The following is a 65,550-nucleotide window of genomic DNA, read 5'->3' as shown; positions in this document are numbered from 1 at the left end:
CCTCCTCCCCGCCGTCTACCCTAACCCCTCCTCCTTGTCTTCCAACTCGGAAGAAAACTCTCCACACATCCTCCTCCTAGCCTCCCCTACTGGCGTCCTTGCCACCCTCCGCCCCCTCCAAGAGAACGCCTACCGCCGCCTTTCCTCTCTAGCAGTGCAACTTACTAACGGCCTCCCCCACCCGGCGGGCCTCAACCCCAAGGGCTACCGCCTGCCGTCACCATCCGCCTCCGCCAGCATGCAGCTGCCGGGCGTGGACGCAGGTATCGGCAGGAACATTGTCGACGGTAAAATCCTGGAGCGGTTCTTGGAGCTGGGAACGGGCAAACGGCAAGAAATGGCGGGACGGGCCGGGTACGTGGTTGGTACCGGTGCACATGGGGTCAATCCGGCGGGCAGTGGGAAGATGATGGGAGGTGGTGGTGGGTTGAGTTTGGCGGGATTGAGGTTGAACGGGTTGCATGGGCAGGAAGGAGGGATGGAGTGGGAGGAGGTCAGAGGGGAGTTGGGAGTGGTGCTTGGGTGGAGTGGGTTGGGCTATTTTTGAGGAGATACATAGACTGGCTGGGGGTTGCGGGTCATACGGATATTTCGAGAAGGTCCGTAGGTGAATGAATAAAAAGGAGTGGGCTGGGAGTTTGTAGACAACACATGGAAATTCGGCTGTAAATCATTTCAGTTGTTCTGATGTCTGCGGAGTTCATGGTATGAGAAACCAAAAAAAAAAAAAAAAAAAAGGCATTCCCAAGTTTGCTCTAATGGCCACGACAGGACAGGACCTATGTGTCTTTTCAATATCATGTCTGTCATTTTTTTTTCTTCCTCCTCTCTTCAGCTCTGCCATGATATTCGCCAACATCTCCTTGCATCCATACAACAAACCCGATCAGGCTGAATCCAGTCCGATTGATTTCCATCAGCTGGCATGGAATCTGAGTACCTTTTCTTTCCATCGCATCTTGACTGGAAATCGCGTGTCCCGTCACTTCATTCAGTTCACTTCAGTTGCCTTCAGCGATACATCAAATCAGAGCACAAGTTCTACAATAGGAAGGCGTGATCCGCCCATCCGTCAGTCACTGCAGTGCAGTGCAGTGCTCGCTCCAATCTTTCCCACGCCAGTGCCAAACAACTAGGTAGGTAGGTATTCTCACGCCACAAACAAGGCAGTTACCTTAGGTATGGTAGTTGGTGGAAATTCCACACTTTTGATACACTCTTGATACTAGAAGAAGTAAGTACCAACCTTGTGTGCCCTGGTCTACCTAGGTGGTCTTAGCCGCTCGACGGAGAACATGGAGCCCCCTTTTTGAAGTAGGTAGGTAGGTACATATTTTCAAAGATACCAGGTGGTATATCAGATCAGGTCGGTATGTCTATCTACCTGTCTGTTCCAACCTGGTAGGTTTGCCGCCCGGGTCCGGGTAAAGCTTCAGGTGGAGCAAGGTTTTCCGCCCTGTGCCTGGGATGCAAGTTGGATACGGTATATCTTTATTCATGGTGGTGTGATTGGTTTGGAGGGAGTGGGATGAGGATTGGAGGGAGGGAGGGAGGGAGATGGCCAGATAGGCAGGCAGGCAGGTAACACACACACACCGATCTAGAAACTCAAGCATTATTGGTTTGAATTCGCATTCGCTTTCATTCTGGCGTCTTCCCGCTTAATCCTTTCCACAAACACGAACCATTTTTGCCTTGGTGACCGTGCAATTGATGAGTGACTGTGCTGAGTACCTAGAGGCAGTAGCAGGCAAGTGATGTAACTACAGATGCATTCAATCTATTGCTCTGTCATGAAACGACCTAGTTACCTCCCACGTAGGACTCCTCCTACTGTATCTAGATGCAGGTACGAGGCATGCGGACATTGGGTCCATTTGGGAGTAGACCAAGGGGAAGAGAGAAAGGGAGGGGGGAGGAGAAGACGATGAAACTCGAAAGATACGTGATAAATCACGCACTTACTCCCTCATGCTTTTCTCATACATGTCGTCACCATGTCACAGTCCGAACTGTTCACCACTCACTTCGCGAAGTGACCAATGTGAATACATCTACCGGAATCGGTCTGGTCCAGTCTTCACTCAAAGACAGGGGAAGGTTGATTTACCCCCCTCCGGTTCGTCAACGTCACGGTAGTGCTGAATTCCAAGTTCCAATCTGTTGGTACTTGATGATGATGATGATGATGATGATGACCATGAACAAGCCTGTCACGCACAGCCCGAAGCACCTACCCTGAGTTGAGTGACGGTAGTGTGCCCCTAAATGCAGTGATGGGTCGAGCGACGTGAGGGAGTGTCGAGTGTGTGAAGCGAGTAAGTGAGGGAGCAAGACTAAGGTGATGTGATTTCCATCATGCAGTTGCAGTTCATTCATCCACCTCTGGCAGCAGTTAGTGGTTTGCCTCACTGGACACTCCCCCAATTCACTCCCTCCTGGGTTCTTGATCTCCCTCAGAACGTGACGGTAATAATATGGGTGGTGGCTTTGTTGACTTTGATGATGCCGTGCGTATGCACTCGGTAAACATAAACAGTGAGGGATAGCATTGTACCCGAAACTGTACCTCACATATTCGATGGTGGCTCAGCAACTCATGGACATCAGAAATATTCACGGCATTATCAAAACTCGTTGCGCGTTGGCACGGTGGTCGCATCGAGGTCGACCACCCGGTGCGGCATTGTTGTCATTGATTGTAGATCATCGTTGTGGTTTGTGATCATGAGTGTGGTAATGTGTGTGGTTGTCGTAGTGTAAGTTCGGGGGCAGTCAGTCGGTGTGACCGGGGTCCTACCGTGGACCGTGGTCGGGTCATGCAGCATGCGGCCGGACTGCGGAGACCGTGAGGCCGACCGGGTCGGTGGAATGGGCCGCATCGCATCGCCCCGGCGGCCGGCATTGCATTCGGCTGCGGCGCAGACTGTTCCACCCCTGCCTGTGCGTGCTCCCTCTTTTTCCTTTCTTTGTGTTTTCAACTTTTTTTTTTTTTTTTTTTTTTTTTTTTTTTCCTGCATTTTCCGTCAGCGATGACCCTGGTTAGTACACTACTACCTAGAAACAAAATCAGGCCTGTGCGCAATTTCAAAAATATTTGTACTCTTCGGAAATGAAGCCGTCAGTTCGAAATCTACCGTAGTATTTTTGCAACTCGGCACCCGTTCACCCGTTTCCCCGTCCACGGTGAGGTAGCAGCAGTCCATGGGTTGGGAGGCAAACAAGGGTGGGAAAGTGTTCGCGGAAGAAGCATTCATTGACGCGAGCTCGCTCACGTGACTCAATAAAGAACCGACAGTTTGGCTCTGTGGCTTGGGTACCTATGTGGGCCGAGCGCAATGTCTTTTTGCCAAGGGAAACTGAAAGTTCCAAACTGAAATGAAGAACAATCCAATCACAAGATTGCACTGTATCCCATAGGCTTACCCCCCCCCCCAGCGTTCACCCCTCAGAGACACACCCATTGCTAGGCAGCTCGTCTTGGCGGCTCTCATCCTGGTCTTCTTGACATGCAACCGTTGTTAACTGTTGTTCAGCACCCATGTCCCGGGGAACTTAACCATATCCCAAATGTCTTGCGTACTACTTGTTCTGTGAGCGCTGGGTACTGGAATGCTACGCTGGTCCTTCCGGGCGGGACATACCGGTTACCGGTCGTGCCATTGAAAGAAACCTCAAGGCGAAGAGTGATTTGGGTTTTCTTATCGATTTGTTTTTGCCGGCCGGGAGAATCTGGCGCCGTTCAGGTGGCTTACCCGCTCGCTCATACCGAACTTCACTTTGTTCCATGTGGCTTGCGCCTAGTCTCGGAGGCGTAAAGGCTAGGTGAGAGGCGTTAGAAAGAATAACAAAGAAAACATCAAACAAACCCGGTCTGGAAGTCGGCCAGTCCGTAATGACGGGATGCTTATCACGCCATCACGGAGTATCATCTGTTCCGGATGCACTGACAAGCAGAAGTGTGACGGCATTCTGAATTCTACTTAGTGTGAAACCCACTTGGCTCTGATGAGGACTGGAGTCCGGCCTACCCAAATGAGAACGACTAAGCCCGGTTTTTTTTTTTTTTTTTTTTTTTTTTTTTTTTTTTTTTTTTTTTTTTTTTTTTCTTTCTCTTCGCTGCCCTTCTTTGCGAGCAGGTTGTAGGGTATGGCGTGGAAGGAGAAAGAAGTTAGAGTGAACTGTTCGTCAAAAAAGTAGACCCCCCCCCCCCCCCCTTGCGCCGCGGATGTAGCACTGGCCACGACATTAAACCAAGATGGGATCAGCGATGATCTCGCTAACTGCCAGTTCCGCGTCCACATCCCATTCCTGACTTCCCCGACTCCCTGATCCCTTCCAGTGCCCCTCTAGCATTTATCGCTTTGCCCATTTCGGCCATGTTCACAACATTTGAAATCAGACAACGACAACGGCGGAGACGCAGCCGGGCTGGGTGGGGCAGTCGTCGTCGGGGCGGGGGCGGCTGACTGAACCTAGAGGTATGCAAAAGCGTAACCTCTTTTCGGCCGGCTTAGCGTGTTGGTATCCGAATTGCCGGGGCCCGATTGGCTGGTTTGGGGTCTGGTGCAACTAAGCTCAAGCCACTCGCGCTTAACTCGTCGAATGAAACGGATTGCCTACTCTCGTCACAAGGTTTGGCCCCATCTTTGCTCTCCCAGCGGGTGGTCAATGTTACCCCAAGTTTGCGCGATGCCGCCCTCTGTTCACCAACTTCCTGCTCTGAAAGGAAAAGTCGAACTAGGCTCGGGCAGCAATAATCGGACCTAGATGATCGACTATCGTTGTTGGTGATGATGATGATGGGGAAGCTGTGTACACCGTGGTGCACTGCGATGAGGCGGTATCCGCTCCAGTTGATTGCGAGTGAGGTTTGCGAGACGAGGTGACGTTGGGGTTGGCTTGTCGCAACCAGGATTATTTGTCTGGGGCTGATAGACGTTAGTGCAGCTCAATCTGGGGCCACAGACGCAAAAGAAAGGCACAGACAGCCTCCTGCTGGGGTTGAACAACTGTGTACACCCCCTGACTATAAGGCCGACCTCGCTCAGATCAATCGACTTGAGTGATTCGCCCTGCTGGAATAGGCAAGTGTCGAATGTGTGCTCTCCAAGGCTAGCCCATTCCACTCCTACAGAGATTGAGCCTAGTAGCGTCGTCAAAAAATAACAAACGGAGGATCGATTTGCATCATCGGGACAGGGTTGGCATTGCGTCCACCAGGGTACGCGAGAGAATATTCCTCGCTTGTTTCTTAGCCAGTCATGTCAATACCAATTCCCATGCATTTCGCAATGATCTTGACGCAATGTGGCACAACCAACCTACTGTTATCAGTTTAGACGGTAATCTCGTTTCTTTTCCATCGGGCATCTCTTTCCAGAACGACATCTCCCTCTGGTTCATTTACGGGCATAAGGAAGCAGGCGTACCCCCCCAAGAAACTAGACCATGTCCAACATGGGTTCACATTCCAAAGCAGGGCCGCCGGACATCGCGCCGGTCAAATGTTTCGGGTAGGGTATGCCACTACTGATGATTGTCGTTCATCCCATACTCAAACCCGGACCAACCCATCCCACCTGGGCTCTGTATAGTCAGGTACCAGTGTGCCAGATGTACATTTGGTAATGATCGAGGGGTTCAAAGAAACAGCGCAAGGAAATCATCAAGGTTTCAGCCAACATCCGGTGGCACAGCAAAAAGCGAGTCGGATAACGGGTGGACAAAACAACAGATCAAACGACCGTTCAAGCCAAGAAAAAGAAAACGAGGAGGGTTCAAACCCTTGCCCCGAGCTGTGAATGTCTGGCTTCATGTTGTGAAGCACAAGGTTATGTGCATAGGCTGCTTGCTTGATCTGCCATGGGCGCAAACTGTTGTCCTTCCTAGAGTAGAACGGAGTATGAGACTGGACGCCTCATCAGGCATTGTCGACAAGACTGTGCCATGTTGATGCCAGGAAATGCCCACCCTCCTGTTGTATGTATCACGGGACTCGGATCCGGCGCGAGTAAGAGCAGAAACCGTTTCTGTCTTTTTGTCCAGCCAGCATCATGTCATCAAGGGATGCATGCCGCAACCTGTGCGTGCGGGAAAGGCTTCCCGTCTGCCGTCCGGCTTACGGCGGCGCGCGATGTGCGGTGCGGGGGTAAAGAATCATAGTGCCAACCTACCTCTGGGCATCGCAAGGTACGCAGTGCGGTGCTTTACATGTGTTGGCGTACCCCGGTGGAGATGTGTTGTGCAAAATGGAGTCGGCAGCCATAGCTAGTAAGAGACACAGTATGTGACGATACTGTACGGCATACTGGGGGCCATAAACGGGGGCCATGGCGGGAACGGCCACACCAAACGTTGAAGTATACAGCACGGCTGGTGATACTGGCATCAGATCAGGCACTACAGGTGCTTGTGACTTTTGCAGTGGTGTGCTTGCTGAAAGGGTTCGTGATGGTGGCATCTGCACTATCAGCGGAGTCGTCACGTCTGTGGTGACATGGCTGGCCGAAGGACGTAATCCCTTTGCGCGATAGATGCACTGCATCATCACATAGCAACGAGTTGCCTAAGATGGCTCGTATTGCTGCGAATTTCCTACGCCTCTACCGCTATGGGCAATCGGAAAATGCAACGTTTTCCCAGATAGTCGGTAGATGTTTGGGCTTGTGAACATGGCCTCGAGTTGTTGGCCGTGTTCGGCGGGGTAGGACATCGCTTGCGCTTGCGGCTTATCCTCGTTTAGATTTATCGCCATGCTGTTGGAAGCTGTCTCCACTCGACGAAGTCTCCCCTTCGCGACCGCGTTCATGACTCGGTAATAAATCATAGGTCTACGGCTGTGTTCTGTGGGGGAGAACAACCTGATCAGGATTGGACCGCGGTGCGAAGAGAGACACAGTGGTCAGCAGGACGTCGAAACATGCATCTGAGTTTTCCTTTGTTTGCGGCGAAGGAGTAGGTAGGAGGAGGAGTGGCGGGGATGTGGTTCGTTCATTGCTGGAAAAACAAGTGGTGGCTGCATACGTTGATCTCCCTTGTGCTTAGAGTGAAGGATTTCTCGTTTGCCTTTCAATGCCGGTGCGCGTCGGGGTCCGTCGTACAAAGAGTGCCGTATAGATGCCGTTGAGTGTGCGAGTCCGGGTCCAAGAAGTTCCTTGAAAAGTGATGTTTTGTGGAAAGTATGGGCCGAGTCGCGGAAGAGGTGGTTGAAAAGAGTAAGCGGAAAACGACCGGGCCAACAAAAGTCGGCTTGCTCGCGCCTACGCTACGCAAAAGTGGATTCCTGCGGCTATTGCCAACCCCACACTTGCTCAATGTGTACTAGTGGCACATAGCGGGGGAAGTACCTACAGTACATAGGTACCTAGTAGTAGTGTAGCCAGCCCACTTTGTTCTTTTGCCCACTACCAAAACGCTCAGGTCATCGGGCAATTTGCATTGATTCAACTTTGACGCTGCGGACTGGGAAGTGCAAAGAGGTATTTTGATGCGGGTACCGGCAAGTATCGGCAGCAATCCTACGGCTCCTTCCCGCATCGGATCTGTGGACCCCGGAGGCTCCCCTTCGTTGTTGGAGCACCCCTGCCCTCTCCCCTCCACCTTGACTGCATCGCATTGCTCCTTCCTATTACCTGCCCGACTATTGTTTCCAGGTCGGTTGGGTGATAGGTAATTTGAAAGTGAAAATTGAAAAATGGACCAGGCACGGGACTGAAGATTTTCTCACATGCCCTGTCTCACCCGGGTTCAGTTAGGAAGGAAGGCCCCCAAGACGCACACCAACACATGACAGGACATGCCTGCGTCCTCTGCGTCTATCTGCCTGGGCGTCTGGCCGCGGCTTTCCAAAACCACACATTGGGTAACTGCCGCGCCATCGGCCCGCGTTAGCTGGCCAACAAACAGTCGCTGAGGTGGTTCGATGTAAGCATGGATTTGGGGGTTAGTGTTGAACTGGCAATAGGTATCACTCATAGGCTGAAGATTAGGTCGACACAGACCCTGTCAAGAAGTTTGATGATGTTGTCAGAGACTTCTTGTCGTGAGGTGTAGTAGGAGGCGTGATTATGCAGGGAGTTGGCAACGTCGTCTAAGGGCAGTGATCGCTGGATTTGGCCCTCAAGACGATGTTTGAAGCAAAGATGGGCTATGGAAGTAGTAGGCCAATGATCCTGCTACTCGTCCGGTCTCAGGAGCCTCCTCAAAATCCCAAAAGAGATGAGTGAGGTTTGAAAGCGGCTGGCAGATGACGAGAGTAGGGTCGAGGCAAACACTCCTCCCTCTCGCACACAGCACGGGAGTTCTCAGAATGCACTATTCCGGCATGGAAACCACAACATCGAACACAACATGGCACGCCAGGTCCTCCATAATTGTCACTTGTCAACACGAGCTTTGCCAAAGTCTCACAAGACGCTCGCTTACTTCCGGCTTCTCTCTGCCAGAGGTGATTCAGCATGTGGTTGGAGTGTGACAAGCAACACATGGACAAACATGCACATGTACAACATGCGGGCAGAGCTGTCTTGTCACGGAGAATTTCATGACAAGCGGAGGTTTCTTTCGAAAGCTGTCCGCAGCTGCGGTACTACAAGACGGATAGCCTCAATTTGAGTTCGGTAAATATCACGTTGCCCCATTTACTTTCGATGCAAGGATATTGTGCAAGCAATTGTCAACATTTGGCTAGGTACTTAGGTGGGTGGTTGAAGACAAGCAGGGGGGCGGCCGGTTGGTAACCCTAACCCGCGTGGAACTCTGCCTGGCCAGGCCGAACCAGGCCAGGCCTGGCGACTTACACGACCTGAGGCCGGCCGCAGACCGGACCCTGCAGCCGAAAACGGCAGAACCGTAAGGCATTCTTCTAACAGACTCCAACTCCTCGGACTACCTTGGCTGATGTTTGCTATTGCGAAAGTCCAACAGCCTTAGAGGCCCACGTGTTCACGAGTTGTAGGTCGGCGCGATGCCAGAAATACACTTACATAGAGGGTTAGCAGGTTGTATGTGGCATACGTGTACGCCAGTAGTGGCTACTGTGTATATTCCTTGCGATATTAGCGACGGCACAGCAGTAAGCGGCGCGGGAACGGCGTCTGAAGGTAATACTTTGCATTCTGATCGGATCATACGGTCCGGGCCGCTAACAATTTGCGCACTTTGACCGTTGGTTTCCTTCAAAGGGGAAGGGGAAATGTGACTACTGCAAAAAGCTGGACTCTTCGGAAAAAAGCGCGGAGAAATGAAGAATAACTGGTCATGCTACCAAAATCTCAGGCTTATGATACGTTGCTGATCAAGAATAACAAGTACAAGAGAAGATGTACAGAAGCTACGAGGTTGGATTTGGGACAATTAGCCAAGTGAATTGCGGATGAAAAGCGAAACAAAAACAAATCTGGCCAGATACAAAAAATATGTGCAAAGGAGAAAAGTAAAGAAAAACATGGAAATAAGAAAGCCGCCGCCCGGTTTCCTTTGTACACAAGGAGTTCAGCGCCAGAAAAGCCCGATTCTTGGACCAGCCGAGAAATTAGCCAAGGCCTGACTCCCGTCCAACGCCCCCATCTTCTACCAGTCCTTGTCCTCCCCCATCACCACCCAATGTGCCTTTGAAACTTTGAAGCCGGCAATGGATTGCGCAAATGTGTGGTAGGAGGTTGATAATAATTGCCCAAAGATAGAAAGGCGGAAGTGTTGCGTATTCGGGAGGTTCTAAAGGGTTGTCGTTCCGTGCTTGTTGATTCAGGGATGCTAATCATCTGCAAGACATTGGTTAGAAAAGTTTATGTCGCGGTAGATGAGAGACCAACGTACGGGAGTAGCTCCTGTTGTATCATGACTCCGCATTATCAATGCTGTCCGCAGTCGCCTTCCGCCGTGTGGACAACCTCCTTTACAGGACCGTCAGGGCAAGTGCTGCTTCCTGACCCTTTCTTGGAGGCACAATCAACTGGATCCTTCTTGACATGCGCGCAAGCAGTGAAGCGGGTGATGTAGACGGTGCACATTTTTGCGGTTGATGAAAGTTTGGATCAAAGGATGAGAAGGAGGTAATGACTACACGTCAGATTGTGTTGGATCGAAGATGGAGGCTGTTGCGTAGATGTAGAGAAGAGGTGGCGACTGTGATGGGATGATGGGAGTAAAGTGAAGACAAGATGGTATGGACGAGTGTTTATATACTTGTCACGATCCACGACTTGACAAGGCAAAATGTCGCAAAAGGTCCAGGAGGCGTAGATTGCTTGGTAGTATGTCCAGATCCAATTCCTGTTTCAGAGAACGGTTGTAACCAAACTACTGGTATCAGCCAAGTGTTCCCTCTAATGTTGTTGGTAGTAGGCACCTCTGGTGTAGTGGCGAAGCCGGCAAGGATGGATAGAGACTGTTGGTTGATAGTTCCAAGGTGGATGTGAAGGGTATTCTCGATTCAAGCAAGGACAAGATGGGGGTCCCGCGACGTGCTGGTAGACGAAAGTACCTACGCCGTTCGATACCTTCGACAACGACGGAAGCAGTGTGGGTCAATGTACGGGAGGCATGCGGCAAGGGGTTAGGGGTGGTCAGAACAGCCGGGCCTATCAAGACGCCACGGGAAGAGGTCTAGTGCTTTCTGGATCGGGAAGAGCAAGCAGGTGGGCTACCAGGGGAGGAGTGTCAAGGCTGCATATAGCCCTCGATAAAGAAGGACGACACGACAGTGCGGGAGAGGTGTGCTTTTCTGTGATGGCTGCCGGGAGGAAGGTGTGTTCAAGCCTGGGTCGATTAGCCAAAGAATCAGTTGGGCCGGTATAGTAGCATCCAAGTTTGCGGTGCCTCATACGCACCAGGTATGATTCCTCCGTGGGGAAAAGAGTTCTTCAAGAGATGGGTGGGTCGATCAGGGCCAGTAGTGACATGCGATTGTTCTGTTGGTCTGCTAAGCTGGGACTACAAAACCTAAACAAGCACCGTCCTACAAGGCCATTGGCTGCCGCGTGTGGTGAGCGAAGGGACAGAAAGAAAATTGATATCAGGTCTGTGTAGAACACAATAGGGCGCCGGGGCAGAACTCGAGATAGATTCGTATAGAGGGCCAATATGCTTGCTTGCCATGTAAATGGTACGTCCGAGGGAGCTCGAACCAGGGGACGACGTACCTTTTGAGAGACATGGGACGAGCAGAGACGAAGGAGAGCTAAGGTACGGCCAACTCTCGGCAACCTCCTGCAACCCCAAGGTAAGGCAGAGGCAGCAAGGGTAAAGAAAAAGCCCTAACTGGCAACGCAGATTGCTGGGAAATGCCCCTGACGAGCAAGGAAGGCCGGTTCACTTGCAGAGATATTGGCTTCCGTCACGAATTCCGGTCGCTCCAGTTGTGTACAATCCTTGCTCGTTCAATAGGGAGGGGGTGTGCAGAACGAGACCAGGCTATCCCGGCCCATATTGGAGTACACAATGAGGCTAGCCTTGATGGACTTAGTGAAGTGGGCAGTTCCAGATGGCCAAGCTTGAGCCGGGCCCGCTGGAGCCTGGGGTGGGCGCAGAAGATATTCAGGCGTAAGAGACTCCTGTCTGGTTACCAGTCCCGGCACAGTGGCGTTCTGGTGTTGTTGTTGATGATGTGACACAGACAGACAAATGTGTAACTGGAATTCATCTGGGTCCTTTCTTGGGCGACCAGAACAGCCTCAGAAGACCAGTCATCAAGAATCGCGCCGGAAAACGGGGTAGTAACTTACGTAGAACAATTCATGGTGGTCATGATGTGTCGGCCTCTTGAGGCGCAGAATTCGAGGCTGAAGAGGCGAGGTCGCATACAGGCGGCCAACCCATTACTGCAAATCTGGATCGACATATCTTGGAGGAGTTAAGCAGACATCGATGAACCGCCAACACCAACTGCCTTGCCATGGAATCCTTGGAGCAAAGCAGCCGAATATGGGTTGATTGAGGGGCGTCTCGTTTCCTTCCTCCATCTGCTGGGCTTGCGGTAGGTATTGCAAATGGTGGGTTAGGTCGCCGGAATTTGTTAGTGCAGCCAACGAGATACAGGCAGCGTCGTCAGGTAGTACTACGGTTAGGTTTGCATCCATAGAGGTCGGTACACACCGAGACAAATCCGATTTGTCCAGAATCCGAGTCCATTTAGGTTCTCACCTCAGCAAAGGGAACCGAGCGGCTCTGAAGATTAACATCTGACTTTAGGCAAGGTGATTTCGTGGAATAAGGGAGAGAACCACTGGGGTTGACCTGCGGGCTACTCCTTTCGCCCTTGTCATGGGTGCAAGGTACGTAATCGGATATGGGTGTCCAGGGAGGGGGGGGGGTACAACGATGCGATTCGCTGACTTCACGCAGCGATGAAGACAGTGATGTGCTGAGACATGATTTCCATTGGGTTGAATTGATTGTCGCTATTACCGAAATGGGTAATCCAGCAGAGACTGCATCGCCGAAAGAGGACTCTAAGCGGCCGAGATTCGCCAAGATTGAAGTCTCGATATCTCCATCGCCAGGACCAGTTTCCCCTTTTGAACCTAGGCCATCTGAGTAGTGTCGTTCTGCACAATGACCTTGTCGCATGAACCGTGGCTCGCGTGACTTGGGGCCGGGCATCGTTCTGAGCGAACAGGCCCTTGATGTCTTGGAGAGGGCCAGGGGGGTTGTCGAAAAGTTGCAAAATGCTTGTTTTCTGGAACTCGTTGCCCGGTTCGGTCGAGATGCCGTACGCAGTGATGATCTGATGTCCCTCCAGGGTCAGAGTTGGTTATTAGCCTAGGTACACTAGCCCTCGCCTGCCCGTCCTAAGGTGCCCTGGGGGAAGGAGGGCCTGGTTACCTGTAATAGTAGGTAACGACAGTGGTGGGTGGCACATTGCGCCCGTAGCACCCGACGCTGCTATTACCAACACTCAATTGGAGGTCTGGACGGGAGGTAACGAGGGGAACGGGGGTGACGAAGTGGAAGTGTAGAGGGAGGTAGGTAGAGGTAGTATTTTGAAATATCCAGATCGCGCTAAAGTCGCCGCGGCCTGGGAACGGGCGAGCCGTCTGCCCTGCGTGCCCTATTATATGTAAGGTACCTTATCCGGCGTGCTGGTGATGCTGGTTTCGTCTTGACTGTATTCACACGGGGCGTCGAAATGGCCAATGCCCCGTCTACACTAACTATCGCCAATCAGGGACTTTAACCTTCTGGCTTGAACTGGATCGCCGCCAGGGGTCTCCAAATTTCTCTCAATATTCCTTCCAATCTCGTACCGGTGACAGCAGCCTTCCTCGCTGCAACCTTCTCTTCGTACCACTGCACCTGAGGAATGTCCACGCCCTAGCAGATTGCTCTACGGTACGGGCTGTCCACAACGCAATCGTCCCACTTTTCCTTGGTTTTTTTTTTTTTTTTTTCTTCTCTGTTTTTGGTTACCTTAGGTACCTATTGATGTCTTCGAGATGCTTATCAGCCCGAACGGGAAGGGCGATTCCGTGTCTCGGGGAGCTCGTGCTTCCCGGTAAAAGTGTGTGGTGTAAAATGTCCCCGGTTTGCGGTTGGGATCTGTTAGCGTTCACTGCCCTGGTGGAAAGAGCGACGGAAGTTGAGACTTGGGGGAGTGCAGCTTCTGTACCATCAGAGCGAGTGCGGGGGGTCGGATGTTCATCGGGGGGTTCGCCTACAGGGAAACTCCAATTTTCTGCGACTCTTCATCTCTTGCACAAATCAATCACCTGCAGCCCAACGGCGGTCACCTTCTGGATCCATTCCATTGCCAACTCCAGTTGCCCTCGCGACCGACTTGCACCCCGACTCAAACTGCTGGCGTCCTCTCACCACCCGTATCAGAGAAACAGTGACGGTAGCGTCATGCGGCCCTGAAGACGACTCGTTTTTGGCTTGGTTCCTTCGGGCTAGACCGGGACTCCGCTTACTGGCCCTCTGGCCGCCTTTTGCGGCCACCACAGCCATGTTGGAAGCTACATACCGTGCTTCAACCACCAACACTCCGCCTCCGGCCGATATAAAATCGGGCCTGACATACCGGCCCACTAGACGTCGACGAGCAGCATGTGGATGGGGCATTGGGAACATAGTACCGTCGGGTTGGTTAGTTGGAGGCTCGTCATGGAGGGTTTCCGGAGGCCCAGGCGGAGGAATATCACACTCCCCTGCTCTCAACTCGCCAAAGGCGTCGAGCGAGGACTTAAGAGCTCCGTCGCCTATTGTTGCAGCCTCTTCTGCATTCGACCAAAGATGCCATCTGAGATGGACCATGGAAACACATGGTCTCATTGGCGGCAGTACGACCGAAGACACTCCCTCCTCCGGACAAGATGGCGGAGTCGTTCGGTGCGTGTGACTGCGGAGTCTGCCTGCTCTTCGCCCAGGTTGCTCTTCTTTTTTTTTTTTTTTTTTTTTTTTTTTTTTTTTTTTTTTTTTTCGAAGAGCGTCTCGGGATACACTGTACCTCAGCTGTAAGGCAATGGTGATGGGATGCGTTTTCTCTAAAACCCCTAAACTCGCACAAAATTGCAATTAACTGACCTTTTCAGGGCGCACACCAGTTCGACATGATGAGAAATGATCACATTCGAGCATCAATGAGGGGACGTTATAGATTGGTTTCCGACGTCATAGTGATCTTTCGTAACTCACGCATGATCTGGGACACACTCAACAATCTTGGCTCAAGGTGAGGGCGGCATATCTCATGACGGTGGCACGGCGCTCAGTGTTCGATGCATCGCTAAAACGCTCACATATGTTGCATACCGCTCTGCGGCCATTGAGGGTAAAAGGTATCCTAGTCCTAGGATAAGACGGGCAAACTTCTGGCCATCCCACGAAAGTCACCATATTTCATGAGCATCCAGGACAGGAGACAGCGTTGCGAGCCCGCGGAGTCTATGTCATTCAACGTAGATGAGGGATCCAAAGGGACACTGTTGGTTGATTCATCGGCTGTTTGCGGCTCTTGGCGTTCAAACAAGCGAGGGCCGGCATGTAACTCACTATGTTCCGGCATAGGGGAAAGTGAAGAGAACTAACAACACTGCGGCTCTTGCCCTGGTCAATATTTGGGAAAGGGTGGTAAATTGGCGAGGTTGAGTGGGTATTTACCGTTCACTACGCTTTATACCCGCGTGTTCGCGATTATGTCTGTGATGGCGCCCGATCTGCCAATCACAGGACCGAGTAGCCGCCATAACCATGCAACCGGTAAGCGCCATCGACAACTCAGGGCAACTCTATCGCTTGTATACCTATCTTCCATCTGCTGTGTACTGACCAACTATGCAGCCCATACCAGGCTTCACTGGCATCTACCACCTCGATGATAGCTTTTGTCATAAATCGATGTTGTATCCCTACCCAATGGAGACTGAGTCACGCTTATCTGTAACCCGAGAGAGGATAAGTACCAACAGTCATTATACTCGGCCTCTGACTGTAGGGTCGATCATACCTGGGCTTTGGCTGTGATGAGGCACTATTACTTTCCGCCACACTGTTCAATGCTTCCTGGCCCGGCATCCCCGCCGCGGCGTGTCAACTGTGATGGCCCGATTGGCGGAAGTTTTCTGCATTCAATCCAGCTGTGGTGATGGTGATATTACCTTGACCCAGCTTCAATCTTCAGTACAACATGCAGAAGACACCGGTGGGACCATGCCGTCTTGCCCTTGTGATATCGGGATCAAGTCGGAAGCACCCGGGCGTAGTTCGCACAGCAAACGTATACCGGCCCTCCTTCTTCATAACCCTTGGTCGTAATTACTGGCCAGCAGAAGTGGGCAGGACTTCATGGGATGATGGTAGAGCTTCACAAATTGGGGAAACATGCTCATATGCGTGTGCTAGATGCGAGGTATCCTAGCCCACTTGTCGTTGGTGATAGGACTCCGGACCGATTGAAGCGCACCAACAGTACCGTTTGGAAAGCTATTATAGACCGCATCGACTGGGGTCGATGACAGGCATGCATCTCGAGGTACTAAACACACCCCTTCCTTCGCAATCCAGTTTGCGGGTGTCTTATATCGTTATGGCACTGTGGGATACGATATAATCTCCTCAGGGCCTACGTTCAACACGTGTAGTCCGCCATCTGTATTTGTCTTTGCCCTTGTCAACACAAGCAAGACAGTTTATCAGTTCCGTGACGAAAGGGCTGCCGAACCAACAACTCGACCTTGATAAGCTATAGACAGGGTCGGGCCGCATTCATGATTTTCAACATCGTCGAACGGTCAACGCCGTCAATCTTTGATCCAAAACAAACCATGCGGATACGTTGTTCGGGGTACTTATCAAGGTAATCGTCTATCTATATGGTATGAGACCTCTACAGTTACGATAAGATCCCCTTCAGCCGAATCACATGCTTACACGATTGAGCAATGCTGCCGGTTTTAGGCGTTCTGGCAATGCACGGAAAATCGACACGTAAGGTGCATGCTTCCATCCGTCCACTCACATCACATTTCTCCCCGCAATCTTGCCCCAGACCTGGGAAGAGAGGAAAAGATGAATACGCTGTTCAGTGGAGAGATTTTGTATCTATCGTGAGACGGTGAAGCGACCGCAACTACCTTGGGGGTTCGCATCCAGCAATTCTATTCTTCGATAGCATACTGACTCTGGAATAGCATTTTCTCGATTTTCCTACGTCTTTCTCGGTCACATGCTCCCTGGCGTGATGCTAACGCGGACTAGGGGGAGCGCAAGACAGGGCAAAGCACACCATTAAATTACGTGTTAGGATTCCCCAAAGGGTCAAGGCGCCCTACTTAAGGAAACTTGAACTGGTGACGCAGTTGGCGGATCAGTACTAGTGTATTCCCTTCTAGTCTGAGTGCTTCTCGACTTCCCAAGGCCTTTCTTTGCCTTGTACCTTTTGGCGGCTGGCCCCGGTTGAGGTGGCCCGTTTGGGGTAGGTTCCATTACCCCAGACTTGCGTGGTTGAGCTCCAGCTTTCCCCGCGCCCCACCCCCGAAATCCCGGATGTCAAGCGACGGTCGCAACATCTTCCGAGATATCTTCGACGACTTATCCGGCGACCAATCAAGGCCAGCCGCGGCCCGGTCAATCGAGGACGGCGTGTCGGAGAGACCGCCCAGACCTGCGCCAGAGCCGCTCATTGCCCCACATTTTATAGGCTACCCCTGGTGAGTATCAAAGTCTATTCTCGTTTCCGCCGCCACGATGGCATTGTCCCATCCGCTATCATTCCACCGGTCTATGGGCAGGTGCGCAAGCCCGTCGAGCTACCGCTGCCTTACAGGGCATTTGACGTCGACATCACTAGCCCTCTTCGCATGCGTTTCCCTACCTACCCCCAGACTCGAGGCTGGCCAGTTCGCACCGCTTGCCAATGTCTTTTCACTCGTTGTCAGCTTGCGGATAACAAAGGCTTTGAACCCCTCATCACGCCGCCATCCCGCTCTGTCCCAAGCCAATGACAAACCCACGTGTGCTGGCTCTCTGGCCTGGCGCCATCAAGCTCCGGCGAGGGGGGGGACCTCGCTTTGATCAATCCAATCATGCGACATGGAGGTTTTTAGCTCGGGGTAGGGGTGTGTGCTCTTGCGTCCTCTTGCAGCATCGTTGCAGATAAGGCTTGGCAGGCAGTCGTCCTAGGGGTTGGAGAAAGTTGGCGTCGGGGGGCCCAGGGAACACTTGGCGCTCTCTCGATCACCTTGTTCATGTGAGTTCCAGTGCGGAGCACCGAAAAAAAAAAAAAAAAAAAAAAAAAAAAAAAAAAAAAAAACAGCAATGATTTGCGGCTTGCACCTGCCGTGCGGTTGATAAGCAGTCGGCCAAGTGTTGCTCGAGTCAGGATACCTACCTACCTCTAAGGGCATGCCCCGTCTGCATGGAGCCCCCTTATTTGCTCCAGAGCTCCTCCTTCCATCTCTATATCAACCCCAACTCCCTCTGCTTTTTTCTTTCCTCATCACTGTTTCCCAAACACATCGCTTCAACCCAATTCTCGTTTCCTCACTCAACTCTCGCGAACTAGCAACTACCAGCGGCCTCCTCCATCCACAAGTTAAAGCACCGCCACATTTCTCGGTCTTCAACCACTCTTCTATCACCAGCCATGTCTTCTCAGGATACCCGCTCCATGAGCCAGCGTCTTCGCCCTCGTCGTCCCTCGACCTTCCTTACCTTGGCTCCTATCATCTCCGTTGCCGAGCAAAAGCCCAAGGTCGCTTCTGCCGATGAGGCTGCTCTCGAGTCTCCTACTGAGAGCGTCAAGCAAGTAGAGGCCGACTCTGCCGAGGCCATCAAGCGCCGCGCCTCCAGTGTCAGCAGCCAGTCCTCCACCACTGGGGGATTCCGCTTCCTCAGGAACCACTAAAGGGTCGCACCACCTTTTTTTTGCGGTTGGCACTTTACCCATCCTGTCGTTCAGTCATACTTTCAAGCGATAAAAAGATGGGGCAAGCACGAGCCTTGCTGCTGCATGACACATTTCCTTATCATATACCTTCCAGCCATGATGGCATGGATCCCATCGACATGGGGAGCACAACGATGTGCCATTTCGGCGGAAAGAAACACACCTCTTTTGGGCGAAAATGGCAAACTGGATGATTCCTATACCACAAAGGCTTTCAAACGGCGCTTCTCGGTCTTCTTTTTCTGTAATCCTCTGACGGGATTTTTGCGAATGGTACGCTCCACCAGGGATGGAGTTTTCAAAGGCGCTGCGGAAGGTTTTTTTTTTCCTCTTTTTTTCCTCTTTTTTTTTTCTCCTCACTCTCGATAAGGAGTTGTGGAGGTGTCCTTCAGGTTGACAAGGGACTGGAGGGATGGAATGTGTTTTTTTTCCTTGGCAGTTTTGGGAAGGGGCAGGAGCCAAGCACACACATGGGAGGTTTTCTGGGATGTGCTGGCGGCAACCAGCGAAGAAGGGGGGATCGACAAGGGGAAGATAGTATACCAATTTTCAAATGAGAACCTGATAGTTTTCTCTGCTTTTCTCGGTATTGTTATCGTTGTCTGTGAGCTGGCACAATGTCCAAACAAAAGAGTTTCAAACAAGTCAGGCAATTGAAACCTGAATTGTTTGTATTCAGTCCCTCTCCCGGATCGACCTGCTCCCTTCCTTCCTCCCCACCAAGTTGTTCGTCTCGTATTTTTTTTTTCCCCTCGCTTTTTCAGCGCCTGTCATGCACTTGACATATCCACCCATGACGTTCGTGGTTTGATCAACTTAACCATTCAAAGTTCTCGTTGAAGCATACCATGATAGACAGCATTGCACAGGAATTGCCGGATGGTGGGTATCACGTCCAATCTTACCAACGAATAGGATTTGAGCCGTAGGTAGTTTGACAGAAACAATGGAGAAAATTGCCTTCGTCCTTCACCGGAAAAGAAAATAAAAATAAGAATAAAAAATTACCGATAAGGGTTGGCGACAACTTGAACCGACGGTAGCCAAAAGCCAAGTCGTCTTGGCGCTGCCCTTGCCAGCATATCCTTGCCTCCGGCGCACCCGGCTTGGTCTTATATCCCGATTGCGATAAGCCATCGAAACTTTATTTTGTCTACATCCGACTTGCCGTTGTTCTCGCCTTCCATCACTCTTTTGAAAGAATTTCACGACAGGAGACAGACACACTCCAGGCAGGGATAATTCAAACAGACGACACGGGCATCAATCATCAACTGACACATTCCCCCAAATCTCAAGCCGTTGGTGCAAGATTGCCCGTCTCAGCTCGCACAGCAGGAGGTGTTAGATCTTGGGCTTGGCAAAACACTTGAACACTTGGCGAAGAGGGGTAAAAACACAGAATGGCTGGAGGTTGATGGCAAAAAGAAGCGGTCTCCGGAAAGAGAAGAAGGGAACTGAAGGCTGACAAAGCGGTAAGAAGAATTCATGGCCAGATGTACATCTGAGGGTATGGAGAAAAAAAAGCAACGGTGTGTTTTGAGTGTCCAGTAATATGGACTTTCGTTGCTCGTTCGTAGCTATTGCTGGTCGGTAGATGTTGGGACAGAGGCTCAGATCTGCATCAAGGGGTTGCGCCGTTGTGTAGATCGCCGGCATTGTAGTTTTGCACATCTGATAACAACTGGCACTGGCTTGAGAAGCAAGTTCATTCACCGCTGAAGGGGCTACGTAGTGTGTAATCTTATGGATTACGTGCGATAGAGTGATTGAAGTGTTGTTTTGTGCCCAATATAACTGAGATCACTCACTCTTTGCCGGAAACCTAGGGACCGGTAACCTCAGCTCTACCGTACCAATTCAGGGCCTTCTTTTTGAGCCTCCAGGGCAATCAGACATAATCAGACATAACGTATGTCTGAATCCGTACAGTCGATTCCCGCAAGAGAATAGTGGGTGGGAGACGTGTTGCCACACCGGTGTACCGTAATTTCGATTCTAATGGTGGACTATCTGTTCATCCTGTCCTCTTAAGGGTGCTGAAGGGTGTGGATTTTCGAAATCACCGTCTTGCATACAGTTTTCTGGCGGGCATGAATGTTGCAGTATACTTCTTACAGACTATACGTGATTTTCTTGGTGGCTAAAGACGAACGTCCGTTTATACGGTATTTGCATTGTGGCCAAAAGTGTCAATCAGCTTCTCTATGGATCTTGGATACTCTGGCCGCTTTCGGCCGGGAGTAGGTTTGTGCTGCGGTGAATCGGTAACTCCAATTGATAAGCAAAGGCACGGGAACTGCAGATCTTCGAGGCTCAAACAGCGGGAACTGTGACTTAAGTTGACACTGCAGAATTCGCGGAAATGCCCCCAAAGATACCACCGTGCCTATTTCCACATAAACGATGCCCGGTTCTGTGCCGTTCGTTGTGCTTCAGAAGCTAATAACCGCCATTGCCGACCTGCCGTCCATCTGTTGTCGGCCAAAGAAGGCAAAGGCGGTATGTAACAGCCCAAGATCTTGATTAATGTAAGATCTCTTGGCACACTTCATTGTGCCTCGCAAGCGCAGGGTCTCTTCAAAGGACAACTGATGCTTTCATGATACGAACGCTACAGTATCAAGATGAAGCGGACAGACACCATTTTGCTTGCTTTACATGAAGGGCTTCAGAAACGTCATTCCTTAGAAGAGGCAAAAATGCGTTTGAACAACCCCACACATGCTGTTCCACCCGGTCGGCAGTGATGGGAAATCAACCTAGGTTTGTAATCAACCTTAGAAAAAAAAAACCCAATCAATGATGGACCAAAGATAAAGTCCAAACAAGATCGTCAAGCGCCACAGAACTTAATGATCAATCACAGGCCACAACAGCGACACATCCCATCATCTGTTGTTGCTGCTTGCTGTCATAGTGCCCACTGCCAGCGAACTGTCTGTCCCCCACCAGAGGGCATCACGCCGCGGCTTTGTGCGGGCAACCTGACCCCCCGCTGACCGAAAAAGTGGGGTAGCGCTGCAAGCTGCCGTGCCAAGGCGCAGCGCTAATGCCAAGCTAAAGATAAGCTCAGGCACTGGCACAACCCCACTGCACCATAAAACCTCCACACAAAAGTCACCCGACCACTCCTACAAATGTACAAAGGTACAACAACACCCACTCAGTACAAAAGATGGAAAGCCGCCGTCGGGCGGACTGGCAAAAAAAAAAAAAAAAAAAAAATAGAGTAAACACTGCAGAGAAGAAGAGGAAGGACGGGATCAAGGATTGTGGGGGTGAGATCCGAGCCCCGAAGCGTTCCTTCCTAGCTTGAATCGAACGTCGGAGTCAGGCGGATCTCCGGGCAGCTCAGCTGGGCTGATTTGGTTTGGGGCCGGAGAGTGCACAGACCAGCCGGATACCGGCAACTCCCAACTTCGAAAGTTCAATCGGGCAACTGGAAGCTTCCGCTTTGGCCCCATAATTCCCGGAGTCGGACCCAAATATCCCGGAGTCTTGGAGCGGGACCTACCGAGAAGCCACCGAGCGGCTAATTTGGCACGTGCCGGGTGTCGGATGTTCGGTGCTACGTACATATGTATCCGGATGTTGGATGCCGGGTTACATTCCGAGCTATCTATATCAACGGTTCTGGGGTCTATCTATCCGGTCCTGAAGCGCTTCCGTTACGTCTCATTGACACATATATGGCCCTTCATTCTCTTCAAGTTATATCTGTCCACTAGACTTACTTGACAGGTTTTTAAAATCGACTGTCTGGGAGTAAGCTGGCATCACTGGCAATTAAGCTTGTGGAGTTTCGGCAAGTGAAATTCACTCTCTGTTTTCGAGTAGGCTAACTGTCAATGCCACACCCGGATTCGTTCCACGCATTTCGGTTCGATGAAGACAAAAGAATTACTTTGATATTTGCGTTGTCGTATCTTATTGCTCAAAGGAACCGAGGGCAAGACTTGAACATTTGCGTAATAGGGGAAAACAAAAAATGAAGTAGAGGGATAAAGGGGATTGAACTCAAAGCCGTCGGCCAACACCATAACAAGACTCAGGATCGCATATTTGGAAACAAATGAATCATCAAGCAGCGATCAAGAGCCTTCCTGAACGAACTTCCGGTTGCCGAACGTAGATATTTACTTTTGGAACCTGGTTATCCTTTCGCTCCCCGTCTTTCATGCTGTGTATCTTCATAACGTCCATGTCCGGCTCTATACAGAAATCCCTTGAGCGAGCAAAATCAGGTGACAGAAACATGAGAAAAGGACCACCACAGACAGGCGCATGTCAAGCTGGCATGGAATAGAAGCCATTGGTAAAAGTTACGGCATATGGTTGCAATATCTCGATATGTTTGATTTTTTTATTTTTTTTATTTTTTTAAGTTTTGGACCTTCGAGTTGTCACTCTTGTGTAGACCTCTGATCCAAGTAATTGTACGGACTGAACAGATGGCAAAAGCGATCACTTTCAATTTTTGTTTGTTGCGCGATGCTCGCAGTAAATTTGGAAAACTTTGCTCGGAAACAACATGTATACATGGTATGTCCGCCCACAAGCATTGTATAAATCGCATCCAACCCAAGTCCAACCAACGTCTTTCGTAAGTCTAACTCCCAAATTTCCAGCTTTCTCAGGGTATGTAGCAGTAGGACTTCTCGTTATTTCCACTCAACTTGGGACAGTTAGAACAGCGCGTCACTCTCTTCACTTGGTCTATAGCTCGTCGAAACCCCTTTCAATTTCCCATCTCACATTTCTTCATATTTGGATTAGTTCAGTTGGGACGGAGTAACCGTTACGTGGTCTTAGTCATTGCCTAGTAACGTTATCGCTCTGTTGGCGAAGACTGACAAAAAGAGACGAAACTAAGACCAGACTTGACCATCAAATCTGATGGAACATCGAGTGTCCACATACCGAAAATCATGTCCGTGGCTGGTCATGTCATTCTGGTTGAGTTCATGATGTATGTGACAGCCATGTATACCTAAGGGAAATCTACCAGTCTGGGATCACCATGACAGGTAGAAGGTGGGTGAAAATGATATCAAAGTCTTGCTTAACACAATGGGTTGCCTGCCTAGCCTAGTAAATGGAGGACCGACGCGTAAGTTGCTGTGGCCACCTCAGAGACTCTGCATGAGAACCGCCCCCGAGCACTTGTCTATATAAGCACGAGATTAGACCGAGTAGTCATATAGCCAATGCACGTTCCGTGGAAACAGAGCGTATATGCTGTCATTGTATAATAGGCTTGGTGATTAGTGTGACTGGAATGCATTTATAGAGTATCAGTCATGACATGGACTTTCATTTGAGCTAGGCACCGGAATGATGCGTCTTTGGAAGATGTGAGTCATGATTTCCTTGGGATGACTGACAAAGTCTGATGCCGGACAGCTTGCTTGCTTCATCGAAGACCACGTGGGGAGTCAGAGGAGCACGTAGAAACTCATGATATAGACGATAGGGAGCGTTGAATTGCAAGCTGTTTCTATTGATTCTCTCTATCCATTCGCTCCTCACGTACCCATAACCCAACGGCCTACCCCGGAGACATTAGACCGATGATACCCCGTGCAAGATCACTTGTCTCCTCCTTTATTGTCTGCAGATATCGAATGCTATGCCTGAAAATTGGTTCAAGTCGTGACAGCAGGATGTTTGGCCAGTAACTGGCTGAGTGGTCCATGAAGGATATGCAAGTCTAGCGAGCCCACCTCCAACCTCAGCTTCCAAATCAGAGAGGTCCGGCAAGCTCATCTCTTCCAGCAGTGATCCACAGAGTTGTTGTGTTATGTCTCGGCCAAATCAATCCATCCGTGTGGCAGTAGACTGTGATCGTCCTTCAATCGCTCACATCAGGATATGGAATTCCTGTCCTCCAGACACTCGGAGCTTTTTGGGTGATGGCCATGGGCGCATTGATCGGAGCAAAGTATTCGAGCCAGTAGTATCCTCCAAGTATTATCCTACTATCGATCGTGATCGCTGTCCGCACATGTCGCCCATTAAAGAAATCTCGCTATGCAGTCGTGAGCATCATGGTAATGCAAGGTATGGTGCAATTCCAAATGTGTGTGTTGTGTGTGTGTTCCCGTCTAATCCTCCTCAAGCCAAGTTGTCTTCAACACTGAGGGGGCTGGTAGTTTAGGGGACGCCTGCGGTACCGTCAGGTCAGCAATATGAATCATGGTAGTGTCGAATGGGATGCGCTTACTTGAACAACAGAATATGAGGCTCTGGCTCATGAACCTCGTAGTGTTCCCAACCGAGACTCTGTTGCCGCAACCTTTGTGTTAGTCTTCCCGTTCCCTATGCGTTCCCATCGCGACTAATCAGCTTCGCGCGCACCTGTGTAATGCCCATGGCTCTCCATTCCTCCTCCCACAAGAGCTTTAGAGTGCCCTTGGATTTATCGTGGTAGTCGGAGGGGATGGCCTTGAGCATGGCCTTGGGTAGCTGGACGTGACGGTACTCGTACTCGCTGTCGGAATAGCTATAGGAACAAGTGGCAGGGTCAGCAACCGTACAGTAGAGCGCTTCCCAAAGTGCGCATCGGCGTACCGAGTAGAATAGTGAATAGAGTCGATGAACTCCTCGAGGCGCGCGCGCTCGTTATCAGACAGCGGCCGCGGGCTGGGGTTGCGGCGACTGGTGTCGATGCCCATCTCCTCCGGTGTCATTTTGCCTGCTTGTGTTGTGGGTGTATGGCGGTGTGCGATTGTTGTTGTTTGGTAGCGGTTGCCAAGGCGATGGTTGCTGGCGGTGCTGTGCGATTCCACAACGCGTGTCTCGGTGGTTTGGGTTTCGCTGTGGTGACCGCGCGCGTGGGGTGGATAGAGTGCTATTTAAGAACCCGGAAGCAGAGAGAGGGTCGCTGTCGGGCAGGGCAGTGGAGTCGGCGTCTTTGGCGGCAGTGTATTGTGACTATTGTCTTCACTTTGGGGGCGGGATGAGATGAGACGATCGAGCCGAGAGTCAATTGTAGATGGCGGGGTCGTTGTTGTGTATCTTCTGAGAGCTATCTTGAATAGGCCGAACGATAGCTTCTATTGTCCAGAGACTTTGGTGTTATTGTAGAGTGTATGTCGGTATTGCGATGAGATGGTGATGTCGTTGACGATGACGGGTCAGCCAGCAGTGACGAGTAGGAATCACCCAAGTCTACTGCCACTCAGTTGACAGGGGTTTGATGGCAGAGGGGAGCATCCGGCCGGCAAATCCACCCCAAATGCTGCCGGCCGCGTCAGTTGACCCGGTCTTGGTACGCTTGAAGGGCAGAACTTTTGACAGACGGCTGCCAGCCGCCAGGGAGGTCGACAAGGGATTTCTCAAAGTCGTCCCAAAGCACGGGCACCAGGCGCCGTCCAGGGAAGCAAACCACGCTGCACTAACAAAGCTCAGGACAATCCGCTCAAAGCAACCCGCGGCCAACCGTCTTTTTCATCTGTTGGAGCACCCAACTCGCCATCCGCCCCGATACCTCTCAGCTTTGAGGGTATTCCCACTGCCCATCACCACTGGACTGTCTACACACTGCCGGCATCCCGACCCATCTCACTGCTCGACACGCCGTGCAGCATCCACCCAACAAAGTGTGTAGGTATTCTGTTCCTGCGCAGAGTCGATACACCATCACAAGCCGCCACTGCTATTGGCTCGTGGACGGTTGCCCACCTCACTTACACTACAAGTGATTCTAGCCCGCCCCCTGCCCTCTCCATCACGTTCGTTGAGTTCTCAAGCGGCCACAATCTGTCTTCCCGTCCATTCCTTTCGCGGCGACGCCCGCCTGCCCGCCCGCCCGCTGCAGCTCACAGGCCAGGCCCATCGCTGCTGGAGCACTGGAGCGCGGTTCCCACTAATCCACTACCCTTCAACCCAAGTGGTATTTTTTGTGCCCGCAGCACGAAACACACAATCGCCAAACCGCAACGCGTCTCCCGAACGAGTCCCGTCCTGCTCTGCGCCAGCGACGCCCATCCGGTCCCTGACCCCCAGACGAGACCCTTCTCCCCAACTGCCATTGCCCCGCCGGCACCGCCCTCCTGCCGCATCTACCAGACCCACGACCGGGTTGCACTCTTCGCCGACATGGACAATAAGCGGAAAGCCAGCATCTCCAACGGCGCCCACATCCAGGATGGCGACGACCGCGCTGCGAAGCGCACCAAGAAGGAACCAGGTGTAAGTCCATCACCTCCAATGAACCATTGCTCCCACTGCTCCCTACCTACCTATACATGCATCCCCGGTTCCTGTTGTAGCTGGTCCCTCTCGACGAGGATGCGGCCATGCAGCGACCATAACCTCTAAACTTCCCTTCCTCGTCTGGGAAGGAAGTTGAGGAAGTGCACATGCACCCATTGACAGAACTCAGCGCCTATTATCTGATTGAACCCCAACACCTATCAATGAAGCTTGACATCTGCCTCCCACGATGCCCAACCCGCGTCTTATCCCTTGGCTTCGACAATACAGCAGTCAACAAAACACTGCCCTCAATATTCGACTACATACAGCCAGCTAACCGCGAATACAGCCCTACACGGATTACGATCTCAATCAGGAAGAGACCCATGAGTCCACTACCGCATATGGCCTGCACTTCCTCGAGATGATTCGTAGGACGAAGGACAAGAGGTATGAAGTTACAATCTTGCACGAACCCCGGTACAGGTTTCTCTTTTATTATGACTGCACTACTTGCGATCGACAGCAACAGATGGACCTTTTGCATTCTCTCCGTAAAGCTTTTCGCTAACATCTTGACTATAGTGGACGGACTGTCGCCGACTGCTTCGAAGATCTCATCCCGCGCGAAGGGAACGAAGACTACTACAGGCGCATCAAGCTGCCCATATCTCTCAAAACAATCGAGCGCAAACTGCACAACCAGGACTTTGCAAACATGTCGGAGCTGGAGGGTTACTTTAAACGTATGGTTATGAACGCGAAAGAATACTACAACAAAGGCTCCGACATATTTGAGGACGCAGAACGCGTCAGGAAAGCACTCAGCAACTACATGACCAAGACGAATCCTGCCTACAAGCGCGAAACCGGCTATAGCTGCACCGCAGCGCCGATTCCTGGGGAGGAAGACGATGAAGAGAGCAAGAACGCGAGTCAAAACGGTACCAAAAGGCACTCTTCGAACAGCTCCACAAACGGATCTGTCAAATCTGTGCGGAAACGCGAATCTCCTTCGGTACAGGATATCCAGGGCGAGGATGATGTTGAAGGCGAAGATGATGACCACGATGACGACCGCGACGAGAGCGGCGACGAAGACAATGAGAACCCACGAAGGATTGTTATCAAGAGGCGCGAAAGTGGCAGACCAGCGGCTAGAAGCACAGCCTCGCCAGTACCCACGTTTAAGCCTGGCAGAGGCGGCAGGAAAAAGGCAGACCATGAGTACGAGAATGTACCCTACAAAAGCCTCAACTTCCAGCAAGCACAGGAGAAGATTGTAGAGGAGCTCATTCGCAAGCCGGATGGATCGTACGTTGCACCTCCATCTCTCATTCGTCCCACCTTGTCGACCCTTCCATACTAACATAACAAAACAGTGACCCGTATTTCCTCGACTTTATCAACCTTCCTCCAAGGAGCTTCAAGGACTACTTTGCTGTCATCACTGAGCCCCTCTCCCTCAAGGGCCTGCAGAAGCTCGTCAAGGGTATCTACGGTCGCGCTAGTCCGACAGGTGTGAGCGAATTCAAGAGTTGGGCTGCATTCGAGGAGAAGGCCAGTCTTCTCTGGAACAATGCTCACTACTATAACGAAGAGGGGAGCGTTATTTACGACCTTGCGACGGAATTAAAGAACTGCTTTGAGAGAGAGTTGGACCAAGCCAAGGCAGTCGTTCAAGAACCGCCACAGCCCCCCAAGATTAAACTGAAGGTCGCCCCCGGCTCGGAAACTCCAAGTGTGAGCGGACCGAAGAAGATCACCATTCATGTGGGCGGCTCTCGGGGTAGCGCTGCCGCCTCGCCAGCGCCCCCAACTGGCCAATCCATTGATTCCAACTATAGCCATGGAGCTGTCAATGGCAATAGAGTTGTCCCGTCTGCAGTTCCCATTATACCTCAAGATAAAGTCAGGAGTCTGTCCACCTCTGTGGTACCAAGCCCAGCCGTCACCCAGGCTAAGCTCGAGGGGGGTATTCAACAATCGCCTGTGCCTCTACCACCCCAAGCGGGCGTGAATGGGGTTGCCGTGGGACCCGGAACCATGACGCCGGGAATCAACAATTCGCAACAGCCAGGTTCTGCAGTGCTTCAAAACGGTCATGTGCCCGTTGTAGCACCGCCCCCGCCCCCGCCTATATGGGATAAGACACACCGTGCTCCTGGTCGAGGTAAGTTTTGGTCAGGTCCGTTTATGAAGGTTTAGTCGCTAATTGCATTCAAAAGGTCTTGCCGATGCCCTTATCCATAGCATCCTGATTCGTACCCATCCAAGCATTCCCCTCGAGAGGCGGTTTAGACTTGAAGTTCCGGCTCATCCAAGACTGGCCCAGCAGAACCTGACTGTTCATCTGCCCACTAATCATAGCAGACTGCAGCTTATTCCACGACTGTCTCCTATCCTGGAGCAGCAACAGCGACAATATCGCCTTTTCATCACCATTAATGGTTCGATGGTGGGAAGGGCGACTCCTTTACCGATTCCTGACGACCCGCTGCCCGTGAATGCGATAGTATTTGACCTTCCGTTGCAGCCGGGTACGACAGTAATCAGTGTCACAATGATTGCAGCCCTTCCAAAGGGCCAGAAGCTCCCCAGTGGCGCCGAGTGCGAGCTGGAGAGGATTTCTGTCAATGCCTTTTTACCCAGGGTGTAACCGCTCGTTTGAACGTGCACCCGTCTCAAATGTTGTTTTCTGGTATTATTTTGATACCTTTTTAATTCCTTTTCAAGATCTGGTTGGTTCAGGCAATGCTGTGGAGGTTATGGTTCAAGGATTGGGCGTGGTCTTGGTCTTGTCCGGCGCAAGACAGTCGAGACATTTCGAAAGTGTGGGTTGGCTAGCGTCAGGTTACTTACATTATGGAGTTTAGGGACGGTGGGATGTGGAATACAATGCGTTCGGCTCGGTCATTTGGTACTTTCTCTCCATGGTGGGAGTTGTTGGTCGGCTTGCATAAATAAAGAGATGGTGCGATGACAGAGAGCGAGTATACGGATGGTAATGGATGAATCAAGTGGCCATTGCCGGAGCATCATGCTGTTATGTATGATATACGTGACAAAAGGGGGATATCCAAACAGCCAATTTTTACAAGCCAGTCGGCGACGACATTTTGCAACAAGTATGGGAAATTAGACAAGCACCGGTTTGCACCTTGAACCATTGTTTGGGGAGTCATTATTGACTACCTTCTTTGTCTGCTTACACTCCTACGCAAACAAGACAATGCAATGCTTGGGTTGTTGACCCTGGAGATGTTTACCAAGTCCGAGAACGGCAGCTAACAAATACAGAAGGCTTCGGAAATGCGATGCGAACGGTTGGAATGTTGTTTCTCAAAGATGTCTTCTCCTTTCCATGTCCGGTTGGGTCTCCTTTGTTCTGCCAGCTTCATGTCCATTTCCGTCAGCTATGCCCTAGCATTGCACCCCTCTTTGTTATTGTCTATTGTCGCAAAGGTCCATAACGTTGACTGAGTGCTTCATTGATCCCACTCAGCTACTTCCCCTTTGTGTTCCATTCTCTTATGTTGACGCCATGTTGCCAACTATCTTCCCACAAACCCTTTCTGCATTCCTTTTAGCAACATCTTCATGATTTTACAGAATCTGCGTTTTCACGAGGGACCACTTTGATTCCCCCGAGTCGAACTACACGAGAAAGCTGACGCATAGCACAATCGCACAGTCGAGAATATTCATCACCATACGAAGGGGAACAACCTCAAGCGAAGCAACAATGCATCCCCAAGGCGCCCACTTCGCGCCAGCCGGCCTTTACAGCCCCGGCGGGTTCAAGCCGCCCTCATTCGGCGTTGTCCCCAAAGCCCGCTCCGACGTCCGCCAACCAACCCGTATCTCATCCACCCACGTTGTCGTCGAACCCATATCCACCAAGGAGCGACCTTGGGTTCCCTCCGACGGGCTGTACCAGGAAATTAACAAACAAGCCATGCACGAGCGCAAGCTCGCCATCATAGGTGTCGACGACAGACTCCTTAAGCCTTTACCCCTAAAGAAACACCCGTTCCATACCCTGGATTACATTCCCTTTGCTCGATCGAGCCTCGAGGCTATGGCCGCTATTGAGGATGGGTTGAAGGGAGTGGCCAAGTTGCTGAAGCTCGATGGGATCGGGGTGGACGTAAGTCCGGTGGTCCCAAGGCAGGTTCTAAGTATCAGGGAGTCTGGGTGGAGGCCGACGCAGTTGGGGTTTGATCATATCCGCTGGCCTACTTCCGAGGAGCACAAGGACGTGGAGTTTCAAAGTGACTGGTATGAAATTCTGTGGTACGATATCATGAAGAGGGTATATAGGTGGGCGGAGAAGTATTTTGATGAACAGCAGGATGTGAAAGTGTCTGCGAAGAGCGTGAAAGATTGGACGAACCTGTGGAAGCAGGCGGGCGTTTCAGATCACTTTGTTCATTATGCGAGCTTGGTGGCGAGGCAGGATAATAATCACCCCGCGGGGTGGGATGTGTTGTTGGCAAAGGGGAAATATAGGAAATTTCTCATGGTTGGGGTGCTGGTGAGGTTGTTGCAGGAGCAGGTGTTCGATGAGTTGTTGTTTGGGGCGGACAAGGGCACGAAGAGGATGTTGGACGCACAGGATGAGTGTTATATCGAGTTAGATGGTATGTTTCTTTCTTTCTTTCAGTCCCTCTATCCTTTGTTATCGTTGTTGTGGACTAACTTAGCGGGAACTAGGCCACTTCCGCACCGAGATGCGTTGCCGAAGTGTCCGCGCTGCTCTCGGCGATTCTATCTTGACTCCAGGCTTCTGGCCTGAGGTGGACAAGCTGGCGATCCAAACCACAGCCTTGTTCTCACCTCTGCTCCGGTTCATGGACGTCGAATTCGAAAAGCGTACAGACCCGCTAGAGTTTCATCAGGACATCCACGATATCATTGCCGAGTCGGGTTACTTCAACATCGCCATGCGGCTTTCCCGCGATGTCTTCCGCTTCAACTGGCCCCTGCCCGGAGATGGATGGAGTCTGGAAGTTGAGAACGTCGACGACACTCCCTTTGAGATCTCGCGGGCCTGGGCTGATAAACACGAGCAAGATGCCCAAAAGCGGTATCACGCGGGCCTGGAAGCAGATCGACGACGGAAGAAGAGGAGAAAGGAGCTTGGTCTGGACGGACGTACTACGAGGACCACTGCTGCCATGGCACGTGGTACCCTCCGACTTGCTTTGGATCATGTCAGTACAAAGTTGAAGTCCGGTTTGGCTGCCACGGGTGTCAGGCTTGCGCGGCTCCGTCCTGGCTTCGTGGCACCCACTGTTGACGATCCTCCTCCTGCCTCTGAGCCAGACTACAGCAGGTCCAGTGACCCCAACCGCCCTCCGGAGCTCTACCTCCCCTCTCGCCTGGCAAAGACCCAAATCGCCATCTTCCCCGCCATCCAACGCTACATGAACCTGGAAACCTTCAGACGTGAGCCGGTCAAGAAGAACCCGTCCTTCTCCCGGTCCTTCTCCTTCCACACCAACGACATCATGGCCTCCATCGAGAGCCACCCCACTTACGAATATTACTTTGATCAACTCATCCCCCGCAACCCCCCTAAGAAGGAAGACTCTTCCGACGAGGGCTACACCTTCCCCACGGCTCGCCGTCGCAAGCATCCCAACCCCTTCGACCGCCAAGAAGACGCCCAAGCCATCCACACGATCGCCAAAGGCAACGCAATTTACTACTCGGGCGTAGCCGACGAGTCTCACCTCTCCGCCCTCCGGCGCAATGCCAACGATCCTTCTGTCGGTCCAGAAAAGTATTACATCGGCTACCCCGGTTACTTGCCCGAGCACGTTCCTACCTTGAGGGAATGGACCAATCTCCCTCTTACCTCTCGCCACAGCCACAGCCGGCACTCCCTCAACAACCTAACCTCATCCTCTCGTACATCTTCCCCTTTCTTCTCCTACTTCGTTCCCTCCAACAAAACCCTCATCCTCACCCGCCGTCTCCTTTTCACCACGCTCATCTACTCCCTCCTCCGCTTTTTGCTACTTCCCCTCCTCCTCCCTTCTTTCCTCCCCTTCCTCCTCGCTTTGGAATCTACAGCCCTGCACGTCTTCAACCAGGTCAAAGATGGCCTCACCACTTTGCTCACTCCCCTCGTTGATGCCATCCGTCCTCTTCTAGGTCGTCTTCTTCACACATTAACTCTCCTCCGAAACCTAGCGTTGGCTGTTCTCAAACCAGTCCTCGCTCCCGTCGGGGACTTGGTTAAGAAACTGGTGCTCCCGCCTTTGGCTTCCGCTTTAAGGGCTGTGGGATATCTTTATAGCCAGCTTGTCGAGAGGGGACCGGTGGGATGGGTTTGGACGAGGTTGAAGGGGGCGGTTGGATGGTGGGGAGATTGGGTGAAGTTGGTGGATGAGGCGGTGAAAGGCGGGTTGGCGAGGGTTGATGCTTGGTTGGGTGGTGCTACTGGTGCTACAGTTTTGCCTGAGGCGTGGCGAAGGAGCGGAGCAGGAGGAGGAGGAAGTGAAGGAGGGAGTTTAACGACAACGGTGACCACGGCGACAACGGTGACAACGACGATGACGGGGGCGGCGGCGGCTGGTGGTGGTGGTGGTGGTGGTAACTGGAACCCTTTTGCTAGGAGGATTGAGTCTGGTTTGAAGACTGAGAAGATTACTTACACCGTGACTACTAACGGGGGGGAAGAAGTGTTCACTGTCACGGAGAAACGCACTGCTGGTGGTGGTGGTGGTCTGACGTCTGGGAGGAGGACTTCCACCGCTTCCACTGTTACCACTGGCGATGGAACCTTCACCCTTGCCGGCGCGGCACCGCCTCCTCCTCTGACGCCTTGAAGCAGTTTAACCGTGGATAACAAGTTTTGGAAAATTGGATAAGTAGTCTGTTGGTTGTTTTTGTTTGGGATGATGGCTTTCCGAAGGCGTTAGGTCAACTTGGAGACTTGGACAAAGATGTAAAGTAGCTAGCTTAGTTTCGACAAACTCTTCCTACACGTACTCGTCACAAGTCAGTCGTCTTGGTCCGCAATCATGTCATCGTTTGAGTTTGGGTTGTAAGGGATCAACACCTTTAGTAAAAAGCTCGCTAACTCTCGAAGCAAACCATGAGCGGTGCCCAGGACGGCTGTTCACAACCAGAGGTAACAAGCCGGAGTTTCCTGTTCCGAGCCTTGACGTTAACGTTAGTCAACAAAGACGCATGTCCATTTCCGGCCGAATGTAGAGGACCAATGCTTTTATTCCTCACTAAGCTCCTATCAATGTCCCATATCCCGCGACGACTGTGACCCATGCCCGCCGCAAAAGCCCAACATACCATACACATGCTCTCTCAGGAACCCGATGGAAATAGTGCGGCAACCCCATCTCGTCCTGAGTGTAAACCATTCTCTAATTCCGTGACAGCCCACGCTCAGATCTATGCACATATCTGCGAGTGGGAGGCCACTTGGTATAAAACCGACTTAAAGGCTGCCTTAACTTCCAAAGTCAAATAACGCCATGATAAGGACCTCAATAGTAGAGCTGCTGAATGAAATGTAAAAAGGATTTTCTGGAAACCGACGCCACGGCTAGATTCCCCCCTTCCAGACTCCCGTATTCCTCCACCAAGTAATGAAGCGGGTAGCTTTTTCGTCAACGAGATATCCCATATTTCTATGCGTTGTCGTCTGCGTGTATGCCGCCGCCGAGACCGCATGTCGTCCTTTTCGAACGTCGTAGATATTATAAGCGGCCCGTTGTATGCATAAGAACGAAGCTGCCTGCTAAAGCCGGGCTTGACTTTAGCTTGTCAATGACATGGCCAAAATTAGAGACCGCATTTAGACGGTCATCTTGGCACGAGCGCGAGAGCTGCCGCTGTGAGCGGATTCCGTGTGGCCGGAGAACTCGAGAGCCTCGTTGGGCGGGAGCTGGAGGACCTCCTTGAAGCGGCGGCCGATAGCCATCAGGATCTCCTTGCCCTTCTCGGGGGACCTGCCCTTGCCGCCAGAAATATCTCCGTCGCCGCGGCCGGGAATGTGCTTGCCGATAGTGCGGGTCCAGACACCAACACGGAAGAAGGCCTTGCGGACGTTGACGACAACGCCCATGACCTCACCGTCCTCCTCGTCCTCGAGAGTCTCGCCGATCGCAGCAAGCATAGTATGCAGCCAGATCTCGTCAATGTTGACATTGCGCTTCTCCTTGAACTGGTAAGACCACTTGCCACCGTGCTTGTTCTGGGGATCCTCCCACTCGGGGCGCACGCCCTCCTTGAAGAGATGGTAATCGGACTTGAGAGCGAGCTCTGATACCGGGGCGATGTTGTTCTGCGCGCGTTTTGGTCAGCATGCATGTTGCGCAAAGCGTGGGGTGGGAGAGCGCTCATAAACATACATATACACCCCAGAACTCCTCGACCGTCTCAAAGGTGATAACCTCCTTCAGAAGGTCATTCCAGTTGTCGCCCTGGTCGCGATGATGTTAGCTGACTGCATCGTATGGTGGAGCAGGTGGTAGGCGAAGGGAGGGGGGGGGAGGGGGGAACCAACCTTTCCGCTTGAGGGCTTGGTGAACCAAAGGGTCCAGCGGTTGGAGAGAGGGTGCTTGACATTGAAGTGCTCCTTGTCGTGGAAGACGGTGACGGTCTTGTCGTCCTTGGCGGCGGCGGCGTCGCCGTTGGTGTTGCCGCCCTCGGGGCTGATAGGAATGGTGGTGAGATCGACTTGCTCGGACATGGTGGCGGTTGTGATGTTGCGATGGGGGTTTGGAAAGTGGATGTTGATCAAAGTGTGTCGTTCCGACCGACAAAGGGCGACGAGAACGGAGTCGAAGCTAACAAGGACTGAGCTTGGACAGACGGGCCCACAAAAAAAGCAGTTTATGCCCAAGAAAGTGATCTAAGCGTGCGCGGCGTGTGGAAGCGCGAATCGATTGGGGACTGCGGGCGAGGGGGGGCTCCAACTTGGGGGATCCACGATACGATTCGGTCAGATGTTTTGGATTATGTATGTGGTCTGTTTTTGCCTGGGGGATGACTGCTCTTCCGAGGAGAAGTGGAAGTTCAGGATGCTTGGTTGTTGAGAAAAAAAGTTGAGATGTTGAGAGCGAGGAAGAAAGAAGAAGACGTGGAACAAGGTGAAGTTTGTCACGGCAAAAAAAAAGAGGAAATTCACTGTCTAGACGCGTGGTCCAAGCACTCAGGATCTAGACGGCAGGTGCGACTTGCGACTTGGAGGTGAAATCATCTGAGACTTGTTGCTCCAGGCAAACAAGTCGGTTGCTCTTTCAAACACCGAGGCGGTAGTGCAGATAGAGAGAGGTACTAGTGTACCTTGGATATTCTACCTATACACAGAGTTATGATAGTCCCAGGAGAGTATGGTTGACAGCCGAGACTTGGATGATAATAGAGTGGATTTTGTCTCGGAGGCACAAATCGAAGAATTTTTGGCATTGGCAGTTGCCCATGAAGGCCAACTGACAAATTCAGTGTAGCCGCAATCACAAGCAGCGAGGAGTAGACCTGATGCAGACAATGCCCTGCCAACACTTGGTGTTACGGCGATGCATCCTGCAGCAATCATTCGCGTAACGATTGGTAACAGAAGTGTTTCTTTCCAAACCATCGCCGCTTCCAGACTCCCAGAGTCCTCGGCAGTCAAACTTGCACAGACTCACAATGGCCACCCGACTTCACTCCCATCCCGAGTCGTTCAGTCTCATCATTCAGTTGCCCTGTCATGTCAGCGAGTCAACAATCCAATGAAACGAATCCCGTCTTTCCTGCAACTGCCTACAGACCCCTCCCCCTCCTCCACTTCGAAAAGTTGCCCTTGCCCACCCTGCACTGCAGTCCTTGCTAGCGCCCCCAGAAGAGACCGGAGGCGCTCAAGGTGAAAAAAAGTTCCCAGGGACAAGACCCCTCAACGCCCCTCCCATACCCCCATGTCGGTCAAACCCAGCCAGTCGTAGGCTCGGATCGAAGGAGACTGGGACCAGATATCACGGGTAGTATCACGTGTAGAGCTTAGATAAGATAGTGGCCATACCCAACCATGCCCGATCCAGGCTAGACAGTGGGGAAAACCGGGGCGGTTGGCCATGCAGCAGAAAAAAGTTGCGGCGCAGTTGAAAATTTCAAAATTGAAAGTCGCCCGGCCTGCCCTGCCCCACGCAGCCCACTCTTTCAGCGACTGGACCGGCTCAGGCCTTTTAAAACCCTTCAACTCCCTCCTCGTCCCCTTCGTTGTTGCCAGCTTCAGCTCAGTCTCGACATTCCCTTTCCAGACAACACTATCTTCATCATGGCGGACGAAGTTTACGATGGTGCCATTGGCATCGATCTTGGTATGTTTTAACCTTTTTACAAGACCCGCCGTGCGCAATATCATGTTATTGTCACCGATGTTGCGACCTGTTTGCGCCCGAGTTTCTGTTTTTGTGCGTTTTCGGGCATCACCAAGGGCAACGGCGCACTCGGTCAAGACTCATGCATATGTGAACAACTTGCTAACCTCAATCCTTCCATATAGGTACTACCTACTCTTGCGTTGCCATCTACGAGGGTACCAATGTCGAGATCATTGCCAACGAGCAGGGTAGCTTCACCACTCCCTCTTTCGTCTCCTTCACTCCCGAGGAGCGTTTGATCGGTGAGGCCGCCAAGAACCAGGCCGCCATGAACCCGAAGAACACCGTCTTCGATGTCAAGTACGCGCTATCCAGTATCTCAGTCTCGGAAGAAGCAGCCTCACTAACGCACCTCCAGGCGTCTTATCGGTCGCCGCATCGATGACCCCACCGTCAAGAAGGACCAGGAGTCTTGGCCCTTCAAGGTTGTCGACGATGGTGCCGGCAACCCCAAGGTTGAGGTTGACTACCTCAACGGTGTCCACACCTTCTCCCCCCAGGAGATCTCCGCCATGGTCCTCACCAAGGTAAGCCACCGCCACATCCGAGCTTCCGGATCTGTACGCATAAGAACCGCACTCTAACATGTGTTCCCACAACACAGATGAAGGAGATTGCCGAGGTCAAGCTTGGCAAGAAGGTTGAGAAGGCTGTCATCACTGTCCCCGCCTACTTCAACGACAACCAGCGTCAGGCTACCAAGGATGCTGGTGCCATTGCCGGCCTCAACGTCCTCCGTATCATCAACGAGCCCACCGCTGCCGCCATTGCCTACGGTCTCGGTGCCAACAAGTCCAACAAGGAGCGCAACGTCCTCATCTACGATCTTGGTGGTGGTACTTTCGATGTCTCCCTCCTCAACATCCAGGGTGGTGTCTTCACTGTCAAGGCCACCGCTGGTGACACCCATCTTGGTGGTCAGGATTTCGACACCAACCTCCTTGACTACTGCAAGAAAGAATTCACGCGCCGTACTAAGAAAGGTTAGTAAATTCCCTCCCCGCTCTTGCGGCACGCCTGGTGTTCTGAACATCTTCGAATTGCTTGTTTTTTGGTGGTTTTTGGAACTCGAAACTAATAAACAACAACCAGATCTCTCCGGTGATGCCCGTGCCCTCCGTCGTCTCCGCACTGCTTGCGAGCGTGCCAAGCGTACCCTCTCTTCCGGTGCCCAGACCACCATTGAGATCGACTCCCTCTTCGATGGTGAGGACTTCAACATCAACGTCACTCGTGCCCGTTTCGAGGACTTGAACGCCAAGGCCTTTTCTGGTACCCTCGAGCCTGTTGCTCAGGTCCTCAAGGATGCCGGTATCGAGAAGTCCGCCGTTGACGAGATCGTCCTTGTCGGTGGTTCTACCCGTATCCCCAAGGTCCAGAAGCTCCTCAGCGAGTTCTTCGACGGCAAGAAGCTCGAGAAGTCCATCAACCCCGATGAGGCTGTCGCCTACGGTGCCGCCGTCCAGGCCGGTATCCTCTCCGGCAAGGCCACCTCCGCCGAGACCTCCGACCTCCTCCTCCTCGATGTCGTTCCCCTCTCCCTCGGTGTCGCCATGGAGGGCAACATTTTCGCCCCCGTCGTCCCCCGTGGCCAGACTGTGCCCACCATCAAGAAGCGCACCTTCACCACTGTTGCCGACAACCAGCAGACCGTTCAGTTCCCCGTTTACCAGGGTGAGCGTGTCAACTGCGAGGACAACACCTCTCTCGGCGAGTTCACTCTTGCTCCTATCCCTCCCATGAAGGCTGGTGAGCCCGTCCTCGAGGTCGTCTTCGAGGTCGACGTCAACGGTATCCTCAAGGTTACCGCCACTGAGAAGACCTCTGGCCGCTCTGCCAACATCACCATCTCCAACTCCGTTGGCAAGCTCTCTTCCTCTGAGATCGAGAAGATGGTTGAGGAGGCTGAGAAGTTCAAGAGCAACGACGAGGCTTTCTCCAAGCGCTTCGAGGCCAAGCAGCAGCTCGAGTCCTACATCTCCCGCGTTGAGGAGATCGTCTCCGACCCCACTCTCTCCCTCAAGCTCAAGCGCGGCCAGAAGGAGAAGATTGAGCAGTCCCTCTCCGAGGCCATGAGCCAGCTCGAGATTGAGGACTCCTCCGCCGAGGACCTCAAGAAGAAGGAGCTTGCCCTCAAGCGCCTCGTCACCAAGGCCATGTCTTCCCGCTAAATTACCTTTTAGCTTAACGAAGTGTATGATGCTCGCCTTCCATCTACCAATGGGCGCGATACTTGGGAATAGGAACAGGAACTTTAATTGAAGGCAGGGTCTTGTCTTGTATCGGCACGACGTCTTCATATACCTCGTTCATTGGGACCGGATACTCAAAAGTTGGGGGGGCCATGTGTATTTGATCTGCATTCTACGGCATCAGTCGCAGCCCCAGGCAGGGAATGGTTGTTTCCAAGAACGAATGACATACCGGATGGATTTCTTTTCCTTGCCTTTTAGCGCCATTGATCTCTTTATTTATGACCCAAAATCTCTTCGGCGCAACTGCATGTAGACTGGGGAAGGTGCAAAAACAATACAAACGATGAACAAAACTTATCTTGTCTCCCTTTGATGCAAAATGTGACTCTGTCTTGTTTGTTATTCTGAACTTTTGTTGTCGGATGTGTTGTCCATTCAACAAGGTATATTAACATCATGTCCAGCCAGGTCATTGTTAGTCCTCATGCCTTGATGATTCATTCGTAGGCATCGCTGTATTGTATAGAGACATGTTGATACAATGACCAATGCATAATAGTTTGAACTGAACGCGTTGCCTAGTAAGATACATGGGTCTTTTGACTTGGGTTATGGCCAAGGCAATGTTGCCAATGCGTGCCCAGTATTTTGTTATGGCTGTAATTCACTAACATATGCCCATGTACATTAGGCCGATGCCTTTATTAGTAGACATTACCGATAGACCAGTTCTTGAAAACGGCTGTTACCAATCTTGATGTGTGTCTTGGATTCGTGTTGTTGTGGTGTTGTCGTTGGCGGACGTTGCATGTGGTCTTGGCTTTCGGATTCCAACCTGGACGGTTGCCAAGATGGCTGGCATTCTCGACTTCACACAACCAACTCATCTCTGATGTTTGATCGTTATTATTATAATGCTAAGATGTAGTATGTGGATTGGAGGATGAAGCTGTGGTACACCCAGACGTCGCCCGGAAGAGCAAAACGGAACTGAACATCTTTTTGAAAGTCAAAGGAGCAACATGATTGGACAAATGCAAGGGGGCGCCACACCCGGACAGTGCCGCATCGCATCGTCAGGTCAGTCGAGAAAAAGGTCGTTCGGTCAGCAATTTAACATCTGCTGATTTTCCCAATCTCCATCTGGACACCTTTCCAGAACATGACATTTGGGAGATGTAATTCGGTCCAACTGATCGCTCTTTCGTCCGGAGTGAAACAAACAGAATGCTTCGCCTCCTTTGTATGGAGGCCCAGGTTCGGGATGATTATTAAGACGAAGTCCGGTACGGGAAATCAGACATAACAACCGGTAGTGGACAGATCATTCGAAAACATATCTCCGCCTATATGTCCCCTGGTCTCCCACTTGTCCATTTCTTTCTCAGTGTCTGTCTCTTTGTTGTTTCCCATACCTCATTCAGCCCGTTATTGACTGCACTTTCCTCACCCGGACCCCTGTCAGTGCGCTGTCCGTGTGTGCTTTATCGAATCTTCGATAAGAATTCTTTCCCTTCGGCAGCCTGTCACAGAAGACAGATAACCCCTGCAGAGAGCGACGTCACAGTCTAGACACGTTGAACTCGCCCCTAAAAGTGTACCTCGAGAATCTCGTGAAGCACCACGGATTACCAGGTAGAGGTACCTTTCATCTCTACACGGGCATTGCTATACGTCGAAAACATCGGATTATCCGAGAACGGCTACGGTCTGGCCACCGTTGCCCCGAAACCCTTGGAACACCCAAGGTCAACGTATAATTAGGTAGAGTGGCCTCTCTCAAGCTGCCGCTTGCGCCTGGAGGAGACAAGTTCCGGACAAGCAACAACAGCCGCTCACCATGAAGCCCGCATCGCGGCTTTTCTACTTGTCGCTCTTTGCGCTCTGGAGTCCCGAAGCGCAGTGTAAGAGCGATGAATCATGCGCAGTAAGTCAAAGGTACCGTGCACTGGGAAGCTGTTCGAAGCTAACAGGCAATCTCTTCCCAGATATCACCAAAAGCCATCGTCAGTGATGCATGCGCCTCCTATTCCACCCTCGAACAGCTCAACCGCGATATCAAGCCCGCCCTCGAGGACCTAACACGGACGACCGATTTCTTCTCGCATTACCGCCTGAACCTCTTCAACAAGGAATGTCCCTTCTGGAACGACGAGAACGGCATGTGCGGGAACATCGCCTGCGCCGTGGAGACCCTCGACAACGAAGAAGACATACCCGAAGTATGGCGTGCCAAAGAACTCGGCAAGCTGGAAGGACCCCGGGCTAAGCACCCGGGAAAGTCCGTCCAGAAAGAAGAACCGAAGCGTCCGCTCCAGGGCAAGCTAGGCGAGGACGTAGGCGAGTCCTGCGTGGTGGAATACGACGACGAATGCGACGACCGCGACTACTGCGTACCGGACGACGAGGGCGCATCCTCCAAGGGCGATTACGTTTCTCTCCTGCGCAATCCTGAGCGCTTCACCGGGTATGCCGGCGACGGCGCCAAGCAGGTCTGGGACGCCATCTACCGCGAGAACTGCTTCCAGAAATCCTCCTTCCCCAAGTCCGCATCGCTGGGCGACACCTACTCAGTCCCCAAGAACCCCGCGGCCCAAGATTTCCGCGCTGTCATGCAAGCTGCCGGTCGGCAGCATATGCTCGAGCAGCAGCGCGAGCAGAACCCGCTGGTCCCCTTCGTCACCAAGACCGGTCTCGAGAGCGAAGACGAGTGTCTCGAGAAGCGCGTCTTCTACAAGATCGTCAGCGGCATGCATGCGTCCATCTCGACGCACCTCTGCTGGGACTTTTTGAATCAGACCACCGGCCAATGGCAGCCCAACTTGTCCTGCTACATCAACCGCCTGCACAAGTTCCCTGAACGCATCAGCAACCTGTATTTTAACTACGCCCTGCTCACCCGCGCCGTCGCCAAACTCGGGCCTTACCTCTCCTCCCACGAGGAGTACACCTTTTGCACGGGCGACCCGGCCCAAGACGCCGACACACGCGCCAAGGTCCTCGCTGTCACCTCTAAGGCCGCTAACACCGTGCCTGGCCCTGTGTTCGACGAGTCGATCATGTTCAAGAACGGCGAGGGCCCTTCGCTGAAGGAAGACTTCCGCAACCGCTTCCGCAACATCTCAAGACTGATGGACTGCGTCGGCTGCGACAAGTGTCGATTGTGGGGCAAGTTGCAGACGGCCGGGTACGGAACTGCGCTCAAGGTTCTCTTCGAATTCGCTAACAACGACACCTCCGCGACAACTTCCAAGACTGACGAGATCCCGTTCAAGCTTAAGCGTACCGAGCTGGTGGCACTGTTCAATACTTATGCTCGGTTGAGCAGCAGTTTGGACGCTATTCAGAAGTTTAGGGCGATGGTTGAGGAGAGCGAGGAGGGACAACAATCTCAATCCCACGAACAGATCGAAGGATCCGAGAATTCGGGAGCCCATCACATCCCTGACCGAGCCAAGAAGCCGAGACACGTTATCGTTTCGACGCCCGTTGCCGCTGATGACGCTGAAGCGTCCGTCACCAATACTGCCACAACCGCTGTAGACGAGGCCAAAGCGGCGGGAGTTACTCCTGCTCCGATGGTTGAGCATCAGCAACAGGTTGACAACAACAACAACGATGATGATGATGATGATGATGAATTCCACGAGTTCCAGCGACAACCGCAACAGCCCGACACCGACCCCAACTTTGTCTACAAGAAGAGGACCCTCAAGGATGACTTTGAAAACGAGTTCAGGGCGGTATTGGCGGCATTCAAGCTGGTGATCAAGAGCTACTTCAATTTGCCTGCACTGATGTGAGTTTTTTTACCCCTCTATTTTCACATTCCCCCCCCCCCCCCCCCCCCCCCCCTCTGGTCTTTTGTCACTCGTCGGTGCTGTTCACCTTGTTAACGAATTGTCAATTACAAAACAGCTACGAAATTACCATCACCGAACTTAAACGCTTCTGGCAGTTTTACGTCGGTTTGCCCGTCATGCCGCGGACTTGGGAGTTCAGGAGACCTAGTCTTGATGAGCTTTGATACAAGGTTTTTTCTTTTCAGCTTTGATATCGAGCAGAGTAATAGACTATGGGGTAGAGAGACGGAGCCTTTTTCTTCTTTCTTGTTTATTTGATAATAAAAGCCAGGCTTTATCATTTTCTCATTCGTTGGAGTCACACACTATCATGACAAATGTTGATGGGATCAAAAAATGATGATACTTTCATGTTTATACCACTCGCTTGGCGTTTTCCCTTGGTCCTCGGTCTCATGGTCAATACATACACACATAGGTCCATGTACCTCCACACCCCTCCCTGTTGAGTAAATATCAATGAATCACATTTCGTGTGTACTTTTTGTATCACTCTTTTAAGTACGCGCGCCTTGGTGGGCATCTTTTCTTTTTTTTTTTTTTTTTTTTTTTTTTTTTTTTATTTTTTTTTTTTTTAGGGCGCTGGACAGATGGCAGAAATCTAGCAGAAATATGCCTGCGCTCCGCGGTAAGCACGCATATGCCGGTAGGAAAAAATACTTTTCCCGTTACTGAAAACTCGAGGACATAAGCCCACCACTTATCACTTACACACATGCTAATGCACAGCGGCCGGCCTACATCTATGTATCTGCCAGCTACGGGCGAGGCGTATTGCCACCCTGGAGGTTTGTGAATTTGATTTTTCTAATGTCCTACCCACTGGTACCTTTTCTTACTATCTTCCGCAAGGATTTGAACGATGGTGATATTCAAAATCACCATCTTGCATACAATTGCTGACGGAACGACGTCGACTGGTTCTTGCAACGATTTGTTTCCAGATGCGTTCGAAAATCACCTGAATGCTCTCGCCTGATGGAAGGCCTGAAGTATTTACTACACAGACGGCATCTCCATGTCGTTTTTTTTATAGATGAAATGATTTTGGATACATTTAACTGCTCTCTCCCTTGCGCGACAAACATCTGAATCCAGGTGCGTAACAAGAAGTTGTCGGACGAGTAGACCCGATCGCATCCGGGGCACGAAAACCGTTCTGCATCGTTGTCGAGACCCTTTGATATCTCCGGGTGGGACTCGAGGCAATGCAGACAATCTCTCCCCTCCGTATCGAAATACTTTCCGGGGTTACACCCATGCTCGGCAGGGCTTGGATCGCCTTCTTCCCCTTGGCCCTAACAGACTGAGGGCGTTCCTAGGCCAGACGAGTATGGCTTGACGCGTGAGAACTGGCAAGGCCCGCGTTCCTATGCAGTCTTGACTGGTAAGGCGAGACCCTTATCAGGTAGCTCAAACCTGGTAACGTGGTTTCCAATCTTGACCTTGACCGTTTCAACGCGAAAACTTGAGCCAGTACGAAGCTTTTCCCTGATCGGCATGTTTTCACTATACATGGTTTTGCAGTCGTCAAAGATTGAGTCCGTCAGCTGCTTTAACGATTCACTTGGACGAGCGTGAGTCCAGGCTATGGTGACGTGAAAGCGGTAGCCCATGTCTTGAGAATCATAGAGTGGCGGTTGACCGTACTCTTTCACGGTCTTGTTGCATCGTTGAATTAGGGTGGTCAGTCGTGGGTTGGGGCTCGAATCTGCAGTGGTGCCAGTGTCCTGAGCCTCACGCACCCGCAGGACTAAGAACGATCGGGTGCTTTCCTCGGATCGATACCAATCGACTCCTCCGGAAAAGTCCACCACAAAAGGGCTTACACCACTTGACCTCAATGCTCTGGTTACATCGTCAAGAAAAGCGTTTTTATTCTTTGAGGTCAGTGTAAGTGGGGCCGACAGGCTGATGTGCAATGGCTTGTCCACGGGTAACTCTGGATCTCGCAAGGCTGTGCTGATTTTCACTCCTTCGAGGTCGGGGTAACGTTGAGCAGCAGCAGCTACCTCGGCCTGAAGCTTGTCAACAAGCGACGAGAGGAGCTCACGATCCGCCGAACTGGGATCCCAATCGATATACACGTGGCTCGGCCAGTTGCCGGGAATATGAGGGACCTGGCGCTGACGTCCTTGGTGCAGGGAAGGATCGTCAGAGACAGCAGTTCGAGTATTAGAGGCGTATAAATCATTGAATCGATCTGAGATGGGTGGGAGAGATGATTTTGACTTGGGTGCCGGTTTTGGCGGTATGGTGTGGGTGCTAGAGCTTCGGTCAAGTGGGGCAATCGGAGTGGGAGCCGGAGCCAGAGCCGGAGCCGACGGTGGGGCCCGAGTGCCGATGTCACCGTTCCGGCGCCTCTTGAGCTGGGGAGGAATATTTGTTGAATTTGATTCTGGTCTGTCCGAAGAGCTTCCACACTCGGACTCGGATCCGGACCCGGACTCATAATCTACCAGAGGCCGTTTCATGACTGGTATGTAACGGGCTGCTCGGTGACGGAGGTTGCTGAGAAGATAGCTGGCTGACTGGGTAAGTAGAGGGGAGCTGAGGTCTGGCTCTAAATTTGTGTGGCCAAGTGGGTGGTGTACCGTGCAAAAAAGAATTGCCCTAAAGATACAAACCAACCTCCGAGCGAATGGCCAAGAAGAAAGCCAAGACGTTCCGGTAACTAAAGAATGAACTCTCGGTTTGAAGTTGCTGAGCTTGGATATGGTTTTGCCAGGTCGTCGAGGTTTGCTCGAAAGATTTTTGAGGTTGAGGTGCCGCGGTGCCTGGCTCACTGGGTTCTTTCATTTCTGTGTCGCGACGGCAGGAATTTTGAAGCGTGAAGTAGACTCGACGGCAAGATCGAGCGAGCCCTTGGCAAGACATCGCGGCGGTAACCGCGGCTTCCACCTGCACTCCCGCACTTTCTTCCCTCTCTCCGATCCGGCCTTCTATCCGCACATCGATTAAATTCAAGTTGCTGTCTCTTTGATGCAGACGTTGACTTCTTTCTAGAATTGCTGTGTATAACTTGAATCAAGTCCTCTTTCTAATCCAGCCATTGTACGTACCTACCGTAGGTCCCAAATGGCCTGCAGTGCCTTCCACTGCTTTCCATGTGTGTGCCAATATCACCACCCGCACCCCGCAACCACGACCGACCAGCCTAACAAACATGCCGTCGCTGGCCCGGCCTCAACCTTAAAACTTCAACCTACCTACTACCTACTGTCGATCCCCTGCATCAAGGGCCCTCTGATGTCTGAACCAGCTGTACGCACAGCCGTCCGGAAGCCATGGTGGCCGCACAATTGTCCACTCCGAGACACCCGAGACTGGAACTAAAAGCGGGAGGGATGACGGAACGTACAACGACAACGACGACCAGGTGTACGACAAGCACTGCGTAAGCTTTATCCTCCTTTGCCCTCTACGACCATGTCGCCCCACAGATCGCCGTGCCCAACCGTCACACTTTGGGTCCCTCGACAAGAAGCCAAAGTCGTCAGCTCTAAAAAAAACTCTAGCATGGAAGAATCACCGCCACCAGATCAAAGATGACGGGATAGCTCCCGGTTTCGGCTTTGGCGGGATTTGCATCCATGTTGACTTGTCCTCCAGTTGTAGTGATGATCGCAAGCGCTATCAGTTCCACCCGTTTTGTTAACAGTTTCGCCTGGTTCCGCCGTATTCACTTAACACCCCTGTTAGTGACGACAGCCATAAAGTCCCGGGTGTTGCGTCACTCCCACCACGTTCCTGCTGATCCCCTGCCAAGGCGCAGCCACTTGAAGACCTCTCCCAACTGCAATGATGCTTAGGTTCGTCCGGCTTGCTCGACAGGACCCTGCGTGTAAGCGTCGGCACACATATAAACTGCATGGTCATGCCTCTCTATTATTTTCTCCGTTCTCTTTTTCTCCCGGACATATGTGTATATTTTAATTGAAAACGACACCTACTTATTTACCCACCTACGCCTCGCATCTTGCCCGCATCCCTCTACTCCACGGCTTGCACTTACACGCCCGATTAGGCAAGCAAGTATATCCTAAGACCGGCACTCTACGAGCCCGATTCCGCCGTGTGCCAGTCCTACTTGTCCAATTTTGGTACCCACCGTCACAGGCGCTCACTTGCGTCTACCGCCGGGCATTCCGAAGAAATATTTCTACTCCGTCAATTTTCGAGTAAAAGCAATAGTATAAATAGAATAGCAAACCCACCTCCTTCGCAACCACAACGCTCTCCGGTAACCAAGTTGGAACGAGAGAAATCCTTATATACCTACGGCTAGCCCTTTCCACAACCCGCTGGAACCAGGACACTTCCTCAGCATCACCTCGTCTCCTCGTCCAAGTGTAGACGAGTCAAAGAAGCTCTTGATCGAGAAAAGCTGGAGCGTTCAACGTACTGTCTCCCTTGCAAGGATCACCCTCACCGATTTGTGGAAACCCTCACCCAGAAACTTGAAACACTCGCTCAACGAGAATATCAAGATACAATGGCTCATCAAACCGGTCGACCTCGTGCCAGCTCCCTGAAAGAGCGGTACCCCGGGGACATGTCTCACCGGCCACTCGCCATGCTCGAGCGAGACTACCGGGCTGCCGATCGAACACCCAACCTGCGCAACCCGCGCCGTCAGCAACCCATCGATATCATCGACACTTTAGATCACACTGGCCCCGGACGCGGCTTCATGTACCACCATGACGGCCCATACGATGCCACCCTGGCGTCCCGTAACCGCAACAAGAAGTATTCGCCCGTCGAAGCAGTCAAGGACTCCAACATGGAGGCTCTCAGGGCTACTCCCCGTGAGTATGTCCAGGATTCGCTGATCAAGCATGTCCCATTGCAAGGAACCGCCGTCGTCCCTCCCGGGATGCGAGATCTTGCCGGACGCACCATGGACTACCAAGAAGGCACGGATATGATGCGTGAGGGAGCCACTAACGGTAACGCCTCCGCTTACAAGAGATGGGCGGGTTATGTATGTTTCTTTTTTTTTTTCCCTCCAAAGATCCCTCCATTCCTCTAGAGCCACATCGACTAACCGATAACCATGTAGCAATACCACCCCGATGACCTCAAAGGCAAGGGCGAGCCCTCCTACACCATCGAGAAGCAGCTCAAAGACCACAAGGCCACCTCCCGTCTTGCCCGCAGCTATAGCTACGGCAACTACTACGCCTCCAAGGAAGGCGAGAGCATGCTTGAGATGCAACCGCGTTCTACTCACTACCTGGACGTTCCTGGCTCTTCTAGCTCCTCCTCGGGTCTGATGGGCTACCAGCAGAAAGAGGGCAACGCCAAAGTTCGTCAGAGAAGCGTGAGCAATGCCACGACTACGGGATACGGAGGAGGAGGAGGTTACTACTCGAACGACTACGAAGGAGGAGAGTCTAGCAGTGGTGGGGGGTTGCACAGAAGTAATACCACGGGCAAAACCATTGCGCAGTCACTGAAGAGGAGGTTGGGCAGTCTCAAGCGGAAGTAGAAGAAGGAGGTTGGTTGTAAGGAAGGTTGGATATGAGAGGCAGCACTTTTTTTTTTTGGATATGGGAAAAGACTGAAAGGAGATGAGTGATGAGAACTGATACTGCGGCATATGGCTGGTTGCCGGCCTCATACTTTCATTTTTCATTTTCCTTCTTTTTGGCTTATTTCCCTTTTTTTTTTTTTTTTCTTTCTTTTTCTTGATTTCTTTTTTGACGGACGAGGAAGCGATGTTTTTTTTTTGGGAATCCTGAATGTGCTGGACAGGATGGATGATGGAAACAAAGAGGGAAAGAGTGAGACGGGATAGACATGCTAGATTCATGGCTCGTATATGATAATGACTTATGACTTGGACAAAGACTGGATGATTATGATGGGCAAGACAGATAGGCGGTTGATCAGCGGTGAAGAACTTGTTATGTAAGTGTATCAGCGTGTTGAGTGAGGCTATGCTACTACCAGGAGTAGTAGTTATGTTTAATTTGTGTTTACGGTTCGCACTTCAGTGACATTTATGGTAGCTAGGTAGTTTCTCGACACTCGAATGAACTCAACAGAAGCGGAGACCTCTCTGTCTATGCGAACAAACAACACCCGCCGTGTCCCATCGTTTTTGACATGATCATAGCTCCTTATATTTTCCTGAAAGAGTACGGTAGGTATCATAATTATGTATAGGTAATATTATCCGATCTCCCCGTCCATATATTTTATCGTCGAATGTACCGAGCATTTTGTTACAATCATACTCTTATACGCACAGAGAAAGTTCCGAACCACCCCTGAAAAAAAAAAAAACAAAAGATGCATGCTTGCTTAATACCTTACTTGCTCCTGATCTAATGCTTGCTTCGTACGTAGTTTTCCGGCCTGGTCTGGTCTCATCTGGTTCGATCTGATATAAGACTAGAAAGCAAGATCCTCACCAAGTTCCTCTTCTTCCGCTTCGTAGTCTTCGGAATCGGAACTATCTGATCCTGATTCTGAGCCTTCTCCTTCTTCTTCTTCCTCTTCCTCTTCTCCGTCATCTTCATCGTCCTCGGCGTCAGTACTTGTTTGAAGGTCCCCGCTTGATTGTGATTCCTCCTCCTCCTCCTGGTCTTCTTCATCCTCTCCTTCTTCTTCTTCGTCTTCACCCTCCTCCTCTTCATCCGCCTTCGTACCGCTCGTCTTACCCTCACTTACACCCGTCCCAACTGCCCTTGCCGTCTGGCTCTGCTTTTGGCTCTCCCTCCTCTCCGGCACCCGAACCGGCCCATCATCACTAGCCGCATCCTCGCCCGGTCTAATCTCATCCTCGAACGACACCCTCCTCCTCTCCCTGATCTCATCATCAAACGACACCCGATTACTGCTACTCCTCCTCCCACTGCTCTCCGTCGACAATCGATTCAGGTTAGGTCGTTCCTTTACGCCAGCCGCAAACGCCACGTTCCTCCCGCCTTGATTTGCCGCCGCTGCATGAGCTTCAGCAGGACTCAAAACATCGCCATTCCAAGGCTTGCATTCTTTAACTAGCTCGCCGCACCGCAAACACGTCCACCCTTCGCCTTCCTCGCGCTCGATGCGCGTCGCCACGCACACGAAGCAGTACACGCAGCCGCAGGGCATGGCCTCGTAAGGGTTCGTGATGTCGGTCTGGGCGGAGCCGACGACGCCTGAAGACGAAGAGGCGGCGGCCATGAGCTCGGCTTCGGACTTGGCGCTGTTTTGGTCCTGGTAGCAGATGGCGCAGGTGCGTTCCGGTAAAAAGGCGAATTCGCCGCCCTTGTTCTGGGTGGGATCGTTGGTGGAAGAGGTGGTGAGCATCGATTTTGTGCGGCGCCAGGTGCGTGCCAGCCAGCGGCGCCAGCGGTTGATTCCCACCAAGGGGAGGACGAACAAAAGGAACTCGGTGAAGGCGTGCCAGACGAGTTGGCGGTTGAGGTACTCGAATGACACCTCGCGCGAGACTTGCGAGGTGGGCGGCGCCAGACGCATGCGCAGGAGCCGGTCGAGGATGGTCCGGTAGCGGCCGTGCAGGAGGAAGACGAGGAAGGAGGCGAAAGAGGCGAAGGCGTGGAAGGTGCCGATCGATTCGGTGAGGCGGCTGAGGCGCTGGATGTTGGGGTTGGGGCCCTCGACGGAATAGGAAGAGGCTTCGTCGTGGTCGAGAAGGTACGTCTCCCATTTAGTCCAAAGGTACTTGCCACCCACGGTGACGAAGCCGTACAGGCTCTTTTGCAGCTTCGATGGCGGCTGAAGCACGGGGCCGGACTTGCGGGCGTCGGTGTAGCGCAGGTTCTGGAGCGCAGCGCCGTACGTGGCGTCGTGGTCCCAGATGGTCAGCTTGAAGAGGATGGCGCGCAGGATGAGCAGGATCTCGGCATCCCATTCGTCTTTGAGGGTCGATGAGACGCCGCCGCCAATATACTTTAGGGCGTCGCCGACCTGGGTGCGGAGGAGATCGACGAGCTCGGCGTCGAGAAGTTCGGCGTCGACTTGGCCGACGCGGAAGGCGGGCCGTGTGCCCTCGCGCGAGGAGATAGCATCCCAGAAAGAGAGGGTCGATGAGCCGAGGCGGCGGATTAAAGGGGATTGGGAGGCTGCGATGCGGGATCGTAGTTGGGATTCTGATCGCTGGGCGGCGAGGCGCGCGGCGTTCTCTGTCTCACGGGCCTGTCGGCGGGCGATTAGTCGCTGCTGGGCGAGGGCAAAGGTGTTGTTTGCCGGCAAGGTAGGAGGAGGGACAGTCGGCGCGGCGGCGGCAGTTGGAACTGGAGAGGGAGCAGGAGCGGGAGCAGGAGCAGGAGCAGGAACGGAAGGCGGAGGCCCTGGAGGGGGGGACTTGGGTTCGCTCATCGGATCGGATAAGGAGGGATTCGGATTCGGGAGGGTCGAGGCTGGCTGGCGTGGGTGTATTAAAGCTGGAGAAACGCAATCAATAAGGGGGGGTATCAAACGTTTATCGGGACGGAGGTCGTATCATGTCGTTGGTTGAACAAGAACAAACTCCAATAAACAGAGAAATAAGAAGGGGCCAGGGGAAAGTCGGCAGTACACTAGTCGATGATCACCATGGGTGCGGTGATGCGTGGAGATACCAGTTGTCGGGAGGCCGATGGAGTCTAGTGTTGATCTCAGGAGGAGCCAAGAACCGACCCGACGGGGGAGCCGAGGTTGGCACGGGCGGCGGTTAGTCTAGGTCCCGCTCAGGGCAGTTGTTCCAGCCCAAATGGAAGGCTTGGAGACGGAGAGTGACAGTGACAAACAGTAGGAAATTTTGATAGCCACTAACGAACTGGCCGTCACCGTCCGTCAAATGCGGCGATTTGTAAACGTCACTGTCACAAAGATGTTGGGTCTGTCAATTGGCATTTGACGGGCTGAACCTCAGCCTAGAGGTAGCCAGCCCCGTCCAAAAGCAACCCCGGGCCCCTGGACGACACGGCAGAAGCACGCCGGGGAAAGTGGAGAGGGACCCACTTGGTAGCTCACAGGGACCACCGAACCGCAAGGGGAACTGCGACCTCATCCGGGCTTCCAGGTTTCATCCAAGCGGCAACTAGTTCTAGTCCAGTTCCCCATGTACACTATCAAGTGAGGCTATGGATTCATCACTCACCAAGCAGGATACTTCCATTCGACCTCTTCTTCCACACTTTTTCCTGGAGTCAAACAAACCACAAGACGCGCCTACCGGTATGCTACTGACCCAATAGAGAGACCGGACAAGTCAGGAACCCGAGTTGAATGGCAAGGGTCGATGTGAGATGAATTGTGGTTTGACCTGGTGGCCTCGCGTCATGCCGACGTACTTATCATGATGCATTGGGACGGATGCTTTCAAATTGCACATCCAGAAACAGGGCAGCTGCGATGGGAGAGTGTAGACTGCAGCTACCTATGGGGGGGGGGGCAGCTACAGGTACTTGGGAACATACCTCTATGCCTAGGTCACCTAGGTTGTCCTCCCTGTTGAACTATAACATGTCGGTTCCCCATCTCTCAACATCTGTGGAAATCTGATCCTAGGCAGTGGACATCCATCATCATGACGCCGTGGAAGTTACCATCCACCGCCGGAAGATCTGTGGGAATTCTCGGGGCCGGCGTCCTGGGTCGTCGAATCGGCGCCTGCTGGGCATCGGCCGGCTACCAAGTCCACATCAGGGACCCAGACCCTCGACAGACGAACGCGGCGTTGCAGTACATCACCAGCGAGCTATGGAGATACAAGCCCATCGTTGATCCGAACACCATCAGCGTTCATGGCTTCCAGAATATGGAACACGCCGTGGAGGATTCTTGGCTGGTTATCGAATGCGTACCCGAGAGGTTGAATATGAAAATCGATTTGTTTGCCCAACTCCAAAACATCACCCAGCCGGATGCCATCCTGGCCTCAAACTCGTCCTCCTACAAGTCCCGCGAGATGACGGCCATGGTCAAGCCAGAGACGGCTCAACGAATGCTAAACACCCACTACATGGTTCCGCCGACCATTCGTATCGTCGAGCTCATGACGAGTGGTTCTACGCGACCCGAGATATTTCCCTTCCTCTTCAAACACTTCAGAGCGTCAGGCATGATGCCGGTGATTGCACACAAGGAGTCGACTGGTTTCATCCTGAACCGCGTTTGGGCAGCCATCAAGCGCGAGTGTCTCATGGTGCTGGCTGAAGGCGTGGCTTCTCCCCAAGAACTCGACGCTGTCTGGACCGACATGTTTATCGAGAACGGTAGTCCACCCTGCACTCTGATGGACTCGGTCGGCCTAGATACCGTTTCGCTCATCGAGAAGCACTACATCCAAGAGCGTGGCCTGCAGGACAGGGGTGTCTTGCCCTTTCTACAAAAGTACATTGACGAGGGCAGACTCGGAGCCAAGAGCAGCAAGGGCGGTCTTTACCCTCCTAATCACACCGTCAAGACGGTTAACCAGGAACAAGCCAGTGACGACAATCTGCATGTTCCGTCCTTGTACTTTTTGGATATTGGATGGAACAATGATCCGGATGACGTCGGGTTCTACAGAAAGGGCCGCATCCTCGTCGGAAGTGCGGATGGAAGATGTCCGCTCAAGGTAATCGCCCATCATCTGCCGATGCCAGATGGAATTGCCCTCTCCCAAAAGGCTGGCAAGATATTCTGGACCAACATGGGCACTCCCGGTCAAAACGATGGTTCCATCATGTCGTGCAACCTGGACGGCACTGGCGCACGGGTCATCACCCCCCCCGGCGCCGTTCACACACCCAAGCAGTTGTCTGTCGACCAGGAGAACGAGGTGCTCTATTTCTCTGATCGAGAGGGCATGCGAGTCTTTTGTTGCGGCGTTGATGGATCCAATCTCCAGACTCTCGTCCGCGCTGGCGACTGGAGGAAGGGGATAGATGACCCTACTTTGTGGTGCGTAGGTATCACTGTCTCAGCTCGAGAGGGCAAGTTCTACTGGACCCAAAAGGGACCGCCCAGGGGCGCCAAAGGACGCATTTACCGGGCCTCCATCGAGATGCCCCAGGGATTTGGTGCTTCCAACAGACCGGATGTTGAGGTGGTTTTTGATCACCTGCCGGAGCCGGTTGACCTCGCGATGGACGAGGAGAGCAGCGCGCTGTATTGGACTGACCGTGGAGAGCTGCCGAACGGCAATACTTTGAACCGGGCAGCTTTGAATCCGGATGGGTCATTCAGCAAGCATCAGGTCCTCGCGCGGAATTTGCATGAGGCGATTGGACTGGCCATTGATAAAAGGAACAGGTACATCTATGCTACAGATCTGTATGTCAACACCCATGCTGCTTTGGAATCGAACATGTACTAACCAGACACACAGCGGCGGTGCGGTCTATCGGTTCAACATGGACGGCAGTGGTAAACAGACAATATATGAAGACCAGGGAGCGTTTGCGGGCATTGCTTTGCTAGAACAGGTTGTTCCCAGTTCGAGCTTGTAGGTTGAGAAGACTCGAGTGTGTGACTAGGTGTGTTAGGTAGTCTGCAGCCAGCTAGAATAGGAAGCCCCCTTTTATTCTTCCTGTGTTGATAAAGGCGGTCTCGGGTGAAAGTGGTTGCAGGAGTGTTAGGATTTCGCACCGCAGCAAAGTGGCTGCACTAACATTTCAAGCTGCCCCGCCTTCCAGTTGTTAGGTACTGTCCAAACCGCCCACTGCAGTGACGGGCCCGCTTCAACACCTAGCTGCAGCGCGTCACAGCTCAGACCTCTCCAAGTTCAGAAACGGGCCTCAACTTGTCAAGCTCCTCCATCTCCATTCCGCTTGCTTCAACTGATTCCACCAACTCGACTTGAAACATTTACACAATTGACTTTCCTTCGCTTCTTATATATGATACCCCAGGCCACCCTCAACCGACTACGACTAGGCCAGAGACACCCCCCATCCGGCGCTAACAACAACAACAACAACAAGAATAACACAATGAGCTTCGCTATCGAGGTGCCCGGCGAAGCAGCCCCTCTAAACCTCCTCGAGCTTGCCCGGACGCTAGAGTACGCCGCCCTTTCTACAGATCACACCCAGAGACAGTCAGCCGGCCAGCAGCTTCAGTCATGGGAGTCTCGCCCAGACTACTATGTTTCTCTACAGGTGGGTTCAGTTGGGACTTCCCTTGTGGTGACGGTGCTAACGTCTCTTGCCATATAGACCGTCTTCCTCGACAAGTCCATAAACAACTCCGTCCGCTTTCTCGCAGTTATTCTGCTCAAAAACGGAATCGACAAATACTGGCGACACACTGCGAAACATGCGATCCAACCCGCCGAGAAACAGTTTATTCGCTCGAGGCTACTACAGGGCTCAGTCGGCGAGGAGGACAAGACCCTCGCACTACATAATGCCCTTGTCATCGCAAAGATTGTCCGCATAGACTACCCCAACGACTGGCCAGACGTCATCCCGAGCATCATCAATGTCACGAGGAGCGCCAGAACAGAGAGTGCTCTTGCTCTCAGCGGAGCTCTGCAGGTGCTGCTGCGGGTAGTCAAAGAGCTCGCAACAGCGCGGTTGCGGAGGTCCCAGACCGCTCTTCAGGCTGTCACACCCGAGCTTGTCCAATTGCTCGGTGAGATATATACCGAGCGGACGGCCGCATGGCAGCAGTTCTTCGCCAGGGGTGGCACTGGCGATGAGGATGAGGCCGACTACTACATGCAAAACAGCCTCACAGCCCTCAAAATCTTGCGTAGGCTAGTCACCGTTGGCTACGAACATCCCCATACCGATCCGATGGTTCAGGGCTTCTGGTCGCTGTCGCAATCCCAATTTGACCAGTTCCTTACCGGCGTCAGCTCCGAGTCACATATCCCTGCCCCTTTCCAGGACTCGGTGGGCAAGCACTTGATCCAGTTCACGAAACTGCACATCGACATGTGCGATTCCCACCCAGCCAGCTTCCCTCTGCTACCGAATTCCATTCCGCTCGTCAAAGCTTACTGGAATCTTGTAAAGCAATTCTCAAATGAGTTTGAAAAGTCGGGCGGCATTAGGCAAACGGGCTCTGAGAACCACGACGGTAGCGCCAAACACGAAGGACCGCTCTCGGAGAAGCTGGCCCTTAAAGGCCTTTTGCTGCTCAGAAGCTGTGTGTCGATTGCCCACAGGCCGATGCAGACTTTCAAATACAAGAGCCCAGAGGTCAAGAATCAGGAAAGAGAGGCCATGGAGCTTGTCAAGGACCAACTATTGACAAACAATTTCCTGCTGGATATTGTCCAAGTAACCATCAGTAGGCTATTCATCTTCCGGCAGTCCGATCTCGAGGCATGGGAAGAAGACCCGGAAGGGTGGGAGGCTGCGGAGCGTAACGAAGGTCAAGCATACGAGTGGGCTGTTCGGCCTTGTGCTGAAAGGCTGCTCATTGACCTCCTGACGCACTACAAGGAGCTTGGGCAACCACTTCTTACATACTGCGAATTTGCGACCAAGGTCGATATGGATATCGTCACCAAAGAGGCGGCTTACTGCGCTCTTGGGTGTGCAGCGGCTGTTATTCACGAGGCCTTCGACTTTGACCGTTTTCTAAAGACTACGCTGGTGAAGGACGCGCAGATCCAGGATTCCATGTCCAAGCTGCTCCGTAGACGGATAGCCATCCTGCTCAACCAGTGGATCTCCATCAAGATCGCCGAGGAAAGTCGACCTGCTGTCTACGAAATCTTTAGACACTTGATGAACCCTGACGACCCGCATAACGATCAGGTTGTCCGTACCACTGCTGCGCGCGAGTTTAAGGGTATCGTGGACGACTTTGGGTTCCAGGGCGAGCAGTTCCTACCGTTTGCCCCCGACGTCTTCAACCAGCTTATGGGGCTCCTCCAGGAGGTGGAAAGCGATGAGACCAAGTTGACTGTTCTCGACACTATTCGGGCGATTGTGCAGCGAATGGAGACTCATATTACTCAGTTTGGCGACGCCATTATGCTGACTCTTCCCAAGTTGTGGGAGTCGGCTGAAAAGGAGGAGTATATGATCAAGCAGTCTATTCTGGCCATCATGTCTGCGCTCGTTGACTCGATGCGTGGGGACTCTCAGCGGTACCAACCGGCGATTATCCCCCTGCTGCGTGAGGCTATGGAACCCGAGTCTGCCCTTCACCTCCACCTTATTGAAGAATCGGTAGCTCTGTGGAAGTCCGTAACCACACAAAGCTACCCTCCCCTACACCCCGACCTTGTACAAATGGTTGAGCTTGCTCTGCCCCTCCTTGAGTATGATTCGGAAGTAGCAAACCAGTGTCTCGAAGTCGTAAAGAACTACATCCTCCTCGCGCCCCGCGAGATCCTCGACGATCGCCTACGCCGTCCGACCCTCGCAGCCCTCGTCAAGACACTCGACGCCCGCTCCCGCGAGCAATCTCAGACCGGTGCGAGGTCCATCGAGCTGATTCTGCGCATCGCCGAGAATATCGGGGGCGTCCAAGGGCTGCAGGTAGTCGTCCAGGACATGCTGGAAATCGGCCTCCTCAACACCATCTTCGAGGGCCTCCACAGCGCCTGGGAGGCAAGCACGACGCACGGTCCCAACAAGAAGGTCAGCCAGATCAACACGATCAAGCAGACGGACTACTTCATGCTGCTGGCACGCATCGCGCTCGGCGACCCTACAGTGTTTCTGACCATGCTGGCCGGCATCGCGACGACCGCCGGCTCCACCGCCGAACAGGTGTGGGAGTGGCTTGGGACCTTGTGGTTCAACAACTTTGACTGCATGGCCGAGGTCGAACGGCAGAAGCTCAGCATGTTGGCGCTCACCCGCCTCTGGGAGCTGCCGGACCCCATGGTGCAGGAAAAGATTGTGCTCGCGAGGCTGCAGGATTTCTTGGCTATGTGGACGAGTGTGGTGACGGAGTTGGCGGCGAGCGAGGATGATCAGTCGCTGACTGAACAACAAGATTTCCGACAATCGATAAACTCAACATCGAAAGAGCAGCTAGCGGGAGGGAGTACTAACCCGAGGGATTACCTGGTATGGGATCCCAATAGCTTGCCTAGTTACGAGTGGGATACCCCGCTCGATGTGACGGAACGGCAGTTTGCGCTGAAGGATCCAGTGCATAGAGTGGAAGCGTACGAGTTTGCTAGGGAACGGTTGCAGGGCTTGGTGCAGAGGATGGGTGGCGAGCAGCAGTTTGAGGCAGAGTGGGCGATTAATGTGGATAAGGATGTGCTGGAGGGGTTTAGGAGGTTGGGGGAGGGGAGGTAGAGGGTTGAGGTCTTGGGGAGGTTGTGGATTCGGGGTGGTGACGGGGGCAGGAGGACGAGAATTGAGGAGGAGGGAAAGGGGGCATGGAAGAAAGCTCGGAATTAGAGAAAGAGGATACCAAACTTAAGGAGGCAGCATTTCGTCTCTTAGGGGGTACTACGGTGGCTGGGTCTGGGTTTGAAATCCGGTATATTATACTTGACAAACTGTTATTTACGCCACGCAACTCCCTTTTCAAGGAGAGTCTTCGTGGAAGTTGACCGGCTTTCGGCAACGAGCTGAATCAATAAATCATGACAACGGTAAACATACTCTCATCTACGCAGTAAGTGTACTTGATTGATAACGATGTACACAGCCCGTGGTCATCCTCAACAAGGCAAAACTCTCCATGGCAATCAGAAAGCGAGTGATTCGGTTTCTGAACAATATTCGCAAAAGCCGAGAAGAAACATCAGTCATTTCACAGCCCAAACAGCACCTCAACAGCAAAACAATCCATCGATGAGAGAAACTCCAATAAACCATTCCTTCGCATTACAGACAGACGACCAAACCTAACCTTAACCCTCCCTTTCCTCCAAACAAGAAAACGCCATGGATGGTATACCTTTGATGAGCCTAAAACCTCTCTTTTTACTCCAACAGCAAATAAACAAAAGGACGACGACAACAGACAAAACAAGTAAAAAAAAAGCAAGCGAATCCTCTCCCTTATCTTTTATTTCCCCCCCCCCCCCCTTCTTACTTCGCTGTGCCTCCAACACCACCGACACTTCCCCCTCCACCGTTATTGTTATTGTTATTGTTGTTGTTATTCCCCGTCCAACTCCTCGCAAGCGGACTCCCCACCTTGGGCGCAAACTGCAAGCTCTTTCGTCTCGCCGCATTCAACCGCATCATGACTCCCAGGTTTCTTTCGCGGGTGTTATTGTTGTTGTTATCACGGCCTCCTCGGAGTAGACCCATTGTTCCTGCCATTGTGCTCAGCGGAGCAGCAGCAGCAGCAGCAGCAGCAGCAGAAGGCAGTCCCTCGCCGTTGTTGTGGTTATTGTTGCTATCAACATCCATCTCATCCTGACTCAAAAATCCAGGGGCAGAGCCAGACCCGACTGAGACGGAAAACAGACTCCTTCTACCGTTACCTGCTGTTGTCGAGGAACCAATAGTGGAAGGAACAGCATAGCTTAAACTAGGCTTGGGCGGACACGTCATGGCTCCTCTCTCGTAGAAACCGTGACTTTCGCGCTCCCGCTCCGGCATCGCTTCCCTTAGGAACTCGGCCTCGTGGCCGGCTTCGTCGGCTGGGATCAGGAATGAACCTCCGTCAATGTCAATGTCAATGTCACCACCGCCGCCGGGGTAATCGGTGGTGGTAGTGGTGGAAGAAGCGGGAGATAGGTTAGCTGCTAGACGGGCGATGGTTTCGGGGGCCGGGGTTTTGGGAATGGGAGAGAAGGTGGACCATTCCCTTTCTTCTTCTTCTTCTTCTTCTTCCTCCTCTTTTTGAAGTCTCGAGTTGGTTGATGTGGACATGGCGAGGATGGAGTCGCTTACGCGGCGGTTGTTGTTGTCACCACCGGGGGATGATGAAGAGGCGTCGGGAGAGGGAGGGGTGCGGATCCAAAGGGAGGAGGAGCGGCGCTTGCTGCGGCCCGTGTTGTTGGTGTTGCCGGGGGTTGTGGGGTGTTGTTGTTGGGTTTGGCGGGTGGTAGTTGAGGAGGAGAATGATGAGGTGGTCGTGGTTGTGGTAGTGGTCGTCTTGGTTGTGATGGCCGCGCTGGAGCCGGAACCGGAGCCGGAGGGCACGAGGGTACCGTTGAGATTGGCTAGCGCCTTGGGCTCCATGCTCTTTCTCCTGCGGGCACCGCCGCGGGGGATGAAAGAGAGGTCGATCAAGTAGTCGGCTTCGTCTAGCCACTTGTTTTCACGTTCGCAACTGTATAGAAACCGTTAGCATATTGTTCATCACCTAGTTTGTCAGAGAGATAATGGGTACTCACTCAAGAACCCAGCTGACTCCCACGCACTGCACAACACCTTGACTCTCCTTGACCTTCTCCAGCGTCCTCTTGCTACCATCCTTGAACACTACATGCGTGATACCAATCTTCTGTCCCGGCCCAGAAACCGGTTCATCACCCGAAGCACCAGTAGTGGGATTCCACGACCAGTTCTTTACGCAACGGGCGCCCATCTGGCCTAGCAGCTCAATAAAGAGCCCACTGGCATCCGCGCCCTCAGCAGTATGCACATCGCAGTACACAACCGCTCCCCTCAACAGCTTGGGATTGAGGTCCTTGTGAGGAGTACGAGCAGGCGTGTCCATAGCCGACCACTCGACCTCGGACTTGGCGGGCGTGACCGGCTCGGAGGGGACAAAGTCATCTTCTTCGTCCTCTGCCTGTGGTTCCTCGGCAATCGGGGACCCGAACTCGGCTTCGTCTTCTGGGATCTCGGCCAGCGATGCCCCTGCACCCATGCTGGAGATGCGCCGGCTGCGGCGTCTCTGACGACCGCTCTCATCTGTAGTTATCTCGTGACCTTTGGGAGGCGACGGTACAGGAGCGTTATTCTGTCCAGCGACCACTTGAGGTGGAGTCTGCTTCAAGGGTGTCTTGAAGGGAGTTGTCTGCTGAGCCGGAGTTTGCTTAGCGGGAGTGGTCTTGACTGGAGTCTGCTGGATGTGCACGTCAATTGGCTCATTCTCTTGCTCCTGCTCGTGCTCCTCCTCGGCCTCCTCTTCCACGGTCTCCATATCCTTCTGACGCTCTTCTATGATAACATCAGCAGTGTCCGCAAATGAGACCCTCGAAAGACTGCTTCTCCCCGACTTCCTAGGTCTGAGAGAACGCGGTGGCGCAGGGTCGGCTCCATCAGCAGACTTGAGAGGAACCTTGGACACTGTGTGCACCTCCCTGAGGGCAGCCTGCGGGCGAACGGGGGTGGTCGGGTGAGCAAGAGCAGCGGAAGCTCGTCTGGTGACCCGATTTGTCGTGTCAGCCGGCGTAAAGAGGTTGACATTCAGCGGGCGGGTAGTGAACTCGGCCACAACCGGAACGGCATTCTCATCGCCATATTCCTGGCTCGCTTCCGAGAGGTTATCAGAGATGCTGTGCTGGCTTCCATCCTTATCGGCGCCATCGGTCGTGTCCATCACATCAGAAATGCGGGCTAGCGCCTCGGCCTCGGCTGCGAGCTCGACATCTTCGGTGGTGATAGGGATGTCCTCGAGAATTGGAGATGCGTCATCATCGTCAACCATGGCATCGGGGTCGACTTCGGCTTGATCGGCATCGGCCATTACTGTCTCAACGGAGTCCCCTTCCTCTTGCTCCTCTTCACCCTTGACAGCCTCGGCAGCCTTGTGAGCATCCTCGTCAACATGTGTCTCATGTACATCAGCAGAGTCAGCGTCCACTTGAACTTTCTCATGTTGTTCCATTTCGACAACCTGTTCCTTTTCCTGAGCCACTTCCATGTTCTTGTCCTCCTGTTGCTGCTGAACAAGGGTCTCAACATCAGCGGGAGTCTCAGCATCAGCTCTCTCAGAGGGCTGATCTATAGTCTTCTCGGGCGAAGATTCCTTCGACTTCTGCTGCTGCTGTTGGCGAGCAACCGAAGTCCCAAAAATCCCCGCCTCTTTCATCGCGGCCACATCGAAGAGTGTCTCCTCCTGCTCGTCCACTTGTTGCAACCTCCTTGAACTCCTCCTCTTACCGAACCTGCCTTCCAAAGGAGCCGCAGTGTTGGACTTAGCGGGAGTTACACCACCGTTCCAGCCACTCAGCTGCTTGGCCAGGGGTGTAAATCCAAGGCTCAGGTTAGTCTCGTTCATTGCGGGTGCAGGAGTCTTCAGAGGTGCTTGGGTCTTTGGAGGCGCCGGAGTAAGTCCGCCGTGCCAACCACTCAGCTTCTCAGCTAGAGGGGTAAATCCAAGCTTAGCGTTGTCGTTAGCAGCAGCCTTCGATGGGGTAGCCGTGGGCTTCAGTAGTTTAACCTTGGGGGGTGCCGGTGTAACACCTCCCTTCCATCCGCTCACCTGCTCCGCCAGCGGCGTGAAACCCAGGCCAGAGCTGCTGTTGTCAAAGCGCATTCTCTTAGTTGTGCTTCGACCAGAAGGTGTCCGGTGACCGCTGTTGACAGAGGGTGTGGCAGCGGGATGAGGATTAGACTTGCTACCCCTTGGGGGTTGGGCGGGAGTACCGTCCTCGTTCTCTTCAGTAGGGTTGAGGACATCTTGGCGAAGACTGCCGAATGAAGGACCGTTCAGCAGATGTTGAGGTGGTGACTCGGGAGGAGTGGTGCTAATGCTCTGGTCGATGTCCAAGTAGCTATGATCATCATTTTCAGGCTGCGGCGTCTCGGGAATGACGATTTGTTCGACGCTTTCGTTGCCCAGCTCGACCTCATCGACCTCCATCGAGTCCTCCTCGTCATCCGGCTCGATGATCTCGGGCTCGGCACTCTGTTCCTCTTCCTGGTCTGCCATCTCGTGATCTTGATCTTGTTCAGCCTCATGCCCCTCTTCGTGCTCTTCCTCAAGCTTTTCCTGCTCAACCTCGGACTCTTCCTCTTGCGCCTCCTCTTGCACCTCCTCTTGAACCTCCTCTTGAACCTCTTCTTGCTGCGCCTCTTCCTGGCCATGCTCATCTTCAGGTGGGGTTTCTGGTTCCTCCTGAACGGCAGCTTCGGCTTCTTTCTCGATATGCCTGAGAGATCGTCGGCGTCCAGTAAAAAGTAGCCTAGCTGGCTTTGTCGAGGAAGTGAGAATCTGCATTGTACGCTCGCCAAGCTCACCAGAAGGACCATCATCATCCTCTTCGTCCGCAGAGTCCATCTCTTTGTCCTCCTGCTCCTGCTCGTGGATCTGATGCTCATTCGCCATCTCTTCATCCGCTTCCGCTTGGGCATCATGTTCCTCGTCCTTGGCATCCGTTTCCTGCTCTTTGTGTTCCTGCTCCCGCGCCATCTCTTCCAGACGCTGCGACTTGCGTCTCGCAGTACCGAACTTGACAGGTGGGCTGGCGAGCAAAGAAGTCTTTGCTTCAGCAGCAAGTTCTTCCGTAACGGACTGTGGCTTGGCAGCAGACATAGGCACCCTCTTGGCCGGGCTGGCGAATAGAGAGGGCGGGTTCGTCATCCCAGTGTTTGTCGAGATGGTAGCGGGACCAGCAAGCACATCTCCACCATTAAGCACAGTCGCATTTCCGGGTGGCCTCTTGGCTGGACTGGCAAGAAGACTGGGACCGTTCTTGGCGGGTTGTGTAACGGGTTGCCCATCCGGTCGGTTGGCGAGTAGGGGCACACCAGCAAAGAGACCTTCGACACGCTTTGCCGGGGTCTTGATGCTGTTCTTCCATGGGGATGGCGGAGGACGGCGAGCGGGAGAAGCGAGCATCGAGAGATGTTCGGCTGGAAGGAAGTGTGGCTTCAAGACTGAAGGTTCGGCGGAGGCATCCTTGTTGTGATCTGCAGATTCGGGATTCGCGGTGGATATAATTGCCGGCGGGGCTTCGGGTTCCTTGGGGGGATCCTGTTCAGGTTGTTTCTCCAGTGCCTTCTTGCTGGTCGTCGAGGCCGGCGGTTTGATGGGAGCTCTGCCTGTCAGTAAGGGCTGCAACAAGGCCGGACTATTCTCATGAATAGCGAGTTCATCCTCCGAGTCGTCGGCGAGTTTGGCGGCTGCCACTAGTTGGTTAACCTTCTTAGGGCTAAGGGGAAGGGGCTTGTGTTTCATGCCTTCAACCTTGATGTTTTCCTGAGCATCGCTGGTGGTGGCTGATTGGCCAGAACGAGACACTGGCTTGTTTGTCGCGCCATTATTAGCAACACCTCTCCTGGCCGTTGATGTTGATCCCTTTACTGCCGCACCCGTTCGAGTCCTGACTGGCTTTGCGCGAAGCCCTCCGGTATTTGCAATTGGTCCTGTCTTCTTCTTTGTTCCTCCCGGAGGCCCGATGTTCTCTTTTTCTGGCTCCTCAAACTTGACCGTCTTCTTGATGGCGGGCTTTGCGAGCGCTTTGGATGCGGCGGTGGGCGCGGTCGCCGTTGAGCTGGTCGGACGCGTCCTGGTTGTGCTGGTGTTTCTGGAGGTGGCTGTTGAGGAAGTCTGGTCATCGCCGGGTTTGGCTGAACGCGTCGCGCGAGTGGCCTTGGAGGCAGGTTCTTGAGCTTTGGCTGGCGGCCTACCGCGCGCGGTGATTACTGGCGGTCTGGTGGAGGCTGATGACGCAGGTCTTGATGCGAGTGAAGACGAGGCAGGTCTCGATGTCTTTGCAGCTCCGTTGGCTGGATTCCGTGCTCGTGCTCGGGTGGCGCGGGTGGTTGCGAGAGCGGCGGCTGGCAGACGTACAGGTCGCGTAACGGGGGCTGGAGCAGGACGATGCTTTGCATGATGGTCGTTGTCGTCCTCATCATCGTCGGTCCGAGTCTTTCTCTTGAGGCTTGTCGAGGCAGTGGGCGCGGTGGCTCTAGATGGGGCGGTCGTTGCGGCGGATGTGGTGCTGGTGGTCGCGCTCCTGGCTCTGGCTGCGGCGGTCATGGCTCTAGCATTTTTGGTAACGGCAGACGAGGCCACACGCGCTCTCGTCATGCGCTGTTGTGGTTGCTGGGTAGTGGGTTTCGGGTCACCCATGATGGGCGATGTGGTGATGTGTGGTTGAAGATATTGGCGACGAGACTCTTCTTTAGCAAAGAATTAAGGGCGAATCATGAAGGGTGGCTGTTTATGTTTGCGCGGCGGGGTGTTTGTCGCGGTGGTCAGGGTTCCTTGGTCGACGGGTTGTTAGGGCAAAGCGAATACTCGAGGCAACAAGCAAACGACACAAGGAGGATAACCGATGTGCGAAGTGGCGGGAAAAGTGAGGATGATAAACAGAGTAGCACTTGGCAAGAAAGGTGGTGGGTATGTGTGCAGGATCGCGCTCGGAATCCTAGGCTATTTGGGGGGGATTGGATTGGATGCAGGATGCGGGAGGGTGATTCAAAAGTCAACAATTGAGGGAAAGGGAAAATGCAAAAGTGGCACCCTTTGTTGATCAAGGGTCACGCTCCTTGGTTGCCCTGGGAAACGACCCACTTTTCAGCTGCGGTGCCTCCACTCCGGCTGCCGTCATGCCTGGCGGGGAAGGTACGTACGGACAGAAGCAGCTCGGGTTAGGGTTATTCTCGCCTCATCCACTCCTCCGTTAGCGGATAATGTATGGTGGTGATCTGATATGTGAGATCCTCTGAGATTGGATTTTAATATCACCTTGTGAGTCAATTCTTTAGGGTGTCTGACATGATGATCTTGTTGCAACA

The 65,550-nt window shown here is 52.7% G+C and overlaps 14 protein-coding genes across 14 annotated transcripts in view; 9 read left to right on the top strand and 5 right to left on the bottom strand.

Annotated features, from left to right (window-relative positions):
• B0T23DRAFT_362711 (protein cft-1) overlaps positions 1–717 on the top strand; it is a 5,302-nt gene extending 4,585 nt beyond the window's left edge. Inside the window, exon 5 of the mRNA XM_062836309.1 lies at positions 1–717. This exon is cut by the window's left edge and continues 79 nt beyond it. Coding sequence (XP_062690988.1) covers positions 1–547 — 547 coding nt within the window. The 3' untranslated portion in view covers positions 548–717.
• A 15,032-nt stretch (positions 718–15,749) lies between these two features.
• B0T23DRAFT_385072 (uncharacterized protein) lies at positions 15,750–16,414 on the top strand. The gene is made up of 2 exons (XM_062837515.1): positions 15,750–16,294; positions 16,396–16,414. Exon 1 carries the CDS (start codon positions 15,789–15,791, stop codon positions 15,951–15,953), a length of 165 nt encoding a protein of 54 aa, XP_062690987.1. The 5' UTR covers positions 15,750–15,788; the 3' UTR covers positions 15,954–16,294; positions 16,396–16,414.
• A 1,549-nt stretch (positions 16,415–17,963) lies between these two features.
• On the top strand, positions 17,964–18,682 carry B0T23DRAFT_197824 (uncharacterized protein). Its single transcript, XM_062833329.1, has 2 exons — positions 17,964–18,329; positions 18,398–18,682. The coding sequence occupies exons 1-2, from the start codon at positions 18,083–18,085 to the stop codon at positions 18,577–18,579; spliced, it is 429 nt and encodes a 142-aa protein (XP_062690986.1). The 5' UTR covers positions 17,964–18,082; the 3' UTR covers positions 18,580–18,682.
• Positions 18,683–24,336: 5,654 nt separating this feature from the next.
• B0T23DRAFT_197795 (regulatory subunit of cyclin-dependent kinase) lies at positions 24,337–25,312 on the bottom strand. Its single transcript, XM_062833328.1, has 4 exons — positions 24,959–25,312; positions 24,746–24,890; positions 24,612–24,670; positions 24,337–24,552 (listed from the first exon to the last, which is right to left on the bottom strand). Exons 1-4 carry the CDS (start codon positions 25,075–25,077, stop codon positions 24,519–24,521), a joined length of 357 nt encoding a protein of 118 aa, XP_062690985.1. The 5' UTR covers positions 25,078–25,312; the 3' UTR covers positions 24,337–24,518.
• A 1,176-nt stretch (positions 25,313–26,488) lies between these two features.
• B0T23DRAFT_321488 (Bromodomain-containing protein) lies at positions 26,489–29,246 on the top strand (the record flags this gene model as incomplete). The annotated part of the gene is made up of 5 exons (XM_062835239.1): positions 26,489–26,581; positions 26,937–27,037; positions 27,173–27,901; positions 27,970–28,760; positions 28,816–29,246. The coding sequence occupies 5 exons, from the start codon at positions 26,489–26,491 to the stop codon at positions 29,244–29,246; spliced, it is 2,145 nt and encodes a 714-aa protein (XP_062690984.1).
• Positions 29,247–30,332: 1,086 nt separating this feature from the next.
• Positions 30,333–33,583, top strand: B0T23DRAFT_455313 (uncharacterized protein; the record flags this gene model as incomplete). Its single annotated transcript, XM_062841228.1, has 2 exons — positions 30,333–31,230; positions 31,304–33,583. The coding sequence occupies 2 exons, from the start codon at positions 30,333–30,335 to the stop codon at positions 33,424–33,426; spliced, it is 3,021 nt and encodes a 1,006-aa protein (XP_062690983.1). The 3' UTR covers positions 33,427–33,583.
• A 582-nt stretch (positions 33,584–34,165) lies between these two features.
• Positions 34,166–35,605, bottom strand: B0T23DRAFT_197757 (eukaryotic translation initiation factor 4E). The gene is made up of 3 exons (XM_062833326.1): positions 35,127–35,605; positions 34,972–35,043; positions 34,166–34,904 (listed from the first exon to the last, which is right to left on the bottom strand). Exons 1-3 carry the CDS (start codon positions 35,310–35,312, stop codon positions 34,416–34,418), a joined length of 747 nt encoding a protein of 248 aa, XP_062690982.1. The 5' UTR covers positions 35,313–35,605; the 3' UTR covers positions 34,166–34,415.
• Positions 35,606–36,470: 865 nt separating this feature from the next.
• B0T23DRAFT_197718 (heat shock protein 70 family) lies at positions 36,471–39,371 on the top strand. Its single transcript, XM_062833325.1, has 5 exons — positions 36,471–36,924; positions 37,110–37,287; positions 37,346–37,514; positions 37,592–37,970; positions 38,080–39,371. Exons 1-5 carry the CDS (start codon positions 36,882–36,884, stop codon positions 39,156–39,158), a joined length of 1,848 nt encoding a protein of 615 aa, XP_062690981.1. The 5' UTR covers positions 36,471–36,881; the 3' UTR covers positions 39,159–39,371.
• A 1,517-nt stretch (positions 39,372–40,888) lies between these two features.
• B0T23DRAFT_197704 (endoplasmic reticulum Oxidoreductin 1-domain-containing protein) lies at positions 40,889–43,566 on the top strand. The gene is made up of 3 exons (XM_062833324.1): positions 40,889–41,109; positions 41,171–42,981; positions 43,101–43,566. The coding sequence occupies exons 1-3, from the start codon at positions 41,023–41,025 to the stop codon at positions 43,207–43,209; spliced, it is 2,007 nt and encodes a 668-aa protein (XP_062690980.1). The 5' UTR covers positions 40,889–41,022; the 3' UTR covers positions 43,210–43,566.
• An 849-nt stretch (positions 43,567–44,415) lies between these two features.
• Positions 44,416–46,154, bottom strand: B0T23DRAFT_322028 (uncharacterized protein; the record flags this gene model as incomplete). Its single annotated transcript, XM_062835273.1, has 3 exons — positions 44,416–45,608; positions 45,832–45,909; positions 46,112–46,154. The coding sequence occupies 3 exons, from the start codon at positions 46,152–46,154 to the stop codon at positions 44,416–44,418; spliced, it is 1,314 nt and encodes a 437-aa protein (XP_062690979.1).
• A 1,078-nt stretch (positions 46,155–47,232) lies between these two features.
• Positions 47,233–48,701, top strand: B0T23DRAFT_197689 (uncharacterized protein). The gene is made up of 2 exons (XM_062833323.1): positions 47,233–48,032; positions 48,111–48,701. Exons 1-2 carry the CDS (start codon positions 47,541–47,543, stop codon positions 48,537–48,539), a joined length of 921 nt encoding a protein of 306 aa, XP_062690978.1. The 5' UTR covers positions 47,233–47,540; the 3' UTR covers positions 48,540–48,701.
• Positions 48,702–49,447: 746 nt separating this feature from the next.
• On the bottom strand, positions 49,448–52,332 carry B0T23DRAFT_445618 (peroxisomal biogenesis factor 2; the record flags this gene model as incomplete). The annotated part of the gene is made up of 2 exons (XM_062840933.1): positions 51,950–52,332; positions 49,448–51,354 (listed from the first exon to the last, which is right to left on the bottom strand). The coding sequence occupies exons 1-2, from the start codon at positions 52,053–52,055 to the stop codon at positions 49,448–49,450; spliced, it is 2,013 nt and encodes a 670-aa protein (XP_062690977.1). The 5' UTR covers positions 52,056–52,332.
• Positions 52,333–52,574: 242 nt separating this feature from the next.
• B0T23DRAFT_322125 (armadillo-type protein) lies at positions 52,575–58,245 on the top strand (the record flags this gene model as incomplete). The annotated part of the gene is made up of 4 exons (XM_062835280.1): positions 52,575–54,304; positions 54,360–54,476; positions 54,969–55,131; positions 55,189–58,245. 4 exons carry the CDS (start codon positions 52,575–52,577, stop codon positions 58,243–58,245), a joined length of 5,067 nt encoding a protein of 1,688 aa, XP_062690976.1.
• A 744-nt stretch (positions 58,246–58,989) lies between these two features.
• B0T23DRAFT_445614 (uncharacterized protein) lies at positions 58,990–65,215 on the bottom strand (the record flags this gene model as incomplete). Its single annotated transcript, XM_062840932.1, has 2 exons — positions 60,249–65,215; positions 58,990–60,184 (listed from the first exon to the last, which is right to left on the bottom strand). The coding sequence occupies exons 1-2, from the start codon at positions 64,880–64,882 to the stop codon at positions 58,990–58,992; spliced, it is 5,829 nt and encodes a 1,942-aa protein (XP_062690975.1). The 5' UTR covers positions 64,883–65,215.
• Positions 65,216–65,550: the final 335 nt, after the last annotated feature.

Source organism: Neurospora hispaniola (genome assembly GCF_033458365.1).
Source record: "Neurospora hispaniola strain FGSC 10403 chromosome Unknown B0T23scaffold_6, whole genome shotgun sequence".
In the NCBI taxonomy this organism is placed as follows: Eukaryota; Fungi; Ascomycota; class Sordariomycetes; order Sordariales; family Sordariaceae; genus Neurospora; species Neurospora hispaniola.
This window is presented reverse-complemented; position numbering and strand designations above follow the sequence as displayed.

What these genes read in the sequence shown, in the direction of transcription:
- B0T23DRAFT_197704 (XM_062833324.1), top strand. Translation starts at nt 41,023, where the DNA reads ATGAAGCCCGCATCGCGGCTTTTCTACTTGTCGCTCTTTGCGCTCTGG. An exon ending in AGAGCGATGAATCATGCGCA is followed by an intron (nt 41,110 to 41,170) that starts GTAAGTCAAAGG and finishes ATCTCTTCCCAG; the next exon opens with ATATCACCAAAAGCCATCGT. An exon ending in TTCAATTTGCCTGCACTGAT is followed by an intron (nt 42,982 to 43,100) that starts GTGAGTTTTTTT and finishes ATTACAAAACAG; the next exon opens with CTACGAAATTACCATCACCG.
- B0T23DRAFT_385072 (XM_062837515.1), top strand. Translation starts at nt 15,789, where the DNA reads ATGATGGTAGAGCTTCACAAATTGGGGAAACATGCTCATATGCGTGTG.
- B0T23DRAFT_197795 (XM_062833328.1), bottom strand. Translation starts at nt 25,077, where the DNA reads ATGACACCGGAGGAGATGGGCATCGACACCAGTCGCCGCAACCCCAGC. An exon ending in GAGCCATGGGCATTACACAG is followed by an intron (nt 24,671 to 24,745) that starts GTGCGCGCGAAG and finishes TTGCGGCAACAG; the next exon opens with AGTCTCGGTTGGGAACACTA. An exon ending in CCTCATATTCTGTTGTTCAA is followed by an intron (nt 24,553 to 24,611) that starts GTAAGCGCATCC and finishes ACGGTACCGCAG; the next exon opens with GCGTCCCCTAAACTACCAGC.
- B0T23DRAFT_197757 (XM_062833326.1), bottom strand. Translation starts at nt 35,312, where the DNA reads ATGTCCGAGCAAGTCGATCTCACCACCATTCCTATCAGCCCCGAGGGC. An exon ending in CCAAGCCCTCAAGCGGAAAG is followed by an intron (nt 35,044 to 35,126) that starts GTTGGTTCCCCC and finishes CATCGCGACCAG; the next exon opens with GGCGACAACTGGAATGACCT. An exon ending in AGGAGTTCTGGGGTGTATAT is followed by an intron (nt 34,905 to 34,971) that starts GTATGTTTATGA and finishes AAACGCGCGCAG; the next exon opens with AACAACATCGCCCCGGTATC.
- B0T23DRAFT_197718 (XM_062833325.1), top strand. Translation starts at nt 36,882, where the DNA reads ATGGCGGACGAAGTTTACGATGGTGCCATTGGCATCGATCTTG. An exon ending in TGCCATTGGCATCGATCTTG is followed by an intron (nt 36,925 to 37,109) that starts GTATGTTTTAAC and finishes CCTTCCATATAG; the next exon opens with GTACTACCTACTCTTGCGTT. An exon ending in CACGCGCCGTACTAAGAAAG is followed by an intron (nt 37,971 to 38,079) that starts GTTAGTAAATTC and finishes AACAACAACCAG; the next exon opens with ATCTCTCCGGTGATGCCCGT.
- B0T23DRAFT_197689 (XM_062833323.1), top strand. Translation starts at nt 47,541, where the DNA reads ATGGCTCATCAAACCGGTCGACCTCGTGCCAGCTCCCTGAAAGAGCGG. An exon ending in ACAAGAGATGGGCGGGTTAT is followed by an intron (nt 48,033 to 48,110) that starts GTATGTTTCTTT and finishes ATAACCATGTAG; the next exon opens with CAATACCACCCCGATGACCT.
- B0T23DRAFT_197824 (XM_062833329.1), top strand. Translation starts at nt 18,083, where the DNA reads ATGTCTTCTCAGGATACCCGCTCCATGAGCCAGCGTCTTCGCCCTCGT. An exon ending in CACTGGGGGATTCCGCTTCC is followed by an intron (nt 18,330 to 18,397) that starts TCAGGAACCACT and finishes CCTGTCGTTCAG; the next exon opens with TCATACTTTCAAGCGATAAA.